Here is a 71,864-nt window from a genome sequence, read left to right on the forward strand (position 1 = left end):
ATTAAAAACTTTTACAAGCTTTTTTTTAATAGATACTCCTTGCAATTTCTCCTCCAATGCCTATGCTTGCTGTAGTGATGGCAAATCTTTCGTCCTTTTTGACACCTTTTTTAGGCTTAATTGCCTTTTAAGCTTGGGACTCTATCTTTTTTCCCTATTAGGCTTTCTTATTCTTAAGCTTCTTTGGGGCCTTTGAAGAGGAAACTAGAAGTAAAGCTCCCTCATCCTTCTTGGTGAACCTCTCTGCCGTGACCACTATATTTAGAAGTTCAGGAAAAATGGCTTCCAATTGATTCATATGGAAGTTCAACACGAACTGATTGAAATTGTCAAGAAGAGACTGTAGAGCTAAGTTTATACTTAGCTCATGATCCATCGCTAGTCATAATTGTCCAAGCCTCTCAATGAGTCTAATTATCTTCAGCACATGGGATCTGACAGAACTACTTTCTACCATCTTACGTCGAAACAATTCCTTAGAGATCTCATATCTCTTAGTGCATCCCTTTTTATCAAACAATTATTTAAGGTGAAGAATCTTGGATTGAACATGCATGTGCTCATGCTACTTTTGGAGCTCAGATATCATATTGGCTAGCATCATGCATGTTACCTGCTCATCGTTTTCCTTGTGACACTAATATGCTTCCCACTTCTCAGCACTATCATCATCAACAGGGATTGGTGGAATAAGAGTGTCAAAGACATATGATTTATTTTCTTATTTCAAGACAATCTTGAGGTTCTGAAACCAATCCAGAAAGTTTGGGCCAGTGAGTTTGTTTGCATCCAAGATGCTCCGAAGTGACAAGTTATTAGACATTTGCAATGTATATAAAATATGCCTAAATAAAATAAAAAAAAAAGCAATAGGTAAATAACATGCATAAACTATTTAAAATAAGATTTTAGAATTTTAAATAGTACTTTCACTATTTTTATGCAAAATGACAACCCTCAAAGTCATTTCAGAAAGTCTCTTCTAGGATCTTTTTAGTGGGCTAGGACCCCATTCAACATATCATAACCTTGAGTGTGCTCAACAAGCCAAGATATGTCTAATTGGGTAGATAACTTAATTTGACTATCACATCTCTTATGTGACTCCTAGATTTAATTAAGTGACAGCTCATTGTCTAAGTATATCATATATACTTTGTTTAACTATTGGTTCTAGTTTCATAATAATCAAGTTTCTAAGCATCCAAATTTTATTAAACTAGTTGAATAAGACCCACAAATAGCTCAAACATATTTGCGTAAAAGTGTGGCCTTGAGTATGCTCAATAAGCTTTCGATTAAAAGAGCAGCCAAGTTATCTTGCTATGTGGTGGAAGGTAACTTAATCATGCGTAACATGTGACTCAATATTTTATGAAGGATTTATCATTTTCGTTTTACTAAGGTCTCATTTGATTAGCGTGCATAGCATTTACTATATTGCATAAAATTAAATCTATCACATGTTGTTCTACTAGGATGGTTATGACCTTTTCTGCTCTATTTTCCTTGAGCCATCAAAGAAAACTAGTTGGTCAAATCCTAAGGGATAGCATATGTTAAGCACTTCATGCCTTAGCTTGCATCCACCTTTAGCTCTTCATAGCACCTTGGATCTCCATCTTCAGATTTACAAAATTTCTTTCCTAATCTAATCTTATTTTTAGTTATAATTGAATGTAAAAATCTCGAGTTACATTCGAGGGAAGTTAGATAAGAAGAGAATTTTATAAACCCAAAATGTAAGAGATAAAGTAGGGTTCGCAGACCCTATTCAAAAAATTACCATAAAAAGCCATTTAATCATTTGTCCACAATCCTATTAAATCTATAGTTCATAACCATCCTCATACATCCACAATATAATTACGCACATATAAGTAAATACAAACATGTTTCACATGATGCTGATCTTGCATTTCTTTTGAAAAATGTCATCCATCATTTGAAGACCATAATCCCAATAATTCGATACATTCTTGTGGAAACATAATTTGCAAAACACCTTAATCAAATCATTTACTAAGTGATTAATCCTATTAATAAGTTTAGTCAATTCAAATCCGATTTGAAAATCTATCTAGATTAGTAGTTCATTTTAATTATAATGTTAAACCATTTAGGAAACTTTGCAAATTTAGATATCCATCTTAAATGTTATAAGAAAGTTCCATAACTATTTAAGACATTCCAACATATTTGGAAACATGTCAACTATGTCTTAACACATTAGGAGACTTGCATATATGGTCTCAATCAAATTTGAAGTGTTGTCTTAAATATATTATGTGTCTTAAACACTTTAGGATTTATCCTTATCTATTTAATTATCTTGTAATAATTATCTTACCATTTAAGACTTCTAATCCATGTTATAATCTTTAAATAATTTGGTAAAATAATTCTTTTTTAATTAAATTTGTGTAATTGGATTACATGAATATCTTCTAAAGAATATCCATAAAATTTACCTAAAATAATCTAATCATTATTTAATTTTAATTGGTCAATCAATCCTATTGATTTCGAAGTTATCTAATCTTATTGAATAAGATTTTAATTAAGAGATTTGATATTAAATGATTACATCTTACATCCAAACTCTTTGTTTTTAAGCATATATTCTTAACATTTAAGAGTCAATGATCAACTAAGAAAAGAATCCTCCACGATCATTGAGTGCCAAATTTGTTTAGTAAACAGCTTCTTTCCATAAAACGGTTGCATTCATGGCAATAGGAGGTGTGGCGGCACCATGCACAACTTTTGTCATAAGTGTCATTTCACATATAAAGAACATTCTTTTAATTTAGTTAAGTGTCCAACCACTTAAAAATTAATACAAATTAAAAACTTTATCCTTTAATTGAACCTTTCAAATGAGGATAACATTATGAGACTTTCAGAATTAATTTTGGAAGATTATCTTGCCATTCAAAATCGATTTCCAACCTATAATTGTTCACTAAACTGTTTTCAAACTTGCAACAATTAATAGCTTAAATCAGCTTGTTTGGTCATGAAAATTTTTATAAATAATTCTCATTGAACATTTTAATAAAGATAATTTTTCTAGATTTTTTTCAGAATTAATCTTCAAAAGTTTCTTATCAATTAAAACCTAAATTCATGCCAAAATAGTGAGTTGGACAGATTTATATTTGCACTGATTTTCTTGCTTAAAATAAGCATATTTGACCATGATATTTTTCAGAAATAATTCTTAAATAAACATTTCAAATAAGAATTTTATTTTGGAATTTTTCAGAATTAATTTCCAAGACTTCCTTGTCAATTAAAATTGAAAATCATGTTAAAAACTATGTGTGAGATAGATTTTAATTTGTTCTAGTTTTCTTGCTCAAAATGAGCCAATTTGATCATGAACATTTCATGACCTTGCTATCCGCTTATCCAGCAACTAATATGGAACAATTCCACAAAATTTAGTTGCTAGAAATTTACAAAAAAATAAAATTGAGTAAGAAGTCCAGCACCAACACTCCACCTAAACATCCATCACCATGCATCTTTTTTGAATGTGATTGAAATTTCATCTTATGCAATTTACATTTACATTCAGGGATGCTAGCAGAACCTCTTGATTGACCAATTCAGGATAAGGAACTTCTAGAATGTGTTGATTAGTTTTCGAAACCAAAGTAAAAGGATCAAATCGAAACACGTATGCTGTCATTAGACAACATAAAAACCGATTAATATTTGCTTCATTAAAAAGATTTATCTCAAATAGTAATTAATCCTAACATTTTAGGATCTTAAACATCATTTAAAATAATCTAAACATGATCTAAATTATGGAAAAAAAAACGTCTTTGAATTTTAATAAAATTAAGATAATTTAAAAAATTTTTAAAATCAATTTTTCAAAAAGCGATGCTCAATCAAAAAGAAAAATTTTCATAAATTAATCATCAATATATAAACATTTTAAGATAATTAAAAGCCTTGAAGGTTGCTCTGATACCACTGTTGGGATAGGGTCGGCCATGCTTCCCAATGCAATTAAGAATAAAATTACGTAATTGAAACAAATAAAACATACAATACTGGCCTTACCTACCTAAGGTCATCTTTAAAGGTCTCTTGATTATCATTAAGCATTCACACAGTAAATATATGATCATAGATACCTTTATTGATAAAGAAAGTTAGATTCTTTATCTAAAGTCTTGAACAACCATTTTCATTGATCTCACACCTAGCTTTGTTTATAGCAAACCAAAGCTATCTAAGAGGCTCTTGTGTAGCCTTTGACAAAAGTCTACACGAGGATTATTGTCACGATCCAGTACTCTCCTCGAGCCCGTGACAACCGTCGTAGTACCCCAATAGACACTCATTTTTTGAAATACTAATCGGGACCTCGCAAGGCTTAATATCAGTATTTTATTTCCTCCGTGGGTAACCGTTGTCGAAAATCATGTTCTAGAAGATTTTAAGCTGTTTCCAACTCAAAACAAATAAAATAATAATTTTCGTCTCACATGGGTATTTTAGTCATTTTTTTCCAAAAATTTTGAAACTAGTTAAAATGTAATATACGAGTACAAAACATATAATTCATAATCAAAAGTGAGTTTTAAAGTCTAAAATCTTCATTTAAAATGAAATTTCGATTATTTGGATATAATAAGAAAATAAAAGAAATGTTAAGTAAAATATTCTATTTTCTTATCAAACAATATTTTTAGAGCTGTACGTAAATAATTTTTGTAGCGTAAAAGTTAAACAAATTCATACATACTATAATACAGTAAGCCAAAGTATATAATTTAATTTACAATAATAAGTGGGCTCCTTAATAAACAAAAATAAAGAGGACTATAAACTTACAGTTTGAAGAATGCAAATCCAACGGTAGTCCTCGATGAGATCAGCTATCTACAGTCTAATCTGAGCCTGAAATGGAGGGAAATGAGGGTGGTGAGATTATAAAATCTTAGTGAGTAAACAAACATCATTCAAAAGATCTAAAGTCCGAGTAAAAGGAGATTATTAAAACATTTCATCCAAATAAGTTTTTCATAACATAAGTATTCATTTCATTTAAATAGTCAACATGGCTTATGAGTATTTAAAAAAAAACTTGGCTCCTGCCAAAATCATTCTAGGGAATACCTTAGCCGAGGCATCTTACCGAGTCCGTTAAGGCTGTAAAAATTTCGTATACACGAAAACATATTTTTAGTTTGAAAAACACAGTCATTCCTTGGCGTTAGCAGAGTTCATCGTCACGAGGTGATTCGGCGTGACGTGGACTCTAATCATACCTTAGGAGATATCCTACGCGCCTCTCCGACCGAGGTACATATTTATATCCGGATTTTGTGCCCTTCTAATAGGCTGGTCCATAGAATCCACCTACTGCAGCAAGCTAAACCCACCATACAATAAAATTTTAACAGCATGACAGGGCTAATATAATACTACCCAGCCTACAAGGGTAAAATGAAACAATTCATATAATTCATAAAACGTAGCCTAGCTAGTCATGCCAACACAATAACAATATAACATAAGCCATCAATTTCCAATAATAAATTACAACATACCGGTGGTCTCCAATTATTCTATTTTCAAAATCGTATTTCGTTTCAAGACAATTTATAAAATCTTTTCATTTAAACACATTTTTGTTTATAAAACCTAAAATTTGCCATTTAACTCATTTTCATAAAATTTCATCAAAACCGAGTTAAAACATACTTTAAATAATTAAAATGATGATAAGGTTACTCACAATGTCTAGAGTGGGAATTTTTGAAATACTCAGACTACTGGTCCTTAGGTACAATTCTCTTACCTTTATCAGAAGACTCACCACCTTGACACAGTACAAAATCGAAAAATTCACCACATTGGTACTAAATTGAAATTAAACTAATTTAGACTATTAATGCATGATATGGAATGCAAAATGTCCGATTAATCACTTAAATGTAATATTCGACCTAAGTCACACTATACTCGGTCTAATCGGTTAAAATCTTCAATTTAACTCCAAATAAATTCTTTTCACTTTTTACACTCCAATTATACCTAAATTACCTCAGTGACTATGAATGAGATTCAATTTATCAGTCCCGGATCAATAATCATACATGTCTATACATTGAGCAAAAATTCAGATTTTCACACCAAAATTTTTCATTTAATTTCTAACCTCACCAAACATCAAATATCATCAAAATATCATGAAATATCATCAATTTCAACCTCAATATTCTTCCTAGAAAATTCGGCCTCTTATGGATAATGGGAGAAAATGAATTTTTTTCTTATTGTTTTGTTTCTAAATATGTTAAATTAACTAAAAACACTAACATAACTTAGAATCAAATCAATCCAATTTCATTCTCTATCCATACCCATTTGGACAGCCATGAATTCACTATGAAAACATGAAATTTAATCATGAAAAATAAATAGAAATGCATGGGAAAGGTAGATCACAAGTCAAAATCAAGAAATTTTAACTTTGATTGCTTGATTCCTTGAAATCCCACACTTTTTCTTCAATTTTCCCACCTAGGTTTTGTGTTTTTCCTTTCCTCTCTTTGTTCTTACTATGGCCGGCCACATGAAGAGAAAATGGGATAAATATGGGCTGATTTTTATGGAAAATAATAAAATATCCTTACTTGACACATGTCACATGCTTATTAGTCCATTTTTCTTTTTTTTTATACTTTAATAATTATGCTTCCATTCTCCACCACATGATTAGTCAAAGGTCAAAATGAGGATAAGGGAAGACCATGTGCTGAACAAGTGTCCTAGTGGTGAAAAATTACGATTTTGCCCCTAGATTGGCAAAATTATCATTTTACCCTTATGCTCCTAAAAGTACCGAGATTATAATTTTTCACTTCTCAACCTCAAATTATACTCCAATAAGTCAAATATGATCAAAATGTTTCAAAAAATTCCCATTTTGTCCTCGAGTGGCAAAATTATCATTTTGCCCTTAGATAGTGAAATTTACAATTTGACTCTAATTTGATCATCGAACTCCGAATCACCATTTTAAGTCATTATGAGACTTTAAAATTCTCAATTTCACCTTAAATTCTCTATTTGATCTAGTTCGAAGCTTAGTTCAACTTAGTTATACTATTAAGTACACTACCGACTTTTAACGATTTTCGGAGCTTTCCTAGCATGCAAACATGCTATCCATCACATGCATGTCATGATAAGTATTTTATAAGGTGAAGCTTTACAATTATGGGAAACCCTACGTTAAGGTGAGATTTCTAAGCCTTACAATGTGCTAGCAAAGTAATGTTCATAACACTTATCTCTAAAGGAAAAAGAAAGAAAAAACTTTTGGCCAAATAGTTAAGAAGAAAACTAATTTCTCTTTTATACTCTTCAAAGGTAGCACACATTAGTTGGCTGGTTTTTTTTTTCTTCTTATTTGAAATTAAGCTTATAGTAAGTTTTATATACTTGGATTAATTTTAGCCCTAATTAGGTTAATTACATAACTTTTAAGTAATTATAAATTAATCCAATAACTTAATTAAACAATTTTAATTAAGTCCTTAAAAACTTATAAGTCATTAATCAAATAATGAATACATTAATCAATAACACTAAACGCATATATGGTCTTAATCAATTAAGTCCATGATTAATCAATTAAGTCTAAAAGCTTATAAGTCTTTAATTGATTAAGTCCAACCTAATCATCTTTCCCAATTTAATTTCAATAATCACCTTTTATGTGTGACCCATTAGGCTTCTAACATGTTGGCAGTGGAATTAAATTGTAATCTTAATTAATTTAATTTCATAGACCAAAATTGACATTTAGCAATGCATTATGGCTACCCAAATATTAGAAAAGTCAGGATGGTTTGACTCAGCTTTTTAGTGATCAGTCTTTCAGTGTAATTCATTCCCTTATCTTATATTCTAGAGATAATAAGAGCATGGTGCAATGCCTACTTTCATCGTATATTGTTCCCGATGTTAGATCATTAACTCAATAGAGACTTATGAAACTCTTTTCCATAATTTTCAAGTCGTCTTGGCTAAGGACTTCAATAAGCTAATATTAACTAAGAACTGTTATAATATATCCCCTTATTCACTTGGGGTGATGATTCCTATCTTAATCATTTATTTATCTTCACATGCTTCATGCTATACTTACAAGCATCATAATTTGGCATCCTTGATTAGGCACCCGTAAAAATGAAATCAAAGCATAACATCCTATACAAGACAACTTGGTGTCTCAAGTATAAAGAGTATTTATGCGACTGTCACATAAGAAGGATTGCATAAACATTAGAGTGAGATACCATATGCACTTCTTATGTCGGTCATGTTCAGTGAACTTGCTTTCTTAAATAAATATCTATATTATAGTTTCAAGTATCTCCATACTTTAATCTATAAGACCAGTTGCTTACTTCACAAGTAAAAAACATAGCATGTGCTGATTTTGAGCATTATTGATGCCCTGTCTCAATAATATAATGATTAAGAACTATTTAGAGATTATGCTCTAATGTATAAAGATCTCATAATTGTAAACCATTACAATTCTCATGCAAGATATATTAATCTTATAGATTTCATCCAATTAGACTTATAACCCATTATAATTGATGTCTTATTGATGTACAAAAACCTTTAATCATTCAATATGAATGATATCGTTGCATGATTGAAACAAAGTCTTAACCAATCTTAATTGGCTGCAAAGTTCATTCCAACATAATGTCTGTGTTAAGATTCGACAAATTTATTTTATGTACATAGAGTTAATTAATAAGAATGATTTCTTTCTCCCTTTTTCTCGCTCCTCTTTCTTTCTTGCATTCTCCTTAGTGGGTTTGTTTATTTATTTATTTGTTTTTTATTTTTTATTTCAAAATAGTTTTATTTAGAAAGAAAATTGGCATGACCTTTTTAAATAATTTATTGGCTATACTTGTCCACGTCATATATTAGACTAACAAAATTAGACAAATGTGCAAATTGATGGATAAAAGTATAGTTGGAATATTTAATTGCAAAATTTTTTCTTCAGATACCAAAATTACTGTTTTACTATAATGGGATATCAAATATCTGTAATTAAAACTGAATCTTTTACATTGGTGATTGGTGATTGGTGGTTGGATCGACAATTAAGGAACATGTAGGCTTGGTTTAGATAGTGTGAACTTACGATGGTTACGTAGGTGGGATCCGAAGTCGGTCCACAAGAAATGGGCCCCAAGGATACAGTGAGCTGGGTTCTATGAAAACGGCCGAAGGGGAGGAGGAGAAAACATGGAGGTCATTTTGAGGGAAAGGGAAGGGCAATCCAGACCAGACACAACCCACAAGTCAGGACAGTCCAGTAACTTCACAGCCCAGTAGTAGCAGCTAGGCCTAGGCTGCTCTTTTTTTTAAGCCGAAAGCCCACTAGGTTTTCAAAAAACGCCCTCTTCGTGGTTCTCTCTTAATCGTCACTCGCTCACATTTTTCTGTGGCTCTGCGTTTATCAGGTGACCTTTCTAGGGTTTCTACTTTTCTTAGTTTCTCTTTCACTATTTCCTCCTGATTTTTAAAGAACTCATTTTAATTGCTCGTTTTAAGCTCAATATTAGTGCGTGTATCTGATCCAAAAGCTACATGGTTGTTTTTCCTTAAATGTCTCTGTAATTTACATCTATTTAGTTTTCTTCACTTTAATCTGTTTATTCATATTTAGTTTTTGTGTGATTTCCCAGTTTTTGAGTTCAAGTTTAAGATTGTATTTAATATATAAGCTTGTTTGTAAGGTTTTTTTTTTTTTGCTATTTCAGCTAGGCTTTTAGGTTTTCAGCTTGATTTTGATATGATATTATTTTGACCAACTGTTTTCGGCTTGCGTGTGCTTTTGTACTTTTGCTCGAAAGTGTGTTGTAATGGCCGTTGCTTTTCTTTTGATGATCTGGGATTCTGATCGAGTGCAATCATTCACTAGATGCTTAGGTTGAAGTTCTGTTTTGTAGATCTGTAAAGTTGATTTTTTCTGTCTTTTCGTGCTCTGTGCAATCAGTATGTTTTGAAATGCTAGGATGCATTGCACAACCTTGACTTATGACGAAAGGGGATACTTGCCAAGCATGCTTGGTGCCTGCAATGCTCTGCATTTGCTTTTTGCCCAATGTTAACAGATACTATTTATTGTGAAAATCACTTTTGTTACATTGATACCATGTGGAGGTGCTTTACGAAATATTGATTTCTCGACTAATGTTTTAAAAACATTGGATTGAAATGAGAAATGTTTTATGTAGGAACAAAAACTCCCTTCTGCTTTGCTTTTTGCTGTAATGAAGACTAGTAAATTTTGTGAGTTCTTGCTGATGGAATAGGTGGTTTTGTTATTGACATGTGAATTTAATGTAATTTGAGCTAAAATCCATTTTACCCTGCTGATTGCTCTTGCTGGTTGTTTGATCAGATTATTGGTTATGCTGGCTTGAGTTCTGATTCTGGTGAAAATATGGCAAAGAAGAAGAATCCTTTAGTTTTTATGGATGTGTCAGTAGATGGTGATCCTGTTGAAAGGATGATTTTTGAGGTATTTTACTGAATGATAAAAGCAATCCAACAAGATTTTACATTTTTTGCCTTGTCGTCACCTCTGTATTTTTGTTTTAAATTACTACATGTTGGCCTTTTTCTTAAGATCATCTTTTTGTTTGTATTTGTTGGTTTTCTTTGGTTCTTCAGCTCTTTCCTGATATTGCTCCGAAAACTGCAGAAAATTTCCGTGCCCTTTGTACAGGTGATTAAATAAAATCTTCTCCAATATTTTCACTTTCTATTGTTTCTGATGTTTTCTTTTACAACACGTTGGTGTATAGGTTTTTGCTCTGGCAATTTTATTGTATTAAGAATAATTATTATTGTAAGTTTGTTGTTTATGATCTATCTTATTTTCTTTTGAAGAAGCATTTGGTGGTTAGGGGCGGGAGAGTTTTTGGGGTTGTAATTTATCACTATCGTACATTCATACATAGACACACACAAACATTTATGCATATATTTATATGTTAGCCTCTCGCTGATCTCCTATGTCTGTCTTGATCTACAGGAGAAAAGGGCATTGGTCCTAAAACTGGAAAACCATTGCACTACAAGGGTTCCTTTTTCCATCGTGTTATTAAAGGTTCCATGGCCCAGGTTTGTTGGTTTATCTTACTTTAAATTGGCATTTTTTCTGTAGCTGTTTTCTTGTTGAATGTGGCTTAGAAGTGGTATGTCTTTTGGTCAGTTACTATTGTTTATGCTGTAGGAAACAGGGCTGATGGTCACGACTGCTTTTCTTGTGATGTAGTTTTAAGGTTGTACTTACCAAGTTGTCAATCCTCAAAATTTTACTAAACTTCGCCGTGTCCAACCCAGTTTTTTGCACATAAATGTCTTTTTTCTTACTTGTGGACTAACATCTTGTGTGTGTTGTGCAGGGTGGTGATTTTGTGAGAAGAGATGGTATGTTTTCCTTGCAGAGCCATTTTTATTTTATTTATTTTTGCAGCTGTTAATTTACTTTACTATAGATAAGATCACTTTGAGGGTTGCGCTCAATGTGACTACTTGTTGAATCTGTTCTTGAACTGCACATCTGAGTTTTTAAATGTATTTCTTTCCTTCTTCAGGAACTAGTGGGGAAAGCATATATGATGGGAAGTTTCCAGGTGAGTGGTCTCTTCTCAGTCTTTTTTAAGGTTACAATCATAATTTAGGTTGTCTTATAAGGAGGAAGAAATGATGCAAGGTTTTCCGTTCGTTTAATATTTTAAACTTCAATAATTTCCTGGGAATGATTTGAACCTTGCATTATTCATGGTATGCACATGCTTTTGCTTTTGTAATTGCTGCGTTCTTGTGAATTTAACTATATTCTAAGTAGATTATAATAATATATGTTCTGAAGTGCATGTCGGTTTGTACTCTACAGAAGTAGTCAAAATCTCCAAATTTTCAATTTGTAATTATAATTGTGTTGCTAATTCATCTGTGGTCATTGTATGTAGTTCTGTACTCTTCCAAAGTGGTCAATAGCTCAAAGCTTTATTCAATTTATAAGTGTGTTGCTAAAACCTGTGTGCCCAATGTAATATAAAATTTGACAATTTGGTGTGGAGTTAATTAAAGTATGGTTTGAGGTTCTTTGTACTAGGGTGAAGATTGTACTGAGTATGTGCTTTCCATGGGTCTAGATTTTTGTGGAGTTATTTATGGTGTTATGGTTCTTTGTATTAGGAAGAAGATTGTATCAAGTATGTACTTTCTTTGGCTCTTGATTTACCAAAATTTCTGTGCCCTAAGTAATATGGAATTTGTTTTGGAGTTAATTAAAGTATGGTGTTAAGGTTCTTTGTACTAGGGAGAAGATTGTGTCCAGAAGGTACTTACCATGGCCCTTGATTTGGGCCATTTGAGAGAGCAATATGCATTCTCCTAATCTCTGCCCAAGCTTTGTTTTGCACTAAAATTGTATTGAGTAAGTATTTTTCATGGCTCTTGATTTGGGCTAAGTATTTTTCATGGCTCTTGATTAGGGCCTCTCTGCTTATGAAAGGTTCTTTGAGACAGCCATATGCATTCTTCTAATCATCTGGAGTTGCCCCAAGAGAATCGATAGGTGCCAGTGTAATGACATCATGACTAAAAATCATTTAAAGACTGCATCAAATCCTAAATATTTATATGCAAACTATTCATCTAGAAAATAAGTTGGCTGAAGTTGTACTATTTTTGCACAAATAATTGATTAGTAACAAGGGGGTATTTGAAGTTTACAGATGAATCACCCAGGCTAAAGCATGATGGACCTGGTCTTTTATCTATGGCAATTGCTGATCGTGACACTGTAGGTTCACAATTCATTATCACCTTCAAGGCTAATCATAATCTTGACAGGTAGTTTCCTATCTTCTTTGTATAATTGTAATTTTATTTGGTGTCCCCTCCTTTCTATATGCTGGTCCTAAGTTTGTGTACTTTTGGCATGTGACAGAAAGTATGTAGTTTTTGGGAAGCTTGTGCAAGGACATGAAGTGCTGAAGAAAATTGAAAATGTGGGTGATGAGGAAGGAATACTAACTGTAACAGTGAAAATAATTAATTGTGGTGAAGTTGGTGAAGGTAAAGGTCTTGGTGCCCCTATTGGAGGGTTGTATTTCTTAAGATGGAATAACTTGATTTCATTTATTTTGCACCTGGCAATTTTTCTCCTTATTGGTGCTCTGTTAGGCGTTTCCCTTGTCTCTTTCTAATTTTACCTTCCAATTTATCATCTTATCTGCAGAGAAAAAGAAAAGTAAGTTGAAAACAGGAAAAGATGCTTCCTCTGATGCTAACAGTCATGAAGTGCGAAGGAAGGGAAAGCATAAGAAATCTTCAAGAGACAAAAGGAAGAAGAGAAGAAGATACTATTCATCTGATTCAGAGAGTTCCTCAGATTCTGAGACAGAATCATCTGAATCTGAAAGTGATTCTGACTCATATCTGTCATCATCCACTGACATTAGTTCTTCAAGTGATGACAGGCATAAGAAGAGGAAGAGATCTTCAAAACGAGAAAAATATAGGCGTGGAAAAAGAAGAGATAAACGGCGTGACAAAAAGAGAAAAAGGCGTGATAAGAGATCAAAGCGTAGATCAAGAAGGTTTTATGCTTACTATTCATTTATCCTTCGTACCAGTCTAGTTAATAAACTTGCCGAGTATTCTACTTGTTCGGCTACGTGTATGAGGGAACTCAAACCTTTTGGAAATGTAGTTGAAACTTGTTTGCTCCTGATACTGTTTTCTTTGCCTCCCATGCAATACATAAGATTTCTTCTTATTTCTGTCCTTATTCTGTGCAGCTGATTTTTCCTTTTTAATTGTTTTTGTTATTTGAGTGCATACGGTTGGTCGTTGAGAAAAAAGGACCTGCACCTTGGTGAAGCAAGATTCACGATATGAATTGTCTAAAATTGTCTGGTATTTGATTTTCTTTAGTCATCATATGAGTTGCATATGTAAATCAATTATATAAAAAAATGCAGATCAATGATTAATATAATGAACAAGTTATACCACACAATAATATATTTTCCTATTCCTTCTTTGAAATTCTGTTGGTAACATGTGCCCTTGTTGAGCTAGCTCCACTATGTATCTCTCTCGTACTTGGTGAAAATTTATTGAGAAAGAATCGTGGTTTGTGTCCACTTGTAAGAGTCAACACCTTAATCCATCTTGCATGGTTTTATCTGTTCAGTCTATGGTAAGGCAAAATTGGAATACAATGCCTCAAAAGTCATGGATGGGCTGATTAGCTTTGTTAAACTTCTTGTAGACTATACTTAAACTATTCTATCCTCTCTGTTTTCAGGGCTTCGGATAGTCTTACAGATGATGACAGTGACAGTAAAGGTGAAAGCAGCACTGATAATGATGTTGATGTGCAAGGAAAAGCGCAGAAGCACAAAGAGCTTTCTCAGAAAAGTGGTAAGGGTTGGAGTTATTTCATCTGTCTCCTGGCATTATGTTTTACTGCTTATCCTCTGTATTAATTTTCGCTTCCATCTTATCTGATTGCACCAGTTAGATATAGTTGCTTATATAGATGGTTTTTTTAACTGTGCAGTTATTGAGGTTGATATTTTTGGTTGTAGCTGAATTTGAAATAGGCATCTGTTATTTCTTTTCCCCTATGCTAGTTTACTGTTTTCTTTGTTCTTGTGGTGCTTTCCCTATATTTTGACTGGATAAGCTTTCTAGGAATATTTGATATGGCTGTGAATAACCTTTATTCCTCGGTATTCTTTTTCTTTTTGCCTCCATAATGCTATTGTTTCATAAGCACCGGTCAAACATGATAACAGCTTTCTTATGGATATTCGACATGGCCAGCGACGTACCCTTCATTCTACATTATTCTCTCTCCCCCTTCCCCTCTTCTCCCCTACTCTGCATAATGCTATTATCACATTACACCTGTCATTAAAGATGTTGTGGAACTTGGAAATTCTTGTTATCTACTCGCCAATAATCTGGCTTTGTGTGCTAAGGCCTTCTTATTCTGATAATTGGTTTGTGTTATTTAAAGATTTTTGATTTGTTACCACACTGTATTCATGAGTTGTTTACAATCTGCAGTTGGGAGTCAATCCCCTTCACCTGTTGAGAAAGAAATTCGTCTAAGAAAAAGGGAAGACGCTAATTTGCTTTTAAAGGAGCATGAAGCTCCCAAGGAAAATGGAGGCCGACGGAGCAATGGCATTGAAGAAGATGCTCAATCTGACAGAAGTGCAGATAGACAACCTGATGTGGTAGATGATCGCCCAAGCAAATCTAGGTCTACTTTCCATTCTTCTCACTCCTCAGTTATTCTTTATACTTACCATCTCTTCCCAATCCGGTATTTTATTAAAAGTTGATGAGCAGGAGTCGAAGCATGAGTCCTAAAAGGGCCATGAGTAAGAGTATGAGTATTAGTCCCAGAAGGAGTCCAAGCCGGAGCCCGAGTCTTAGCCCAAGGCGAAGTCTGAGCAGGGGTCAAGGTGTGAGTAGGAGTCCCCCACGTTGTCCAGAAAGAAGTGTAAGCAGGAGTCGGAGTCCTGTTAGAAGTAGGAGCAGGAGCCCTGCTAGAAGTGTCAGCAGAAGCCCTTTGAGGGGTAGAAAGAGTACAAGCTTCAGCAGGAGCCCTGTTAGAGCACATTCTCGAAAAAGCATTAGCAGGAGCCCTGTAAGGTCCCGGTCTCGAAGAAGTCTGAGTAGGAGCCCTCCCAGATCAACAAGAAAATCAATTAGTAGAAGCCCTGTTAGACTTTCAAAAAGAAGCATAAGTAGAAGTCCAGCGAGATCTTCTCGGAGAAGCATTAGCAGAAGTCCTGTAAGGTCTCCTCGGAGAAGCGTAAGCAGAAGCCCTGTGAGATCTTCTCGGAGAAGTATAAGTAGGAGTTCTGGCAGGGCTCCTCCAAGGAGAAGCATCAGCAGAAGTCCATTAAGGGAACCAAGTAAGAATTATCGTCGGAGTTATTCAAGGAGCCCTGCCAGGGCTCCTCCAAAGAGAAGCATCAGCAGAAGTCCATTAAGAGAACCGAGTAGAAATTATCGTCGTAGTTATTCCAGGAGCCCCAACCCTGCACGGAGGGTGAGGTCACCCCCTTCCAATCGAGGTAGAAGTTTATCAAGAAGCATTTCCCCTGATGCATCACCTAAGCGCATCAGAAGGGGTCGGGGTTTTAGTGAGCGCTACTCCTATGCACGAAGATACAGAACCCCCTCTCCAGATCGTTCTTCTGTGAGGTCCTATCGTTACGGTGGCAGAATTGATCGTGAGAGGTAGAAATTCCACCAGGTTCTTTTAAGTTGTTTTACCTTAAAGTTTTTTTTTTTCCTAAAACTGTATTATATTTTGACCATGGGTGGTTTGGCTGTTAATTGCCTACTAGGTATTCAAGTTACAGGAGGTATTCACCTAGGCGTTATCGAAGCCCACCAAGAGGAAGAACTCCACCTAGGTCTGATATGCCCTATGCCTATTATTTATGGTTTCTTGAATGATTCACTTATTGCTGCTTCTTTTTCCCTATGTGTGTTTTTCATAATTAGAAAAAAAAAAACCTTTTTTTTTAATAACTTTGTTCATTTGGGTGGTTTGAATCTTGTTGCTCGATTCCTGGTTAAAATCTGCTTTGCAGGTATAGAGGCAGAAGAAGCAGGACACGAAGTCCATCCATATCACGTAGCCCTCGGTACCGTAATCGTCATTATAGTCGTAGCCACAGCCATAGCCCTAGTCGCAGTCGGACCCCTATTCGCAGCCGTTCTCCAGTTGATGTGTCTAGATCTCACTCGTCTCCGAAGGCTGGGAGGCGAAGGTCCCCTTCTCAGAGTAGGAGCCAATCAGAATCGAGGTCCTCGTTGGACTCTCAGTCTCCAAAGCAGGCAAGCAAAGCAGGGTCAAGGTCAAGGTCAAGGTCATCTTCTGGAAGTCCAGATGGTAAAAAGGGCCTGGTCTCTTATGATGATGGTTCACCAGACTCGGGAAGGTGAATTAGGTAAAAGGTTTGGGGAGATTTGGATATTTAGTCTTTGATGAGTCCGTGTTCTCTTGATGAACTGGATTCTGCAGTTTTTACCATGTTGTTTCTAGTTTGTTGTTGCCAGACGTTGTGGTTAATTAAATATCTGATTTTAGAATTTTTCATTCGGGTTCTTCTTGGCCTGTTTTTAGGATACTTTATAAATAATGGAGAGTATGTGGATCATATTAGGGGTAGGAATCTTGTTACGTTGTTAGTGCAGTATCCCTAAGAATCTTCTGTAGTACAATGAGTCAGGCAATATGATATAGATGCATCTAATGTGTCAGAAAATTTTCCTACGAAACTGAGAAATGAACTCTGGTGATGATCGGGAATTAGTGCTTTGTTGAAATGCTGAGTACCTTGTTTTTATCTCTTGTTCATTTAGAGGAAATCCAATCAGAATTTACCGAAGGGGAAGGGAATGCCAGTGATGTAAAGAGATCACAGATGCTGCAAATTCTAGTTTGCCAGTGAGGCAGTGACTTGTGCTGGTAGTGATTGGGTTTTTGGGTGTTTGGTTATCTAATATGTCGTCTTATTTTAATGATATAATTGGTTTTTAATATTAATTAATAATAGTAAATAGTAATAATAACAGCAACAATAGTGGTACTAGCATGATGGTGGGTTTCTTTGGACACAAGATTTTGGAATTTGGTTCAAGGCTTAAATGTGAATTCTAACAAATTCAAAATCATTTTTCCCTCTTTGATATATGATAAACTTCAAACTCAATCAGAATACTGTATAAAACATTTAATCGTTACCAAAAAAAAAAAAAATCAGAATACTGTATAAACTTGATTATTTACAACCTTCTAACTTTACATTTATGGGGCATTCGAGTCGTTTCCACTGTGGTCCTTTCATTTATTGTGGCTTTACACAAACTAGAGTAACGGTGATTGGTATCGAGGGTTTTGCTATTTTGTAGCTACATAAAATCTTTCGTCCTTTAAAAAATCCTTAAATATAATCAAAGGTAAGAATATAAACATATAGAGGAAACCAAAAACCATATCTCAACTATGAAACCATCGAAACAATGTTGCAAAAATTTTTGGACCAACAATCCAACAAGTGAAGGTTTTTCCAATGTCGTTGAGCATTGGATCTATCTACATCTTGTCCTGTCTTCTGCAACATCTTCACTTTCAACATATAGATAGCCTCTTGAAGCATGTTAGTTTTACTTGATTGGTCTTATGAAAACATTGTTAGCTTAACTTAGCACTTAATTTGAACCATGTCAACAGTTCGGGTTCGTGAAACCCTTCTTGAATATCTCTTTGAAGCGCAATCGGATTCTCATGAGGTTCAGCAGAAATCCCTACAAACTCTGGCGTCCATTACCAAAGTCAGTCCACAGAATAGGACTTTGCTGGCACAAACAAATGGAGCCATATCTGCCCTTCTTACCCTTTCCAAGTCTTCCTCTCCCATTATCCAAACTCTCTCTCTGTCTATACTCTTTAACCTCTCTTTGAACCCTGATCTAAAGCAGTCTCTTGCAGATATGGAAACCATCAATCACCTCAACTCTATAATTCTCTCCCCAAGCTCCCCTGAGTCCAGCAAGTTGGCTTCTTCCCTGGTTTGTAGCTTGGCTATGCTAGACAAGAACAAGGCCAAGTTTGGGGTGGCTGGTACCGTCCGTTTGTTGGTCAATACAGTTTCAGGACCGCGTAGTCCTGCCGCTCATCACCTCCTTAGTTCTTTAGCAGAGCTCGTGCAGTTCCATGGGAACTGTACCCTAGCTGTTCGGGCTGGAGCTGTCCCAGTGTTGATCCAACTGGTAACAAGCACTGATGGTGAAGACCTTGCCGGAACCTCACTAGCCATTCTGGGCCTTCTTGCTAGGTTTGATGAGGGATTAAATGCTTTGAAAAAGACTAATCAGGTTGTTAGTTCAATGGTAGATGTATTAAAAGGGAGGTGCATGTTGAGTAAGGAAGGTGCAGCCGAAATTCTTCTTCTTCTGCTTGATGAAAGCGAGGACTGCCTAAGAGATGCTTTGAGGCTTCCAGAATTCTTTACTGTGCTAGCTGATATTTCAGTTAGAGGATCCGCAAGAGCTCGAGAGAAGGCTGGTCAGTTGCTGAAGAAAATGATGGAGGCTAATTTGGATTCCTACAGTGACGGCCACTCCTCCATTTTCGAATGGTAATAGCATTTATTGATTAAGATTTGCGTGATCTTGCTCAAGCTTTTGTTGGATTCTTTACTAGTGTAGCAAATCAGAGATAAGGTTTCTTGCTTTATCCAAAGATGTTTGCCTAAATAAAAACTTGTATCTAGTAAACCTTGATGAAGTTTTGGATGTTAAGGATTCATTAATCTACTGTGCAAACCACAAGCACAAGTACAACACGATATGTTTTATTAATTAGTCACACGACAAGTTGGTTGCCATGTAAGATGAATTTGGCTATGCCTTTTGCAGAATGGAATATTCTGAAAATCAATTATATTGAGGCTATTGAAAGTTGAAAAATCTAGGGGATGTTGCATCCAGAAAAGAGAAGCTAGTGGAAGTGGATTTTTTGGGTCTGCTCACAAATACATTAATCGTTAGAACTGCGGGGTTTCAGCTGACATTGCTCGTCAACCAAGGTAATATATAGAGGAGTTTTTTATGCTCAAAGGACAATCAGAGGGTGCCGGAGCTGGGGCTCCGAGCTCTGGGGTTCTTGCCCATGTAATCTAAAAATATTTCACAACATGAGTGAATATATATACATATAAGTTTTTATACATGGAAAGTTAAAATATTATTCATATTAATTTGTAAAATATTATCTATTTTAATTTATTGAATTTTATAATTTTATTTTAATAAAAATATCTTACAAATTAAAGATAGTGCGGACATTTAAATATCTAATTTAACTCTAATATATAATTGATGAGAGATTCATGATTCTCTTTGAAATCGTGACAGTAAACATAAACTTGAAATGAAGAAATCCATTTGTCACAGTCTTTCCAATCTACTTTTCTCTTGTTGTTGCATTAATTCCAATTTTTTTTAACAGATTACTCCTATTAATTTATATACTAACATTGGTGACACCCACGTCATGCAATTCCTTTCCGAATTGGGCACTAATTACGAATGGGAAAGTAGGTAGCGACTTATTGAACTCTTTTATTATTCACAAATCAAGGAATCAAAATTAGGTGAAGATGAGACAAAACTTTTGGGAATCAAAAGTATTCCAGGAACGATATTTTACCATTAAGAATATAAGAAGAAAGAAGAATAATACTCCATATATATATGTATATGTATATATATATATATTAGGTTTCTGTTCCATCAACATGAAAGGGAGACGATCAACAAATGTCAAATATGGATGGAGAAAAGATGGTTTATACAGCTATGTTGATTCCTCCTTCACCAAAAGAAGGAAAAGACCATTTTGATTCTTCCATATTAACGGTTAAAAACTCCACACAACCCAAATAAATAAAGTATTATATATATATATAAAACTAAAAAAAGGTTAAAAGATCAATGGGTACATTCTGCATCAATTGATTTGATTATTACCTTTCCATGATTATTTAGTCTATTTTTCTTCTTTTATACAAGAACTTTCCCTTCTTAAATATTGTGACTTACAAGCAACTCTTCCCCTTTAATCCAAAGCATTAAGATTTTGACGAACTCCTTAATCACTTGGCGACCCTACTAACAAGTTAGTGCATCTCATGAACCTAAATTCAAAAGGGATATGACCTTGCTGTCATTCTTATTTTTTTTTCTTTATTCATTCTTGGAGAGCATAATAAAACCATTAACCTTTTAAGGGGTGAAAATCTTGGAGAGAAAACTGTGTTTTTCTCTTGTGATTTGTTGGAGAACAGAATTAGGAAACAATGAAATGACTTCGATACATATATAAATGTCATTATTTTTAAGATTTTATTTGTCTTCTTTGATAATATGCAAAAGATCACAAGCGATAAATTTCAATCACATAATAAAATTCAATGATTGATTACGTTTTGCACTGATAAAATCAATCACTAAGAATTTTTTTTACAAATAATTTAGAAGACCAGTATATAACAAGATTGTCCAACTTTCATAGAATTTTTCCACTTGTTTTTGTGTTTTTTTAGAATCAAAGGAGAGTGACAGACACAATTATTTGTTTCACATACCAAATGCCTTTAAAATGAATTAATTATATATTATTAATTTAATTAATTTTCAAGATTAATCAAGTTTGAAAAGTCAGTCTAATTTACACTTTAACCCACTTAATCCTATTATTATGAACTTATTTTTTTCTTTATTTAAAAAATATATATTTTTATTTTTAATGCAAAATTATGTCTAATACTTGTTATTGTTGAAAATGTGAAACTCAAACATGATTTGCAACTAAACTTTCACACTTCCCTTAGAAATTCAAATGAAAAACAAAATCTTCTTATAAAACAACACTTCCAATTTAAAACAAACATGTTGTAAATCGAAAATATGTATGCCTGAATTGGTAGGGAAACTTCTCAGAGGCTGTGTCACATGAAACTTGAGTTACAAGCAAATCCCAAAATTCCCCTCTGATTTCTATAATGTTTGGCATAATATGGCACATCAATATATTAATTTAGGCAATCCATCTTGGAGAACACACGACATTGGGGTGAATTTATTTGAAAATCCTGACAAAATGCCCGACACTCTGCATTAACAAATTTCAACTTTTAGTCTTTTCTCCATTTTTGAACCCATTCTTGGGCAGTAATTAATTAAAATTATGATGCTGGAAAAGCTTCGTGCTAAAGTTGTAGCATTAGCATATGTTGCTTACTCTAACCAAATTTAAAACAGTAAAGCAAAGGAAAAATATTGATTTCCATATTATTCCAAAGGCTTTGCTGCTAATCACTTTTTACGTACAAGAGGAACTTTTCGAGTGTACAAACTCCGCAGATTCTCTCGTTATGGATGGTGGGGGTAAGCCAAGAGTTGACAGCTTATGCTTAAAGTAATGCCTATGACATTAGGGTTTAGTTCGACTAGTTAGGGTGAGGTAAAATTTGGGTAAACATCTTAGAGTTTATCCGTGATTTCTATAATTAAGAATAGGATTTCATGTAAAAATAATTTAATGTAAATTGCATACCGAATTTTCTTAATTCCCACCACAATATTCCCTTCGTGTTGTGCGCCTATATGTTATTTTATCATGACAGAAACCAAGTTGAAATTTGCTTCTTTTAGGGACCATGGCATGAACTGAGAAGGTGGTTTGCTCTGTCATGAGCATAGAAAAATCCAAAGAACATCAAGGCAGCGAATCCTATTAAAAAGAGATGAACATTCCCCCCCCCCCCCCCCCCCCCCCCCCCAACAGCATTTTTATAATGAAAAACTTAATTGAATGCTGCAGTCATTGTACCCGAGCACTCCCAACATTTGATCCACAGCTGGAGATATCAAGGGTGCCATGCATTGGAAATTATTGATGGTACAACTACAATTCAAATAGGTTTATATATTTTGGGTGCGTGATCATGATCGAGTCATGAGCTCCCTCGGAAAGCAATTTTCTATGGAATTTGGGTTCTAAGCAACATGAATCATGCATGTATTCAATCCCTTTCAGGTTTAAGACAGACAACTCTATGCATGTAAAATGCCTGACACAAATTAATAGTATAATAAAGTGTATAGTATAGCAAATATCAAAACATATGATAAGAATTAAAAACTGTTGTCCCACGGAAGGCATTTATCCTCCAATTCCACTCCATGTTAGAGAGAGGGAGAGGCCCAGCTTGCTTCATGCACTTTCCTAAAGGCAGAAGCAGACGCCAATTTGGAAAAGCTTCCTTTTTTTTTTTTTTTATCCCTTTCAGACAAATCCCTCTTTTCCTCCTCCATGTATAAAGTTATTTAAATTTCAAACCAACAGGATTGCAGATGTCACTTGCAAAATGCCAAGCTATCCACTGAATATTACTTCCAAATTAGGATGGCCGCGGCAGCGCGTTTGGGTAGGGCCGCCTGCTTACTAGTAGAAGAGAAAGATGATATATATCTAAAAAGTTTATGAATTAATTAATAAATTTTTATTTTTTATTATGTTTGATTAATTTTTTATATTTTATTTAAAATCAAATAAACTAATAATCGATTAATTGTTATTATTCAAAATATCAGTTTTTATTCTACGTAATATGACGGTGATGTTATATATTGTTATGTTATAATAAATAATGATATGATAAGTATATTTTTCACTAAGGACAAAAGGTTATATACTTTTGGGGAGAAAATTTTTATTTATTACATATTTTTTTAATGGTCTCGGAGAGTAGTATATTTATGAGGTTGTAACTCTCAATATTTTTAAAATTTTTTATTTATTATATTTTTTTAATGACCTCGAATAGTGGTATATTTATGTGGCTTTGACTCCAAAAATTTTGCAAATTTTTATTTGTTATCTATTTTTTATAAATGATCTTTTCAAAATAATTTTTTATTTAATAATGAATACAAATAAAAATAATAAAATATTAATTTTTCCACACTTCTTTCTCCTTCTTTCTTTTTCTCTCTCTTCTCTTTTATCATTTTGTACTTTTTTTTTCTTTTAACTTATCATTGAAACACTTATTACTTTACTCTTTCTCTATAGCTAACTAATAAAACACACTTCATTATTCAAAAGAGATATATGAGCTTGTAAATTTAGACAAAGAAAGACAAAAATCACTTACCACTATTGTGTGAAATTAAGATGAGATAAAGTTTTCTTTTATCTTTTTTTTTTTTTATGCTGGAAATTCTCGCAAGGTTCAACTATCTTGTTAAATTTTATTAATTAATAAAATAAATTACATAAGGAGGGGTATGTAATACCTTACCTCCATATTTGCAAGAAATATCGAGAATATATCCTACCCAAGGTATTACTTGCCATGCATTTTCATACATGCAAAGGATGAGAAATAGCAATAGTTTACATAAATCTACAAAAAAATAATAATAAATTAAGTATACTACTCCCTTACATTCATTTGAACCTAATACATGGTAAATTAAGCTTATTTAATTGTAACATACCTTGTAATTCGCCTTGTGCTTGAATGAAAACTTGCGAATTTGCATGTAAGTAGCCACGATTAGATAAATAATCTGCAACTTGATTACCTTTACGATAAATATGTGTAATTCTGTAAGATAACTGCTTCAACCATGGTTGAATAGACGCTAATAAGTAACGTATGTCATAAGACCCCATACTTTCCTCCTGAATCATTTGTATCACAACCAATGCATCCATCTCAATCCAAACTTTAGTAATATTAAATTGTTAACATAAGATTAGGCTTCTATGTAAGGCCAATAATTCTGCTTTTAGAGAATTACTAGCTCTAATGTTTTTAGAAAAACAAAAATAAGCGTACCTGTATTATTTCTTAATAAACTTCCTCTAGCTGCATTATGAGAGTTATTCTTTGAACTATCGTTAACATTTAATTTAAACTCACCTGTCAATGATTTATGTTAATAAATTATTTTTGGAACCACAAAATGCTCATTTTGGAACTTTAATCCCAACATATTAGTTATTTGAATATCACCATTCTACTGCCATTTCTCCCCAAGCTTACCTTGAAATAAGTGGAATAAAAGTTTCATGATCTTCGAGATTATTTTATTGGGATACATACCAAGGCTTCTGTGTTTTGCAACATTGTGTTCCACCCACAAAAACTAACAGAAAAATAATGGTAGTGAAACCCCGAATGTGGCCTTGTTTAACATAATCTCCTAAATAGACCCATGCCCAAATAATCTGAATAGTATTTTGAAGATGAATAATATAGATTTGAAAAAATTTTGCAAAATAATTCCAAATATGGCTAGCCACTAGATTATCACAAAGCACATGTATGAGAGATTTTTCTGAATTATAGCAAATGCATTTAGAAGCTAATTAAATACCTTTATTTTTCATCCGTAGCTCCACCGGTATCCAATTTCAGTACTTCTTCTTACTATTCATATTATTTAAGTATTTATATATTTAATCATGGTGTGAATTCTATATATCTTATTTAACTATTTATATTTTATAAAATATAGTTTTATATTTAGTATTTTAAATTTAAATAGAAATAAATAAAAATATTGAACGTTGACTGTATTAATTTTGTTTTTAAAATTTGATTAAAGTATGAGTAAATTAAAAACAATTGATAAATTTTTTAGAAGAAAAGATGCAATCGTCTAATTGATTCTCTTAGACTTAAGTCCTAAGCTTCAATGTTTTCAACTCATAAATAAGAGCAATGTAAATCAAAACGTCCATAGCTCAATGTTAAAGAAATTGATTATTTTCATGCAGAACCTAATCATGCATTAGGAGCAATGATATATTAATTTCTTATCAATCAAAGAGATGAAATTCACCATGCTTATCTCAAACGTGAATCTTGTCAACCCATTCTTAAGAAGAATCTTTTATCAAATGATGATCATCATTCTCATTTTCAAGGTTTCTTTTTTTTTTTTTTATTTACATGTTACATAAAATTATTATTTGTTATGAATCATTTGATTGTTAGTTAAGTTTAATGTATTAGTTTTAAAAATTTTTTAACTCTTGTTCTTTTTTTTTTTATCTCCAATTAAAGTTGATTAACTCCGCCTCTGTTTTTCACCTTTTACATCATTATCAATGAATATTAAATAATAAATTATATTTTAATCAATAATAATTAATTAATTATTAATAAAAGAATTTCATTGGGCTCAAAATAAAAGTAAATGAATTTAATTGAATGTAATAAAAAAAATAAAAATTTATTTAATATTTTTTAAATATTTAAAAAAAAAATTCAAATATCATGTTAAAGAAGATTTAAAGATTTATAGTCATTAGCAAACGTATATATATATATATTTAAAAAAATCATGCCAAGTTGCAAACGTAGATGCCGGACATCTGACATCTGTCACAGTGATAGCAACTTTCATATGGAAACAAATTACTTTTGAAGAATTTGCATCAGATGGTGTATGAAGATATGAGATCTCAGATGGGTGGCACCACCTCTGATGTAATGACAATGGCATCGCAAATTCTTACTCATCTGCGTCTGCATTGCACTGCACCCTAATTCTACCTTCAGAATCGGAATATAAAAAATAAAAAAAAAATCCTCCAGGGTGATATGGCACGTGTTTGAAAATCATACCCAAATCACTTTGATCATTGACATTCGATCACAGACCATATTGCCCATTGCCCATTGCGCATCTCTTCTTACTTCTTGTGTTGTGATCAACATACATAACTTTTACACCATATCAAATATACCTAAATCACAGTTTGGAGATGAAGAGTGTTAAACCAACATCATATTGGTCCAAACTTATGCAATATTCTTCCTTAAACTTCAATAATAAACACTACCCAAAGTCATTTTTGAACAATTCCACATGATGTTACTATGCTATGGTAGTATTTTATTAGCTCATTTGTCTTCTGTTATTTTATGTTTACTGAATCCCTTCTGTCTTCTTCCTTGTTTTTTTCTTTTGTAGAACATGTGAAAGCCGGTTCCCTAGTTTTTTCACTACAGTTTCTAGCGCTTGTTAATTTCCAACTTTTGGTTTGCGAAAGGAAAACACAACACCGATTTTGCCATTTTCATATTACATAACATTGGAGAAGAAAGTGCAAACATCTGGAGGGCATTTCAGTCTTTGCCTAATGAGGAAATGACCAGGTTTTTGGAACTCCCCACCATTTCAGCTTCCCTATATGTGCCTGTGGACTGTAATGTGAACAAACAAAAACAAAAGGAAAGTTCAAAAGTTGAAAGTTGAACGAAGCAAAGAAAGAAAGCAAAGAGAAAAGGGGAAACAAATAAAGAGAAAAGGAAAGATTTTATGCTTTTGGGGTTTGTTTGTTGCACACCAGGTTTGGTTCCATATAAAGCTTAAAAGCTTAAACCCCACTTTTCTTCTTATTCAATCTTATTATTTCCATCAGATCTTTTCACTGCATTCAGCAAGTTAACATCTTTATGGGTATCTATGGAGGTTAAAAATATATATGTAAAAGAGAAGATCATTTATTTCTTGATTTTCTTTTTCTTTTTAGATAAATCAGTCATCTTTTTGACTTTGTCTATTTTATTTGTGTGGTCATATATTCTGTAGTTGTATATTTTTAAGTGCTTTACTGGGAATGCCCACTGTCCGCAAGTATTGATTCTCTTTTCTGTCTTTGCATTGCAAATTTGTAATCTGAAAGACTTTCTTTTAATGCATTTTCTTTCGTCTGTTTGTGGATTCTTTTGTTCATGAAGAGCTGAGGCTTTTATTTGTCCCTTTCATTATCTCTCTCTCTCTCAACCGTTCTTGGGTGCCTTTCACTTTCTGATATAGTTTTTTACAAAGGCTTTCAGACAGTGTGTAACCGGTGTAAGCAAGAGTCGTAGCTGATTTAGTTTGATGGGTTGTTTTCCATTTCCACCCTTTCCTATGCTTATAAATATAGATGGTCACTTCTAGTTCATTTTCATTGCAGGAACTTAGTCGACACCATTGCTACAAGCATTCTGCATAGTGTAGTTCTGCTGCTGGAAAAATAAGAAAAAAATAGCTACAATTAGTAACTCTACTATGAGCTCTGGTCAGTCTTTATTATTATTTTTCTTATGAAGTAATTATTGATATTTCTTTTAGCATTCTGAGTATTTTAGTTCTTACCTTTTTAGTTGCAATTTTTTCAGGTAGTGGAACTACTAGAACTTTTGAGTTTGGGAGGACCCATGTGGTCAGGCCTAAAGGGAACCACCAGGCTACAATAATTTGGCTGCATGGTCTTGGTGACAAGGGCTCAAGGTATAAATGCTAGACTTTACTGATGTTTGTCCTTGCTAGCATTAGCATTTCTTTGATCATGGTTTTAAGATCAAACTATTAGCTGATGGTTTTGTATCAAGTGGGAAACAACCTAGTTGATTATGGGAATCAGCAGTTTTAATGGATACATGCTATAATTTTCTTGCTTATTCTAATCCCTTTTTTTCCATTCTACGACAAGTGTGGATTGACAATTTGCACCATTAAGAGTTTGAGCCATCAATTATCAACTAGGTTGTGGTGTTTAGTCCATCTTTATACCTGTTTCATCTGTGCCACATGGTGAAATTTAAGTCCTTCTTTTGATCTTAGGCATTTGCCTCGTGCAAGAATAATGAACTTGTTTTCTTCCTGGAAAGCAAAAGAAAAGGAGACACAAAATGTCAACATTTTGTCCTGTTCCAGAGGAGAAGTATTTTGTTTAATAACTTGAGCTCTATGCCCCTCTCCAGAAGATTCCCATAATGATTGATTTGATGGAAGAGATCATATAGCTCTAAACTTTAATAAAACAGGGTTAGTTGTTTATATGCATTTCCTCTAAGGATTCTAAGCTACATGGGACAGCCTCAAATCTGAAAACTGTATATGCCAGGACTAAGAATAGGGGACCACTTCTGGACTACCTTGATTGTCCTTCCAATTTTGCAGACCAAGTTCTATTATTATTTAAAGATATACTAACATTGATGATTAAGTAATCAGCTTTTGTTTTCCTAAAATTAGTAAGAGGAAATTATATTAAGATGTTTCTATTGTTATCTAGTATAAATTGCACCATTATTTCCAAATGTTAATGGGAGATTCTTAAAATATATCAGAATGCTGGCAACTTCTCTGAACTTGGGTTCTGGTCTGTTATTTCAGAATGTTAAAGAGTTTCAAAAGTTTTTTAGGGTATCTAATGGTGACTAAGATGGATATCTCCCTTTTTTGTTTTTGTTCTGCAGCTGGTCTCAGCTCTTGGAAACCCTACCCCTTCCAAATGTAAGGAAATAATTTTTTCAAATTACTCAGTGTCTTGTATATATGCAAATGCAACATGCTTAGTGATTCCCCTAATTTCTGATTGAGTAGAAAGTTTCATTTACAGACAACTGATCATATGTTTCTGTTGAAATTTAATGTTGCAGATTAAGTGGATTTGTCCAACTGCTCCTACCAGGCCAGTGGCAATATTTGGTGGACATCCTTGTACTGCATGTAAGATTTTATTCCTCGGAACAGCTATTTTCTTTAGTTCTTGTTCTAAAATCAAGCTGACAGGTGCATCCTCAAGGTTATATTTGACAATTTGCTGTGCCCTCTGTCCAAATGAATTTCAAGTATTTTCTAAAATTACCGCAATGCTGAAAAAGATAAACTAAGCTTCTGTAATGTGTTTCAGGGTTTGATGTGGGAGATCTTTCAGGAGATGGTCCTGATGATTTGGAGGGTTTAGATGCTTCAGCAGCACATGTCGCCAATCTGTTGTCAACAGAGCCTGCTAATAGTATGTTTTTTATTCTTAGCGACCTTCTGAAATCTTAAACCTTTAGTCATAAATTTAACTGCTCTATGGACATGCAAACAATTCAAATGTCAGGAGGTTTAATATTCTTGAGCAATTATATCATCAGAACAGATAGTTCTGATGGTTTATGTAATTTTCTTGACTATATTCTTTTAAAAAAAAACCCAGTTTACTTACTTCTGTGGTTGCTATGATGCATCCACCTCAAAGTTGAACAATTTTCAAGAAGTGTTTGAATCCATTTATATGACCTCTTATCTACACTTTGTTTCTTTTTTTTTTTTTGGGGGGGGGGGGTGGGGGGAGAGGGTGGGTGTGGGGTGCGCTTTGTGTTGGTGGTTGTGCTCTCTCTTACAATAGATATGGAGACTCAAAAAAGAATTTTATGATTATTGTGCAGTTAAACTTGGAATTGGTGGCTTTAGTATGGGTGCTGCAACTGCTCTCTACTCTGCAACCTGCCACATATTAGGGAAATATGGAAATGGAAACCTGTATCCGGTTAACTTAAGTGCAGTTGTTGGTCTAAGTGGTTGGCTTCCCTGTTCAAGGTTTGAACTGTACAGATACAGCACATAGAAACTCATGTACCCTTATTTATGTAAACACTACTACTTTCGTACTTTGTTTATATGCAATTCATTCAGCTCTATAGCTATTATTTTTAGGACCTTGAGGAACCAGATGGAAGGATCAATCCAGGCAGTGAGGCGTGCTGCATCCTTGCCCATTCTGCTGTGTCACGGCTTAGGTACTTTTACTCTTTTGGACAATTTTGACAGAAATCTTCAGTATAAGAAATGACGTATCTTACACTATTCAAGTCATGTAGAGGGGTCTTAGGCAAGATGCCAGGTCCAAATAATGTCATCACTTGGTAATTTCAAAGTAAACCATTTATAGGTATCAAGAGATCAAAAGAGATCTTGAGTTTTTGATAGAATGCTTCAGTCTTCTCTTATAATGTGGTCACACACTTGCATATCTTGTACTATTTAAGTCATGTAGAGAAGTCTAGGAAATAAGTATATGTGCAAGTGCATACGTATACACATGCACATACAAACAAAGAGGGAGCCATAACTATCCAATAGCTTGCCAATTCTGAGAAGCATAGAAAACTTATCATTAAATTGGGATGTTGAACCACAGTACTGTACAAGCATATAATTTCATGTGCACTGTAACATAGCCTTTGTTGGAATCTCATATATGGTAATAGTAATTATCTTATTAATTGTTTTACTGCTCTTACTGTTCAATGTTCTTACTTAGCTTAAACTACAGAAATTTCTAAATTTGGCTCTGTGCATACTTTACACTCAATTATGTAGTTCATTTTTCATGTCTCACCACTTCAGCTAATAGAAATGCATGTTTCACTTATAAGTCTATTTCTTCATCAATGATATAGAAGTTTACTTTAGCATTAAAATCTTGATATGATGCTGGTTGCTTTATCAGACTGCATCATCTGGTAAAATAGTGGTTTACTGCTTATCTTTTATGTTCATTGTGACTTAATAAGCAATAAACTAGTTGAATAAAATATATTGATGCTAGTGGTTGTGAAATCATTTTGCTTTCAAATTAATGTACTCAAAATTGTATATTAGCACACTTTGCAAAAGAAAGACTGCTGTTAGGTTTAATCTCATTATTCTCATCTTTCCTTCTCTTGTTCTCTGATAAATTTATTTAAATTAAAAATCCTAAAGTTTTAAGATATGCAGGTACGTCAAATAAGATTCTAAGTCAATATTGGCAAGAGGTTAACTTGCACCTACTATGCCCTAGACTTTTAACTGCCTTGGTGTCTACCCTTGTCATGGTGCCATAAAAGAATTTGCTTCTTCCGGATATAGTTGACTCTTTTTTTTTTTTTTTTTTTTGTTTTGCTGCAGGTGATGATGTGGTTGCATACAAACATGGAGAGAAATCAGCACAGGCCTTAAATTCAGTTGGTTTCCGGAATCTCATGTTTAGAACCTATAATGGGTATTTAATTGGCCCCACTTCATCAAGAACCACACAGACACGCATACACACACAACACACTCAGAAACAACTCATGTATTCTAGAGTTCAATTAAAAATGCTTAATATGTTGCGCAGGCTCGGTCACTATACAATCCCAGAAGAAACTGATGAAGTCTGCAATTGGCTAACTGCAAGGTTGGGTCTTCAGGGGTCACGATCGTGACATCAAATAAGTTGGTCTGGCAATGTGGAGATAGAGAAGAAGGAATTTAATCAGACTTATGTGTAAGGATTAGAAAGAGGTACTCTTGATAGATGCTTGGTGTGGGGTATATGGTATAGCTGCATTTTTCTACTAAACATTCCCTATCTATCGTGCTTTCCTAAATAAACTTTCTCGCCATGAGTTATATTTTGGTTGACTGGCTGCTAGGAGTTGGCGGTGGTAAATTTTGTTCATTCGGTTGGAGTGGATGGGAGTTGTACTGCCATTCTCTCAATCTAGGAAATTTTGGTTTGGTTGAATTATGTACCCCAATTATAAGGCTGTCCTGCGTTTTATGTATTTTAAGTACATAATAAAAGCTGGAATTGGATGGATTCATTTCTTTCCTACTTGAATACCGTTGTGTGGTCATATATGCCACATGTCATGTAGACTCATTTATTATCAAAGCCAAACTTGGCTCAAGTAATGGATCTAACTAACAATGCTTAATCTTTGGCTTTATGTTGTTTGGGGAAGTATAGGAATTTGAGGTTGTCTCTACCTCTAGCTTCCATTGACCTATATACAATTCATGTACCTACTTTGTAAAGCGCTTAGGCTACATTGTATTTACACTTGCAGAATACCCATGTACAAGAAATAGCCGACACAATCATTAACCCAAGTCAACCAGGTAAAGGTCTTCCCCAGCCGGTGGAGCTTAAATCACGGTTGCAGTCCTCCGTTCTTCGGTCTTCGAGTTGGGAGAAAATTGTAGTAATAATTTTGGATCCATTGCTTTCATCATTGCCGCAAAATAACATTAGTACATTCCCCTTCATGGTTTCGGATTCAGAGGCAAATTGTATATGGTTGAATTAATGACCAGTATGTTGCATGTAAGTAATTTACCAGCGGCAAATATAACAATGATGATAGAATGGCGCACTCTTACATAAAGGTTTGACAGAAGGACAACAAAGGCTTACTCAACATTAGCTTCGATAATCTCATTAAAAAAGATGAAAGAAATGCGGACATTAGTGTTGATAAATTTTTTTTTTTTTTTTGCTGGGTTGAACGGCAGCACCTTTGGGCTTTGGCGAGTCCTTCCTCTAATCATGAGGAATGAACCATAAGTGGCTTGCATTAGAAACATCCAAACGAACGAAAAGACTGACAAGTAACGGAGATAAACAGAGAAAGGAGGACTAGGGATCACGAGGCCATCATTCCGGGAATTTATTCGATGCTCTAAAAATGTGGCCGCTCTAGTACCTGTATACCAAAAAGAATTATGATGGCAATAATCATGAATATAAAATGGCAAAACGCTACTTCAAAAGTTCCAAAGACAATATGCCAAACCTTAAAAAGTTATGAAACTTTAAAAGCAAGGTGCTCAATGCTCTCTAAAGCTCAAGTACAACAATCCAACATGAAAGTACCCTAATGCAGTATGCTGCACAATGTAGCAAAACCTAGCATAAGTCAGTGATTTGGCTAAAAAATGCACATAATAAGGGGTCAGTAAAACGCAACAACTTACTCCAAAATGCAGGTTTGAAAATTAATCATTGCTACTATTTTCTTGGCAACTGCTTCTATTCTGATTACTGCTGCCTTTTAAATCAATGCAGGGAGTGAGAGGTGGGAAAGAAGGCACAGCTTTTAATATGAACTTACGGCCACTTCTTAATGGCCCTGAAGAGCTTGACCCAAGCTGTAGCAAATTGTGAGGAGGTGAAACTCGCTTGCCATTTGGAGAACTTGTTTTCACAGACTTATTGGGTGTAGATGTGTCTTTCAATATCTCAGGTGTATCATCCTCCAAAATGTCAGAAAGTCCATCAGAGTCAAGCCCCTGAAGATTCTTAGTCCCATCTAAAGAAGACATGGGCGTAATAGGCGAACTACGCCAACGAAGGGAACCCCCTGAAGAGAGACAACCACTTCTAGGGCCCAATGGGAATCGTGAAAGACTTGTCAATTCCCGTGCTTTGGATGATGTGGAACCTAAAATAATTGAGGGATGATTTGGAAGTGGAGTGTGATGGCATCCATCGCCAAGCACATCTGCGTTGTTGTAATTGATTCCCTCACAGTAAGAACCAACATCCAAATTTTCTTTACTTGTTTCCAGAAGCATGTCATTGCTATCAGAAGTTCTTGGAGATCTTGGAGATTTTGCTAAGACGGTAAGATCAGACTCAGGTGATGGAAGGCATCTCCTGGAAAGAAGTCTGGATTTGGGTGCATTCTTTCCATGGCTGAAGAGAAAAGCAAGTAATCAGCAAATAAAGTAGTTGTATTGGTATATATAGTTTTCCTTGAATGATACTAGGACATCACAATCATAAATCTTACTCTGAGCATTGGAATGAAGGTGTCAGAGGTGTAAGATAATGTGGATCACACAAGTCAGAATTCAAGAAATCTTTCTTAGCTGCCACTGTGCTTTCTGATATCTCCCCACCACCTCTGTTCACTATCTCTTCAGTCACACAATAGTCTGTAAACACAGCAATAAAAATAACATTGATACTTAATTCTTACCCACCAAAAGATACTAATTTTCAGCCCAAAATTAGACCCTTAAAAGATGTTGGAAGGAGAGAGCATATTTCTCAACTTTCTAGTTTTGGAGATGAAGACTAGAATGCATCAAGAGACAACATTCTTAATGATATTTCTTGCAAAACTCACCTTCTTTCTTGCCAAAGACATTTTTACACCCCTCACATCGACATCCAATGGAGCAACCAACATTAGCCTTTTCAATATAAAGAAGATTCATAAGACCAGCAACAATATACTAAAAGAGATGACATGGTAAGTGTGACAGATGATTCAGGCAGCAATAAATACCAGACCTGATAGCATTCACAATATTTTTTCAGACACATTGACCTTTTGCAATTGCACCCTCTTTTGTGTCTTGCTGAGGATGGTGTCTTCCAGTTTCCATCTTCCTATGGAGGAAAAATATGATTATAAAATTACTAAATTAAAACAAAAACCAAGGCAAAAGGTGTGTTTCTGTTTTTAAGCTGGGGAGCTGTTTTATACCCTGCTAGTTACTGGAAACTCGGTGACTGGCTGTACAATCTTGGGGGCAAATGCTAGTGGATTACGCGATTCAATTTGTTGACGTGTCTCAAGAACTGTATCTTCATATTCAGGTCGGTTGAAGCAACCTTGGCAGGAACAAGGATCAGCACAATAGATTCCGGCAGCAAAACAATCACAATAGCTGCAAAGGAACAAAGAAGGAAAAAATAAGCACATATTGCACTAAGACAGATATATATATGGACTTCAACCATGAAAAAACAGAAGTCACTTACAGTTTCAAGCATTTGGTCTTCTTGCAATTGCAACGCTTGCAACCCTCACCATCAGTGCTGTTTGATGATTTCTTCCTAAAGAAACATAAACTATTAATGGTCCTGATCATAGAGAGAAACTTAGAACTACCAAATCTGCAAGAAGAATCACAAAACTTGCCTTTTCTTTTTGGGGCTTTGTTGGTTAAACATCTCATTACTATCTCCATGCTCCGAGCTAAGCTCCCTCTTTCTGTGTAGAGTCGTCTGACAATCAATCGATTCCATGGTGCAGAGTGATTCAGAAGCAGCAGAACCTGGAATCACACAAGCCTTTGCTTCAAGTGTTCCATCCTGAGGAGCAGCCAATACTTTCTCAAATGCATCTGAGCAACTCTGCATGTTTTCCATTGACTGACAGCTCATAACAGATGCTGATTTTATCCCCTGTATACCCATAGAATCCACTGCCAATTTCATGCTTGCAGTTCCACCTCGACCCATTGGTATAGCATTAACAATGCTGTTTAGGTGTAAGCCAATACCTGATGGCTTGGAAACAGTTAAGGAAGACTTTTCACCATAGTGCTGGGGAATCATGTTTATCGCTAATTGGGACAAGTTAACTAGTTGCCTCTTTCTTGATATAACACTTAAATCCACATGAGACAAACCCAAACCCTCTGTTTCTGATGTTGTAGCAACTGATCTTGAAGTGATCATATCATTTGCTAGACTTGAACTGCTGCAATTTGCTGTAGCTTCTGGCTGAGCATCTCCAAATTGAAGGCAACGCCTACTCATGCCACGTTGGTGTTCGCTAGCCTACATTGACTGTGTAATTATTCTATTGCAAAAGGAAAATCCTAGCAGCATTTAATAACCAAAAAAAAAAAAAAAAAATTAAAGAGCACCATACAATCCACTAGTCTAATTTTGATTTCCCTACATCACAGCTACTTCAAATCCTTTTATACCTCAAGATCATTTGTCATGCTATCAACTGTAACCTCTGCAACTCCTTCAAAATTTTCAGCAAAATCTTCATATTCCTGAACCCTTTGCAAAGATCCAGGCAGCAGTTGAAGGAAACCATCACATCTATCCTCATGGTCCTCTACTACTTTCTGCCATAAAAAAAAAAAAAGACTGAAACATGCATACCTTATCTCCTAATATACATGGTGCTATTCCAAACTTGTTGCAGGAAGACAGAAATCAAACATTACCTGAGCATCCAAGTTTTTGCATTCTTTTCCCTGAGAAGAAAGATCAAACATGTCAGACCCAAATTCGGGGCATTCATCAGATTTCACTTGACCAGCATGTTGCTCATCTTCAATCTTCACTGGCTTGACATGAGAGGTTAACTTTCTTTCAAGGCCTTCTTCACTCTGCCCTGACAACAATTGGGCTGCATCAATTTCCCTCCCCACATCATTTTTTCCAGCAAATTTTAAATTCTTTGTTTCTAGTAAACCATTTACTGATGATTGAAACGCATTTTTTGATTCTTTGCAATTTAAGTTTATGAAATATTCAGAGTTTGCACAGTCTGCTTCCACAGGATCAGCCAAGTATTCATCAACACAGCCAGAGGAACTACTCGGTTGGACCGACACAGAGTCCTTGGTATCATCCTCCTTCTTAATATCAGTGATCAAGCCCTGCTGCAATTCAGAAACAGATCTTTCCAAACTACCAGGACCATCTATATTTTTCTTATCTCCTTCACCATTTTGAGATACTTCCACACTGGATGACTGCGGCCTGTGCAAAAGGTTTCATGCAATCAGAGTTAATGAAAGAAGCCATTCAAGCAGAAAACAATAAAGCCAAAATCCAAGGGATGACAAACCTTCTAAGTGTATTTATATGTGGGGATGTAAATACAAGAGGGGGAGAATTAAGTCCCAGGAACCCTTGAGCTACATGTGGCACCTTGTCATGCTTTATAGGAGATAGACTGCTAATGTAATTGGAAAAAGGGGATTCCTGAAATCAAAGTGAACAATGATATATAAGAATTCTAGAAATCATGATAATGGAAATGACATCCAATTGTAAAGGCTATACAGTTAGCTAGGTAAGAAATGGGAGGAAGAAGGAACATAAGGTGACAGCTGCAAAGTAATGGACTTAACCAATATCAAGTGTAACATTATTATTCATGTCATACCATAAAGCGCATAATAATTGCCTTCAAACCATTCTCCTCTCTCGGTAACCAAGGTCAGCATACAATTAAACAATTAATGGAGCAAACTAAATGAAACACAATTATCATCACATTGTGCAAAACACAATTATCATCACAATGTGCAAAATCTAGAACTGCAATAAGTTAAAGAACCAAGCAGCATTTACTCATCAAAGAAACTTTTGTTTTCCAAGACACCTCCAATGACAAAATAGCTTCAATAAAAGATAAATTCAAATCTACTTCAAATCCAAGCCATCATCCATTAAAGAACAGTCACATCTTTATACAAAGTTTAGTGTTTTACCACTCCATTGAAATGAACCTCCCAATCCCTCACAAAAAAAAAAAAAAGACCAATACCCAGATAATTAAACCCATCCAATTAGTGGAATTCTAGTCAAACACACTTCAAATTACAACTCTCCCAATATAATTAAAATGTCACTTAATCAAACATTTTATGTTCACTAACACCTACAAACCTTAACCACATTTACAAACAAAACCTCCCAAAACACAAATCTAAAACTGAAACTGAAAAAATATCACCAGCAGCAAATTTACAAAAATACCATCTAAAATCCAAACAAAAAAAGTTTTTTCTTTAAAAAAAAAAAAACTTAGAAAGAGATCTGAAAATACAAGAAATGGTAAGAACACTATAAAGTAACAGCACAAGTTATATCAATTAAGGGAATAAAAACTATACAAGAGTAAAAAGGAAAAAAAAATTACTTGAACTGGGGAAGAAGCAGAAATAGAGGCTGCAGCAGAAGAAGAGGAAATTGGGGCTTTAGAAGGTTCAGGAGAATCCATGCTTTGAAACCCTAACCCTAATCAGTCTCTGCATTTCTCTGTGTTTTTTTTTCCTTTTTTTTTTTTTAACCTCTTGAATTTTGATGTTGAAATTTTGTCAACATTTTTTTCGTTTTTAGTTTCCTTTTTATTTTAATTTCTTTTAGAGGAAAGAGTAAATAGAGACGTAGGCTAAGAGGACAAGGGCGGGCATTCAAAATCCGAGCGGGAACATCCTCTGGCCTTTCTATTGGATAATTTTCTGGGCCCTCATTTATTTGCTGTACTGGGTCGGGCCAACAATCAATTCTTCAGCTTCTTGCTTTTATCATTATTTTTTATTTTGCTTTTCTTACGATAATTTTAATGTTAACCTTTGTTCGTTTTGCAATTTACTTTAGGTACTTTACTTTTTTAAAAACAAATGTAAAATTATAGTAATTGATTAAAATTGAATAAATAACTTAAATACAACAATGCTATGTCAAATTTTATATTGAAGTAAAATCATATATTTTGTTCATATTAAAACTATAATTTTTAATTATTTAAAAATATTATTAGCTCTAACACTAGTACCTTTTGCTTTGTCTTCAAAAATAAAAACCAATAATCAGTGTTTTTTAGACATTGCTCAAAGAATTCTATAAAGACAATTTTATACACAACTAGTGTGTTACTCGCTATGCATTCAGGTTATTATTTTGTATTTGTGTAATTATCAAAAGTTAATGGGAAAATTTTGTCTTAAATTATTTAAATTTGAAAAGTACAAAACTGCAATGTTGATCTAATATATATTTATGTATCTTAATATAAAGCATAAACATAAATTTGGACATGTATATATATTATTGAAAAAATATAAATATAAATTTTACTTTTTAAGTAGAAAAATCATACACCCACCACTAAGCTAATGCTTGATTGAAACATGAATTTAGATTATAGTTCTATGAGAGTTTTTAAAAATAAAAAAGTCATGATTATGATGGAATGTCAACTAATTTTCTAAGAAGAACATATTTAACCTAATATTTAACAAAGTTCTTAAATTATTTAAAAATTTTAAATAAGTTTTTATTCTTTTATTACGTTTAATAAAATTTTTCTATTTTTATTTTGAATTAAATAAACCTTTATGATTAATGATTAATTAGTCAAAATACTTCTTGTCATTCTAAACCACGTGGTGTGATGTGGCATATTAATATTTCATATTGGATGATGATGTGGCATGATGATATAATCATATAATATTTTTTATTATCCACATTAGAGTCATTTAATGCCATGTGAGTATAAAATGACAAGTAGCATTTTGATTAATATCAATTAGTCAACTATTAGTTATACAAGCTAATTTGACCTAAAATAAAAATTAAAAAATTTAATTAGATGCAACAGAAGAATAAAGACACATTTAAATTTACTTAAATAATTTAAAAAATTTTAAATATTATGCCAATATATTTGATATTCTTCAAAATGAAACTATCAAACTCTATTCTATAAAATAATTACGACGTTATTTACATGCTCAATCAAGTGTTTGCATATTTAGGAATTTCGAGAAATCGTTAAAAGACGATATTGCCCATAATGGTACCATTGAGTCGATTAAGCCTCGAACTAGTTCAAATAGGAATTTTAAGGTAAAATTAAGAGTTTCACAGTTCAGGAATGACTCAAAATGGTACTTCGGAGTTTGAGGATCAATTCAGAGTCAAACCGAAAATTTTTAGGGGTAAAATGGTCATTTGCCACTTGGGGATAAAATGAAAATTTTTAAAAAAGATTTTTTTTTGGCCCCATTTAACTTATTGGAGTATGATTTGAGTATTGGAGTATAATTTGAGGGTTTGGCAGTGAAAAAGTTTAATTTCGGTGATTTTTGGAGTGTAGGGGCAAAATCGTAATTTTTCCACATGCGGACAAAATTTGAGATTTTGAGAGAATTTACATCACATTTGACAAATTGGAGAATGGTATGAGTATAAGGGATGAAAAATATGTCTATGGGCAATTTTTCAGTTTTTGGGGCAAAGATGTAATTTTTGACTTTTACGGGGATAAAAGTGTAAATTTCAAAAATTACTCCACCAAGACTTTGGATAAGTCTGAGAATTTTATCTAAGCTATGGATATGTGGAACAAGTGTATGGTGAAAATTTGGAAACAAATGGATGGCTAGAATTTAAGGAATTAATAAAACAAAAAAAATAAGTAAAATAATATTATATTATTTTAGCCTTTAAAAAGGCCAAAATTTCCAGAATTCTCATCTTCTTCAAGCTGTCCAAACCAGGAGAAAAAAAGGGGGAAAAGAAATAAGAACCTTAGCTGAAAAATTTGGGGAAAATCAACAGAAATCAAGAAATCAAGCATTAAAAAGGTAAATTTCATTGATTTTTCTTGTGATTTTCACTACCCATGCATTTTTTTCTCATTTCCATGCAAAATTAGAAAGTGGGTATGGACACCCATGCTGGCCAAACCTCCATGGATGAGTTTTGAGCTTGAGTTTTGGATGATTTTAATTGAATTAAGTGATTTTAGTTAGGTTATATTGAAATATAGTAAAAATAAGCTAGAGAAATAACTTTCTCCCATTGAAACCCATTATGCCAAATTTTCTAGGAGAATATTGGCTACTGATCTTGATGTTTATTTGAGGAATTATGATGAATAATGATGAATTATGAGCCTAGAAAAATAATGGAAATTTTTGGAGCAAAAATACGAATTTTTACCCACTACGGGTATTTTCGTAATTTACTGTCGGGACTGATAAATTGCACCACACTGAGGGACATTAAGTCAATTTGGGTGCAATTGAGGTATAAAAACTGAAAAAAAAATTAATTTGGAGTTTAAACGGACGCGTATATCGATTTAATCAGGTAATAGGCCGAATTAAGTCAGCATCGCATTTAAGCAGTAGTCAGATAAATTGCATATCATATCATGCATATACATTGAGCCTAAAATAGCTTATGACTGTTAGACACAATTTAATTGGAATATGTGTCATGGATTATGGCTAGGTGGTGAGCCATTGGATACGGGTAAAGGACTGTACCCGCAAACTGAAAATGAGAGTATTTCTACTCCTAATACTGTGAGTGGACAATTTATCATCTTAAATATCTAGAGTAATTATACTTGTTTGATGCTTTTATTGAATGGTGAGTTTAAATAATAAAATATTATGTTTTTCAATTAAAATGTTTTTTAATAAAAATGAGATTTATACTGATTTTGAAATCAAATATTATTTTGGGAAAATTGAGTATATGGAGACTGTGTTGAAATTTATGATTTTATATGTTATTGAAATTGTGGTTTATGACACTATGGTAGCATGATGGCTAAATTTTTTGGGTTGGCATGAAATATATGAACAGTTTTGGATTGGTCTCAATAGACTGGATTACATTTTATTCGCCATATTATGCTACTAAAATTTTTATGGGTTTGGTGGTATATTAAACGGTCACTACAGTGGTGGGGGTTTTCGTGGACTGCCTATGAGAGGGGTACGGTAACCCAATTATATAATTACCTCTAGTGAGAGATGTTGGATGAAGTATCTCCTGAGGTAAGATTTGAGTGCACCTCACGTTCGGGCCACCACGTGAGAGTGAGACTCAGCCAACGTCAAGGAACGGCTGTGTGTCAGATGTGAAAACATGTTTATGGGTATGGGTCATTGAACAGCCTTGGCGGTCTCAGTAGGATACCTTGACGAAGGTACCCATGAGAATGATTCTGGCAGGGGCCAAGTTTAAGAAACTCATAAGCCAGGAAAATTTTGATGAAAAGAAATTGTTTGGTATAGATCGAAACGAATTTTGCGTTATGAACATTATTAAAATATAATGTTTTTTTTATATTGTCTCCATCTACTCAGCTTTAGATGCTTTTGATGGTAATTGTTTACTCACTGAGATTTTATAATCTCACCACCCTCAATTCCCCACATTTCAGGCTCAGGATAGTTGGTAGATAGCTGATTACATCAAGGACTTCAGTTAGCCTTACATCGACAAAATTGTAAGTTCACAGACTCGCATCTTATTGGTTAGTTGGAGGCTCACATGTAATTGTAAAAGTAATTTTATAATTTAGTTATTTGATTTAAAGTATGTATGAACATATTTAGCTTTTACACTATGTTTTTGGCGAGTTTTGGTGTTTTTGAAGAAAAATGACGAAAATACCCCTGTGAGCCAAAAAATAATATTTTATTGTTTTGATTTGGAAAAGACTTATGATTTCTTGAAATGCGAGATTTAATAACTGTCGCTTATCGGAGAGATACGGAAGCTGATGCTAAGCCTTGTGAGATTTCGATCGGCATTCGGGGTAATGAGTACCTATCGGGACGTTACGGCAATTGTCACGGGCCCGATGGGGAGTTCCGGGTCGTGACAGAAACTATCAAAATAACAAGTATTTTCACAGAGATATTGGACGCTTAATTAGATCGACAAAAGTGTAAAATTAAAGTATTTGATATCAAACAACCTTCGTATATTTATTTATATCATAGTTAATCAATTAATTTCAAGTTCAATTTTGAGCAGAAGAGGAGACTAATAAATAAGATAAGGACATTAAATACATTTGAATCAAAAACTACAAATAACCAAATGAAGAGAGCAAGAAACACACTTGATTTGTAACAGTTAAAAAGAAAAAACTATATAAAAAAAATTGAATAAAACAATACATTCATAGTCACAATAATAATTACTTGTAGGCTATAGTTTCCTATATTATAAAGCTCTAAAAGTAAATAAATAAAGGTTTTTTAGTTTTTACAACTAATGCACTCATAATGTTAAGAATTAAAAAGAAATAAAATCAAATTCTTGTTTCTTACATATAAGAGGTGTTGTAGATTTTTTACATTGTAATCAGATATAATCACTTTACATTGTTTAGTTTGCTTAAAATATATTGTAAAGTCATTTTATTACAATGTGATTACAATAGGTCAAAACAATGTCATTCCCTTTGTAAAGGGAAAGTCAAATTTTTTTTCCCAAATCATTATACCCATAGCCAACCCTCTTTTTTTTTTTCTTTTTCTTTTTGCCACAGTAAGAACCCTAGCCGCTCACTCTAACTTATTTGGTTTCATTTTAATATGAGTTCTCAATGATATTTAATGGGAATCCTTGATCCTTCATTGCAAATAATTTCCTCTATTTCCTTTTATTTTTCAACTCCCAATTTTCTAGTGTAAATCCTTCATTACAGATTATTTTCCCTATTTCCTTCTATTTTTCAACCCCCAATTTTTCAACTATAAATCCTTCATCATTGAGCTTGTTAAGTCATTTTTTTGTGTGTTTCTAGTTTTTTTTTTTTTGGTTAATGAGTAAGTTTAAGATATCTAATGTAGTAAGAAAATTTTGATTCTTGTGTGTAGATTGGTTGGTTACCTTTTGAGTAAAGACTTTTTAATGTTATACAAAATTAAGGTGTAACAAAACAAACTTTCCATGTAATGAACCAAGAGTGAATGATTGTTTTCTCTTTTTCTTTAATTTAAAGCTTAATTTTTTGTGTTGTTTTTCTTTTTTGCCTTATTTTTGTTGTCTCCGGGTTGTGCTCTGTTTTCTTCTTTTTTAAGGTGTTATCTTGTTTTTGGGTTCTCTTTCCTTTATTATGACTGTGTTTTGTTTCTCTTTATATGTGGCTTGAGGTTCATCAGACTTCAGTAACAAAATGTTGCTATTCAAAAAAAAAATTCAAAACTTAATTTTTTTAAAAAAAGGGCCACTTCGAGAGAGCATAATTGACAAAATGGAGAATCCATTTTAACAATGCAAACCATTCGGTTTTTAGTAACTTCATCCGTACATGATAGATTCCAAACAAATTCTTGCCCTCTAAATTATTTTTTTTTTGAAAGAATGATTTCAATCAATCAAAATCCATAATGTTTTTTTTAAATATTAATTGTCAATTTTTATTTATATAAGGGTAATTTTATAAATTTATACTATATTCCCAATAAAGTACTTTCAAACTAAATACTACAATGTAATTTTTTTAGTAATCACATTTCTTTAAATCATTACTTTCCCATGTTATAACAAACGTTGTAAAGTTATATTCCCAGCAATCACATATAGATCAATTACATTCCTATTAATCATTTTCTATAAAATACCATACAAATTTAGATTAATTTTAAAAACTATTATTTTTCTTAAAAGCTTCATAATAGCTTTTAAGCTAAAAAAAGTTAGGCCAAACAAACTCTTATTAGTCTTAGTCACTATAATAGACAAGATTTTTCAAGTCTTTTATGCGTATGTTGGAATTTGATATAGTGCTTTGATTAGAAAAATAAATGATTTGCATCATTGTTATAATGCTTAAACAAATACTTTCTACTTTTACTAACCACGAGTCAAAAATTCTATATGGAAGTCATAAAGAAAGTGACCAACAAACTTGCTAAGAACTAGCTGATTTTAGAATCTTTATAACTTTAATTATCTTGTCCTAATTCTATTGAATTTTTACGTTTCATATCTTTGTAATTGATTGCCAAAATAAAAACCATTAGAAAAGTTTCTCATACTTCATTTCTTTTGCTTAAATTTTCAGCTTTATGTGTCTTTATCTCATTCCATCAGTACCATTAGAGCAAGTCACATGTTAGCAGACAACAAAACTCTAAACTCTAGTAACAGGATCTCCGAGCTAGTTTCTTCAACAACGATTCTTTTGATAACCACGACTTGGGAATTTGGCTCAAAAATGATGGAACTAAGAAGCCAATCTGGGTTGCCAACAACAAAAACTCCATTTTGGATTGAGTTTTCAAAATAAGGTTTGATGATGAGAATTTGATCCTCATAGACAGACGACAAACATCGATAATAGTCAATTTAGGCTCACTTGTTACAAGCAAAAACACTGGAACAACCCTGTTGGATTCAAGAAACTTAGCTTTTAAATAAGGATATGCAATAATGTGGCAGAGTTTTGATTTTTTGATTGATACTTTCTTTTTTAGAATAAAACTTGATGGTTAGGTTTGAATAAGCCTCAGTCAAAGATTCAAGTTCTTGTCTCGTGGGTGAGTCCAAAAGCCCGACACGGGACGCGTTTACACTATTAAGTTGGAAATAAGCTATTGGTTGTAGATGGAAAGCTTGATTAAAGATCAATAAAAGTCAAATTGAAAGAGAAGCACATGCAGAATACATGAATTCTTAAATGCACATGATTTGCACGTGTTTTATATTTAATTTGTTATTTACGTTTCACTATTTTTTTACTGTAATAATTAGTTAGTTGGCAAACTGATTAATCAACTTTACTATTTTGTTGACTTTTTTTTCCCTTTTTTCTTAACAGACGTTTCTTTTCTTTTTGTAAGCTGCGTATATAAATCCATTTTAGCTTTGTAAATCTTAGATTTTTTTCATTCAATGAAATAGAAAGATTCTTTCCATAATTTTTTTTCTCTTAGCTTCTGCAGTTTTTTTTTACATGATATCAGAGCAAACTTCGAGATTGAGAGTCATGGTTGTAAATTCATCTAAGGTTTTATTGTTCCTCGTTCTTCTTTAATTTGTTGCCTGATTTCTAATTTTCTTGCTTTATCAAGAAATCTTGCTTTTGACTCTATCGATCTGAAAATTTGCAAGAACTGGTTCTTTGAATTTCTTTAATCATTTCTAAAATCATAATTTGTGAATACTAAGTTGTTTTTAGCTTTGATTTGTTCATATTTTGAGAATGGCAAAAGAATCACATATAGTGACAAATATTTCAACAAATCCTATAAATACAAATTCACATTTAAAGGATCTTTAGTCTTTTTTTTATATACACCATACTGATAATCATGGATCTGTGATCATAAATCCCAAGTTTACCTGCAGTAACTATACTGCCTAAAGTAGATCATTTATGTTGGCACTCTCAATTAGGAATAAGGTAGGCTTCTTAGATGAAACAATCACTAAACCAGATGTTACATGTCCTCTCTATGGTTCACGGATCAAATATAATAATTTAACAGTGGCCTATCTTTTGGATTTCATATCATCTCTATAGCATCCAATGTATTTTACATGGATAATGCCTTTGACATTTATAACACTCTTAAGCTGAATTTTGCACAGTCAAATGACACTTGTGTTTGCAATCTACAATACACATTAGGTAATGTGAATTAGGGAATTAGATCAGTTGACCCATACTTTATTGAATTGAAGGGGATTTGAGAATAGCTGAGAAAATTTAAACCACTAACACATAATAAATGTGGTAAGTGCAACCCAGCTTGCTTAAACAAATACTCGAATCAATACCAAAAAGATATGGTATTCAAGTTCCTTGATGGACTCAATGAGACTTCTTCTACAATAATGTCACAGACTATATCAATGGAGCTTATTCCAAAGTTAGATAGAGCCTATAACATGGTTTTAAGAGAAGAATCAAAAGAAAATTTACTGATTCAGTCAAATCCAACAATAAAGTCCTATACTATATTGGCTATTGTTGATAATAAAAAAAAAACAAGGCAGGTTTGGTATGTAATCGTTGTGGAAAGAAGGGCCACGAAAAGGTGAACTGTTATAAAATAATTAGATTTCTAGAAAACTTTAAATTTACGTAAGGTCTAAGGGAATTTCAAGAAAACAAAATCAACTACTAACATTATCTATATAGGAAATTCTTTACAGTTAAACAAGATGAAAAGCTCATTCGCATAAACTCTATGTCCCAGATATCTTACATCAAGTAACAAATTCAGAAATTGATGTTTCTTCTTAGTGAAAGTGGTTTAAACAGTGAGGACTTTCATGGTAGTTCATCAAATACTCAGTAGGGCAAACCTTTTATAGTTAACTCAACCTTTACAAGTATTGTTTTTAACCACTATTGCTTTAATACTTTGAATAACCTTCCACCCAAATATAAGAATATAAAAAATGTATGGTAAAGCATAATTCCTGAGTAATAGATATTGGAGCTAGTGAACACTTATCATGCTCTTTGGATAATTTTAGCTTTGTTAGATCAGTGAAAAACCGCTTTGTGCATCTACCTAATAATGCTAGGGTCATTATAACTCATATATGAACAATGAAGCTAACATTTTTGTTAGCATTAGAAAATGTAATGTGTGTCCCTTCATTCAAGTTCAATTTAGTTTCAGTCACCAAACTTACCTCTTGCAAGAAAAATTATGATCTTTCACTGATAAAATATGTATTATTTAGGATCTTCTTTCATGGAAGGTGACTGGGGTTGCTAAAGTTTCCTTAGGATTATACTTCCTACAAGATTACCAAGATGAACAAGTTCTTTCCAAGCTTAGTTTTGATAATCTTGTACAATTTCCTCTTAAAACTTCTTTCAATACTTGTAAAGCTTTGTACCAACAATTTGGCTTGTGGCATTATAGGCTAGGTCATACACATTCAAGTAGAATAAGTGTCATCAATAAACAATGTCCTGAGATTCAGTGTTCAAAAGATTGGATATGTGATGTTTGTCCTGTTTCCAAAATAAAAAAGTTGTCGTTTCCCCTTCACATTAAAAATACAAGTTTTGCTTTTGAAATTGTGCATGCTGATGTATGGAGACCTTATGCAGTTCTTATTGTATGGGGACAACATTATTTCTTTACTTTAGTTGATGATTTCACATGCTTCACATGGATTTTTCTCCTAAGAAATAATTCAAATGTATCAAATATATTACCTTCATTTTGTAAGTTTGCTAAAAAGTTTTTTAGGATAGATCATGGTGGAGAATTTAATCTCACTGATTTTTATGCAAAGCATGGTATTATACATCAACTTTTTTGTGTGGAGGCATCTCAACAAAACGGGGTTGTTAAGAGAAAACATCAGCATGTCCTGGTTGTAGCTAGAGCTTTAATACATCAATCTTCCATGCTTATATCTTTTTAGGGAAAAACAGTGCTTATTGCAACTCATATTGTAAATAGGATACCTATTAAGATATTGCAAGATAAGTCACCCTATGAAATGTTATATCTTAAGTCTCTTTGAAGTTTGAAGGAGTCAATTTTCACTCAAAATTCAAGCAAGAAATCAGATAAAAATCTACTTGAAATCTGGCAAATTGAACAAGTGAACTAAAATCTTCAATTCTGAATTTTAAAGGTGGAAGACTTAAACTAAAACTCTCATTGCTTTTAGCTATAAATACCCAACCAGTCTAGCTCTTCAAGCAAGCATTCTTTTATTTGTGTTATGCAGTTTTTAGGATATTAGTTTAAGTTTCTTTATATTTTTCTAGCAAGCTTTCTTTTAGTTTTCTTGTGTAGCAGAAATTGACTTTGAATTTCCAACTGGTGTAGTTTTAAGTTCAATAAAAATTCTATATTTTTTTTTACATTTTCTACAATTATTTTTTTAGTTCATTCTCTGTTTCTATCTTGTCCTTTGATAACCTTCCATTTAAATTTAAGTTCTTTCAAAAAGGAGTTAGTTTGGAGAAAGCTTTTTATCTCAACCTCCTTGCTTATTCTTCTTAGCACTCTTTGGGTTTTCAATTAATAAAATTCTATTTATTTTCTAATCTTTTTATGCAATTTCGACCCATCATTGGAGCTTCATTAAAGTTTAACGAAGTTGGTAAAGTGATAAGATTTTTAGTTGATTTTTAATCCTAGAAATCTTGTTATTTTGTTGACCAAGCCTAACTTAATTATAAGGTGATTTTGATGTTAAGGTTAAAAGTACTATTTCTTTCTTTTTAAATTTTAGCATGTTCTTTATTTTGTTTCACTCTTTAAATTCTATTCATAATAAAAATATGAGTAGCTAAATAATTTTAGCTAGGGTTTTGAATGGAATATGGTCAAGTAGCTTAGGTGAAATAAATTCTCTTTGGTAAAAAAAAAATGTAAACTTAAATAACTTAGTTCATTTTCTTTGTGTTTAATGCTCTTTTTTAATTAACTTTATAAATGTGATACATGGTAACTCTAAGAAACCTTATGGGGGGGATTAGGGGGATTCTTAATGAACTAGACATAGAAATTTCAGAATCCAGACCAAGGGAATTAATTAGGAGACTAATAACTTTAATGAACCTTACGGGGGAATTTAAAGGGAGTCGTAATGAACTAGACATAGGAATTTAGGAATCCAAACTAAAAAAGAAATGACATATGAATTAGTAGATAGATGACTTTTGGGTGTGAGCAAGCATACTAACTACTATATCTACTAGTCATGTGTAATAGCTTAAAGGAACTTAATCTTAAGGTGTTATTATTAATTATCTTATTTATTGTGGTAAACCATTAGTAATAATAGGTTTACATGACTTAGACATAAGAATGTAGATAATTAAGTGTCCTCAATTAACAAGTTGTTTAAGATAAGTTAAACCAAAGAGAAGGCATTAACCTAAGTGAAAATGATCAAAGGAAGTTAAAAACCCTAGGCTTTTGTTATTGATTCTCTCTATAAAATTCTCTAATCTTTTTGTGACATGGGCTTTAGGCAAAGGAAATGAGACGCAGTAATCAGTGCAAGCCCACACAAGATAATCCTCATAGAAATTCAACACTCTACTTACACTTGTCTACTTAAAACGACCCATGCATTTACGAAATTATGCTGTCAATTTGCAGATACAATTCAATGTAAATTGAAGGCTTTAAAAGATAATGGTACATGGACTGTTATACCTTTACCCTCTGACTCATATGCCGTATGCTGTAAGTGGGTGTTTAAAGTCAAAATGAATGTAAATGGGTTTGTGGAAAGGTACAAAACAAGGCTAGTAACTAAGGGTTATAATCAAAGAGAAGGGTTTGACTATCAAGAAACTTTTAGCCTTATTGCAAAACAAATGTTGTTGATTTCTCACGCAAATGCACGTAGTGTTAAGAAGTAATATAATAGTAAATAGAATTCGTTCTCACGGAGAATTGAATTAATTTCTAAATGCTAATTACTAAAATTGTAACACCTTAAACTTATCCAAACAATTAAAAGTATAATTAAAACTAATAAACTAATAAACCAAAAATAAAACTAATCTAAAATCTATTAGCAAATTTGTTTCATTAAATTCGAGTGATTACTAGACCTAAGATTATGATATCCGTCAATACTTTATCTGATTATTGTCTCTCTCTCTTAACTTACTTTAATGGATTAAGTTGTTAACCTAGAGTTCTAAATTATTTACAAGTCTCTATCGAGTTTCTCATAAAAATACCTCTCCCAATTAATTTACTATATGTCTATGCAAATTAAATTAAAAAAAGATTTATTAAGTTTGTACTCTAATCCTAGCTATGTATGGCTTATAAGTGTATGTTTATCCTATATGCAAATCAAACCACCTAATCAACTAAGTGTATTCGATCATATGCTATTCTATCCAAGGTCTACCTAAATCTTCTTCGCAAAGATTTAACCTAGGTTTCCAATTCAATCTAATTAGTGATCAGGCAATTAGAAGCATTAAGAACAGAATAAAATAAACGACTTAAATCTATCAAACATAAGTAAAAGAGAGATAAATAATTCAGACTACATATTGAGTTCAATCAAAATCTTAGATAAACAATTTAGTTCCCTATCAAGTCACACATCATTATTGAATAAAGTTTTAACATTAAAATCAAACTAAGAAAAATAAGAAAATAACAAAAAGATAGAAAAACTCAAGAATTGTATTCTTGAATCCTTCAAATTCTTCTTAACTTTAATAACTTTGTGGCTTGACTCTCAACTATCAATCTAGTGTTTCGTTCTTTTTTTTCTTCCTCTAAAAATATTTCGAAAGGTTGTCTTTATAAGGCTTTGAAGTTAGGCCAAGTTGGGTGAAGAAAGAAGCCAATTCCATTCAGGATTTCTTCATCAGACTATGTGAGCCGCAACTTTGCCCAATTAATTAACAGAAATCATAATTGCTATAGGACTACTGCAATGTGTCAATTTCAACAAGAGTTTTGACCACCTTCTAAGTCAAACTGGGTAAAGTAGTAGCATGAAAGTTGTACCTTTTTCTCTTATCTTTCCAATGGTGCAAGACTTGCTTTATTTGGAGCTCTGTAGAGAGAGTTATGATCAAAATATCAAAATATATGCAATGAAAGTCTACACCTTGAAATTGCTCTCCTTCTTTCACTAAATTTCTTCACTAAATTTCTTCTTTCATCAAACACCTACAAAAACACAAATAAATCAATAACAACCTATCTTAACCACATTAACATCAAATTAAGTATAAAATTAACTAAGATTAAATTGACTCATATAAATTAACTAATTTAAAATAATTAAATAAAATCTACTAATTTCTATGTATTGCTACAAGAACTAGGCTAAATTACTATCAAAATTAAGCCCAAATAACTTTATATCATAGACTTATCAGCAAACCACTATCAAAATCTTCTTACCATTGGTAGTTGCTAAGGGTTGGTGTTTATCACAGCTGAACATCAACAATGCTTTCTTAAATGGAGATTTGGAGGAGACAGTGCATATGGAGCTTCCTCAAGGTTATTTATTAAGGGAGACTATCAAACTGGTCCTAAAATGGTATGTAAATTACACAAATCCCTTTATGGTTTAAAATAGGCCTTAAGGTAGTGGAATACTAAATTTACTACCTTTTGGTGAAGTATGGCTTTAAATAATCATTCTCATATTACTCTCTGTTTATTATGATAGCATTTGATGGAGATTTTGTTGCATTGTTAGTACACGTTGATGACATAATCATTGCAAGTACTTTTACTCAAGCTACAGTTCGTGTTAAAGAATACTTAAGTTCTCAGTTTAAACTGAAAGACTTAGGAGTAGTGAATTATTTTCTTGGACTGGAAATTGCAAGGAATTCAGAAGACATTTTAATTTATCAGAAGAAGTATACATTGGACCTTTTGGAACAATATGGCATGCTCGATTCAAAACCAGTCACAACTCCGATTGATTATAGTCACAAGTTGAGTAAAAACACAGATGATGAAGAGATCACTAATTTAACAAGGTACAAGCAGTTGATAGCTGAGCTTTTATACTTGATCTTCACAAGACCTAACATTTCTTATATGGTTCAAGTACTGTCTCAGTTCATGGACAGGCCAAAACAAATACATTTATCAACAACATATCGTGTTTTGAAGTACCTTAAATCAACTCCAAGTCAAAAAAATCTTATGAGAGCAGAATCAGATTTGGTAATCTTAGCATATTCAAATAATTATTGGGTAAGCTGCCCAAATACTTGTAAGTTTGTTATTGATTATTGTGTGTTCCTAGGAAGTTCATTGGTGAGCTAGAAATCTAAAAAGCAATCGATAGTGGCTCGAAGTTCAATAATGGCACAATATAAAGCTATGGCTTTTGCCTATTGTGAAGCGATATGGATAAAGTACTTGTTTTCTGATTTTGGCATTAAACATTAAGCAACAGTCAAGTTATATTGTGATAATCAGTCAAGTTATATTCCATGAACACACAAAACATATAGAGATGGATTGCCACTTTATCAAAGAAAAGGTTTTTACAGGTATAATCAGTCCTATATATGTTCCTATAAAGTGGGAAATTGTAAATATATTAACTAAAGGATTACAGCCGAAGTAATATCGTAAGTTGCTAAGCAAGATGAATGTTCATGACATTCATGCTTTGCCATGAATATTCATCTTGAGGGGGAGTATCAAGTTAGAAATAAGCTCTTAATTGCAAATGAAAAGCTTGATTAAAGATAAATAAAAGTCAGATTAAAAGAAAAGTGCATGCAGATTACAGGAATTCTTAAAACAAGGCTAGGAATTGAACACATGTTTTATATTTAATTTGTTATTTACCTTTTACTATTCCTTTACTGTAGTAATTAGTTAGTTGGTAGAGTAGTTAATCAACTTTACTATTCTGTTGACTTCTTTTTCCCTTTTTTCTTAACAAACTTTTCTTTGCTTCTTGTAAGTCGTGTACATAAACCCATTTTAGCTTTGTAAATCGTAGATTTTTTTCATTCAATGAAACATAAAGATTCTTTCCACAAATTTTTTGTTTTAGCTTCTGCAGTTTTTTTTACATACTTTAGGGGTTGAGAACAATAGCTCAACAACTCTAAGCGTTTGGCAAAAAGATATTGCTCACATGGATAATAGATTTAGCCATATAGGATGGAAGAAATTTTCAGTTTACATTTGATGACACATCAGGGAATTACAATTTTAGCTATGTGTCAAATGAAAATGAAACATACTTTAGTTTCGGTAATAAGGAAAATGATTTGTTTAAATGGTTTGTGATGGCTTCTATCGGGCAATATGATGAGTATACTTTGTCAAAAAGGAGGATTTCATCAATGAGTCATACAATTTGTGAAGAATCATTAGTTGGGGGTAATGGTAAAAGGTGCACAACATCAACACCATTGATGTGCAAAAATGGGGATGATTTCACAAAGATGAATGGCACCATGCTAACTTCCATGTTTGTCAATGGTTCAATTAACATGGGATTTAGTGATTGTGAGATTTTGTGGCATAGTAATTGTTCTTATATTGCGTTTGCTTCTCTGCAAATGATCAAATAAGGTGTCAACTGTACTTTAGGAATAAAAATCATCTCTTGGATGTCATAGAGAAAGGAGTGGAGATTGCTTATGTACACGGAAAGGTTTCTAAAGAAGCCGGTAAGTATCGTTAATACAAAAAAATTACTAATATGATGATTAATCAAGTTAAGATAAAGCTTAATCTTGTGGATCAATGTGGCATTAATAAATTATACTAGTAGCCACTACTAGTCCACATAATATTGATTTTAAATCATTTTTCTTATTCAATTGACAAAAAATTTCAACTCTACTTTGTTTATTTCTGAGTGCGACCAGTTGAAATGCTGAATGTTTTGATAAATTTTGCTTTCTGATAAATTTGTCATGTTAAAAATAAACCAAAAATTTTTGATAAAAAGAAAGGATCTGAGAAAGAAAAGTAAAGATAAAGAACAGCACATTGATTTATTTTCATCAGAAGTCTGCCTTTTTAAAGGCAATAATTGGTTATCATACGATCACAAAAAGAAAACAGTTGGATAACAACTAATCATCTAAAGAAATAGGAAAATGAAATGTGGGCCTATAATTGCCACTATGGTAGATACAAAGTAGTGCTTTTTGACCCAAACACAAACAATGAACATGGTTTTTTAAAAAGCCACATTTTCTAATAACACTAAAAATGATACTACATGGTTTAATGAATCACGTGGCCCACTTACGTGTGATTGTCTTCCTTCTTGCAACAATGGATCACCAATGTGAACAACAATGAAAAACATCTCCATGCACAACCAAAACTCATTTTCTAACAAACCTCCTTGAGTTAGGTCTTGCACAAACCCAGCTTTGATTTGAAAGTAAAAAATTTATCTTTGCCTAATCCTTAGTGAAGATATATGCAACATGTTCATCTGTGTTGCAATATTTCACACTAATTTCTTCATTCTTTATATCATCTCTTATTGCATGATATTTGACTTTGATATGATTAGTACGACCATGTTGTACTGAATCTTGGTAATGGCTATTACGGATTGATGATCAAGCCAAATTGTTGCTTCACTATCTTGTTTAAAACTCAAGTCATTGAGAATTTTTTTTAGCCAAAATGCATGGTTGGCAACCAAGGCAGCAACCACATATTCGGGTTCAACAAAGGATTGATCCACTATTTCCTATTTCTTTGAATTCCATGTAAATATGACATTTCCAAGTGAAAAACAAAAACCTAAAGTGCTTTTGGCATTATTTGGACAAAAGACCTAGTCATTATCACAAAATCCCATAAGTTCTCTACTTTCATGATGGATGTACTTGAGTCCATATTTTATAGTTCTTTTAATGTATCGTAGGACTCATTTTGCTGCTACCATATAAGTTTCAGAAGGCTTTTTACATGTTATCTTGACAAAACACTTGTTGCTTGCGTTATGTCAAATCTAGATGTTGTTAAATACAATAGATAGCCCACCAAAATTCTATATTAAGACCAGTTTGCAAATAGAGCATCATCTTCTCTATATAGTTTATTTCTAGAAGCCATAAGAGTGTTAACCGATTTGCAAGACTCCATATGAAACCTTTTGAGAAGTTCTTGAGCATATTTGCTTTCGTGAAGACAAAATATTTAGGTTCTTGTATGATTTCAAGACCCAAGAAGTAATGCATTTTTCTTAAATTAGCTATTATCAAATTCTTATTTCATTTGGGTCTTGAATTTTTTCAACTACAAAATATTAGGTCCTGTCACAAAAATATCATCAACATAAAGGGAAAGTATCAAGCTTACTTGGTCATGTGAGCTCTTGACATACAGAGTTGGATCATTAAAGTTGTGTCTGAATCCTTTCTTAAGCAAGTAGTCATCAATTCTTTTCATACCAGGCTCTTGGAGCCCGTTTTAAGCCATACAAGGCTTTAATGAGTTTACAAACTATCTTCATTTCCTTGCTCCCCAAACCCCTTGGTTGCTCAATATAAACTTCTTCCTTAATCAATCCGTTAAGAAACGCAAAGTTTACATCTAGGTGCCATATAAACCATTTTTCTCTTACAGCCAAAGCACGTAATATTGAATCGTATCTTGGCAAGGTACTAATGCAAAAGTCTCAGTAAAATCTATCCCATACACTTATAAATAGTCTTTGGTTACAAGTTTAGTCTTAAGCTTATTCATTGAATTATTTACATTAAACTTGTTCAATATACCTAATTAACACCTATGGTTCTCTTATTTTTTAATCTGTCAACTAATACCTATGTGCCATTTTTCTTGATTGCATTCATTTTAGCTAGCATTGCTTCTTGCCAAGCTTTATTTTTCGCTAAATCAAGGTAGGTAGTGGATTCAACAATGGACACATTGCACTTTTTATAAATTTCTTGCCAGCTTCTTGTCCCTTTTACAATCATCATCATCTTTTTCATTAACCTTTTGGGCTATTTCAGCTTCATCATTGCTTGTACCTTGAAGACCTTCAACGTGGTTAGTCTTCCAATTCCATCTCATGTCTTTTTCAATCCTTACATCTCTTGACAAAAATACCTTAAGTGTGTAAATTATAAAGTCGATAAACTTTAAAAGCCCCACTACCAAGTGAATAGCAACCTTAAATTTTGCATCAAGCTTTGTGCGGTTTTCATCAAGAATTTTTGCCTAGCAGGGACATCCAAATACACACAGATGAGAGACTGAAGGTTTGGTTCTATGTCATGCTTCAAATGTGCTCTTCATGTTTAATGTTCTTGTTGACAGAATATTGCGTAATTGAGCCGTAACATTTATGGTTTCTGCCTAAAAGGTTTTAGGCATTTCTTTCTCTTGAAGAAGACATTTAGCCATCTCTATCAAGGTTTTGTTTCTCCTCTCACATTTCCCATTCTGTCAAGGGTTGTATGGTATAGTGGTGAAGTGTTTGATGTCATTTGTACTTACATAATTTTTAAATTCATTTGAGTTAAACTCACCCCCCTTATCTAATTTGATGGGTTTTATTTTGCAGTTTGCTTCATTCTCTATAGGAGTTAAAACCTCTTGAACTTATCAAACACATAGGCTTTTCTTTATAAAAAATAAACCTAATTGTATCTTGTAAAGTCCTCAATAATCAGCAAGTGATAGAGATTTTCATTGAGATATTTGACTGTCATGGGACCTCCCACATCTACATGAAGGAGTTTCAACTTGTCATGGGCACGTAAATCACTCCTTTTGGGAATGATGTCCTTGTTTGTTTGCTAAGTTGGCATGTCTTGCAAACTTTTCCTAATTTTATGAATTTTGGCAACCCATCAATCACATTTAAAGTGGCTATGTGACTTATTGAGTCATGGTTCACATGGCCTAATCTTTTATTCCACAGTTTAGTGTTAGATAAAAGGCATTTATATGATTGTTGTCTTATTTTCACCCAATTCACAAGAAAACATTTATCTTGCATTCTTACCATGAACAATTCATTTCCATTTACATCAAATATCTTGCAATATCTATTTTAAACATTAAAATATAATTACTTTCCACCAATTGGCCCACTCTAAAAAGTTTTGGCTTACATCTAGTGCATACATAACCTATATATTAACTTACTACTAGTCACGATTTGCACTTTCATTGTTTCAATAACTTCAATTTTTAAGCAGTCACCATTTCCTATCTCAACTTGTGACTTATAGTTTTTATCAAGATTGATAAAATTCTCTTCTCTCCCTGTTATATGATTAGTGCAGGCACTATCAATGAGCTAGGTATTTACTCTATTTAATTTATTAAGTTTCCTCACCATGAACAAAGGTCCATTTTCTTTTTCGTGTTGTTCCACCACCATTACTTTTTTGTCATTATGCGTGTCTTTTTCCTTGCAAAATTTTTCCATGTGACCCATTTGGTTGCATGATTGCACCTAACATTGGGTTTAAACTAATAGAATTTTTCTAAATGATTTTTCTTTTTGCAGTAAGAATAGGGAGGAAACTTTGCTTTGCCTTTTCCTTATCTTCTATTAGTGCCTTTCTTTTTTTTTTAATTGTTTTTCATAATCTTTTTTCTTGAAATAACTACTACTATTGCCTTTCTCTTTTGCTCAGCAACCAGTGCTCCTTCAATGGAATCTTCTTATCTTAAAGCTTTTTATTGCAAACCAAGGAGTTTTGGGGGGCTTGGTATCATAAGTCTCTACCAAAGAAACACAACTCTACTATGCAAATGGTGGTGGCAATATGATGTGGAAGAAAATGCCCTATGGAAACATCTTATTCTTGAAAAGTATGGTGCAGGGTAAATAGCTTGGCTTCCAATGACATGCAACCAAGGGTGTATGCGACCATAAATATTGTCAACCTCTTTTCCATCGAGGGTGTACAAGAGGTAATTGGCTTCAACCCTGTTAAATAGATTGTTTGAAACAATTCTTGTGTTTTCTTTTGACAGAATAATTGGTTACACATGTAGCCTCCAGTAAAGAATAGATATCCTTGTCTTTTTTCACTTGCCACGAATAAATATGCCAAATTAACAGAGCTATGGAATGGTGTTGAACGGGTTATTTCTTTCCTACAATCATTGTATGCATGGGAGTTCATATCTTATAATAAGCTTCTCAACATTTTATCAACTATTGTTTTAATTCCAAGAATAAAGAATAGTTTAATCCAGAAGCATAACCTAAGGAGAAAATTCTTGGTACGATCTCTCACAACTTTGCTTGGGGGAAATCATGATACACAACCAATTTGCTTTTCATTCATATGGAAATTAGCCATTCTTTCTAAGGTTCAAGGTTTTGTGTGGTTGGCTATTCTTAACTCTATCCTGACAAAACCATTTCTAAATTGACGAAGGGTCTATTTCAATGATGACCAATTGCTGTGTGCTTGGTGTGGACTTGAGCTAGAGACTTGCTCACACATTTTGCTAACTTGTCACTTAAGTTGGCTGGTATGGTCTATGGTGCTCAAATAATAGGATATGACATGGGTGGCAAGCAACCCTATTGCATCACATATCCAAACATGGGCTGACAATCCATTTTTGGGTCTGTTGAAAAGATGTTGGATGATAGTGTGGGGTAAGCCATTTAGCCATTATGGTTGGCAAGGAATGAATTGGTTTTTAATGGAGAATTTTGGGATTGCATGTGGATATTTTTTCTCATTAAAATGTGCTTTTTTTCTTTGGATACATGTTTATGATGGTATAGATTCTTGATGAGCTTTGTTGGTGGCAAGAACCTAGGAATGTCAATTTAAAACATACTCTGCTCCACAAAAGACTCAAAGTTTCTTGACAACCCCCAAATGCAGGAGAACTAAAATTCAATGTTGATTGTTCTACAAGGGCCAAATCGAGCTTAACTGGTTGTGAGGGAGTTCTTACAGACGCTGAAGGATATGTTGTCAGAATCTTATTTGACCCCCTCAGTATTTAAGATTCCAATTATTTGGAGATCATGGCGATAAATTATGCTCTTTAGCTATTTTCTTCATCTACTCTTGCCAGCACCAAAAAACTAAGCATAAAGTTTGATTCCATAATGGCAATTTCATGGGTGCAAAATGTGGACCAAAGGCCTTGGGACAAATGGGCAACCTTCAACGAAATGGACGCATTAATTCAAAATATTGGTGAAGTTGACATCGTGCACACACCAAGGGAGGGAAACTTTTTTGCCAACTTCCTTGCTAAATTCGGTGTGGATAAGCAAAGTTGATTTTCAACCTAGTGGTAATTTTGCTATGCTATCCTTGGATATTTGATGTTACTGTTTATTGCTATGTTTTTCATATTTTTGTTCTGTAATGGGTATTAATAGCTTTATTGTTGCTATGCCATGTGTGGATAGTTGCTGGCTGCACTTATTTTATGTGTTTAATTCTATACCAAAGTGATTCTAAGTGTTGTAATTGAAACTTCAAGTCACATCCCACACTATTTTACCAGTGATATATAAAATTCACATATTTGACTCAGCAAAAAAAAAAAAAAACTCAGTTACTGAAATTGTGAGATATCTTTGGAGTGCTCTAGAAAAGAAATTTTGGCTTCAAATTTCTCTAGTAGGCTCACAAGAATTTTATGAACTATACTTTTTTCAATCAAGTTTTCTCCCAACAATCTTAGTTGGTTCACAAGTTTCATAATTTTATTTGTATAAATATTGACACTTTCATCCTCTTTCATTCTTAATACGTCAAATGCTCTAAGTAGATTAAAAATTTGAATTTGTCTAGTCTTATCCTTCCATGAAATTCCTCCTTCAATTTGTCCCAAGCCTTTTTGATTATATCACGATTCATGATCCTAGTGAAAATTATGTCGAACATAGCAAAGTGAATACATGGTAATGCTTCAAATCTTTTAAAAACTTCTTCACTATGTTGTTTTAATTGAACTATGGTTGGGTTTAGTTGTTTAAATTTTGAGAGTTCACCTCCTATTTCCGTAGTATCTCAAAGATTGAAACCCTTAAGATAGGCTTTCATTTTGACAGCCCAAATTAAATAATTTTCAGTTGAGAATTTTGGAGGTGTAGCAGCTTTAAAATTTAAGGATGCTATGATGAGTTTTTGGTTGGTAATACTATTTGGAAGGCTAGATATTTATTTGATATTTTTTTGTTTTAAGATACCATCACTAAAGGGGCTCTAATATCATTATAAATTTTGCTTTCTGATAAATTTATCATGTTAAAAATAAACAAAAAATTTTGATAGAGAGAGAGAGAGAATTTGAGAAAGAAAAATGAAGATAAAGAACAACACAGATTTATTTTCATCAGAAGTCTGCCTTTTTAAAGACAACAATTAGTTACCATACGGTTACAAAGAGAAAACTAATGGATAGAAACTAACAATCTAAACTAATAAGAAAATGAAACGTGGACTCCATGACTACTACTATGGCAGAGACAAGTATCTTTTTGATCCAAACAAAAACAATGAATGTCAAACCCTGTTCTATAAAATAATTACGACGTCATTTACATGTTCAATAGAATGTTTACAGATTTAGAAAGTTCGAGGAATCGTTAAAAGACGATATTGCCCCTAATGGTACCATTGAGTCGATTAAGCCTCGAACTAGTTCAAATAGGAATTTTAAGGTGAAATTAAGAGTTTCACAGTTCATGGATGACTCAAAATGGTAATTCAGAGTTCGATGATCAATTTGGAGTCAAACCGAAATTTTCACTATCTAGGAGTAAAATGGTTATTTGCCACTTGGGACAAAATAGAAATTTTTAGAAAAGATTTTTTTTGGTCCATTTGACTTATTGGAGTATGATTTAAGTATTGGAGTATGATTTGAAGTTTAGAAGTGAAAAATTTTAATTCCGGTATAATTTGGAGTATAAGGGTGAAATGATAATTTTGCCACCCCGAGGGCAAATCGGTAAATTTTCACCCCCGACACTTGTCAAGACCAAGGGATTTTATTCATCATGGAAATGGATAAACATGAGAAATGTGTGGTGAAAAATTAAAGAATTAAAAGTCAAATATTTAAAATTTGAGCCAATAAAAAAATGCCATGTGTCATGTTTTTATTATTTTATTATTTCTTTATAAAAAGGCAAAAAATCAGCTCATTTCTCCCATAGTGATCAGCCAAACCAGAAGAGAAGAGAAACCAAGGAAGAACAAACCCTAGGTGGGAAAAATCAAAGAGAAAGTGTTGGAATTCAAGGATTTGATCAAGCAAAGGTAAAATTTCTTTGATTTTGCTAGTGATTTACCTTACCCATGCATTTTTCCTTAATTTCCATGATTAAATTACATGTTTTCATGATGAAATTATGGCTGATCAAAATGGGTATGGAGAGAGAAAGATGTTAGAATTGTTTGATTTTGAGTTATGTTGGTGTTTAGAGTTAGTTAAACATGTTTAGAACCAAAACAACAAGAAAAGAATCCATTTTCCCCATGAACCTTCAATGGCCGAAAGTTCCAAGAAGAAAAGTGAAGATAAATTTGCCTAATTGTGTGTTAATTAGTTGTGCTTAGTGAATTGAGGGATTGGAAAAGAAATGGAGAAAGTTGGAGTGAAATTGGACGCGTTGGCCAATTTATTGGATGAAAAATCGACTTAGGTCAATACCGGGTCTAGATGGCTACCTGTGCATTTTTCATTTCATATCATGCATATATATCGAGCCTGAAATAGTTTATGACTGTTAGACACAATTTAATTGAAATATGTGTCATGGATTATGGCTAGATGGTGAGCCATTAGATACGGGTAAAGGACTGTACCCGCGGATTGAAAATAGGAGTATATCGACTCCTAGAACAGTGAGTAAACTTACTATCGTCTCAATTATCTAGAGTAGATTTATTTAATTGTGTGATTTTATGAAAAAATGGTTTAATTGGAAAATTATTGTGTTTTATGGGAAAATGAGATTTTATAAAATAATTTTATAAAATTTTTACAAATTTAATAATGATTTCAAAAATAGAGTAATTGGAGACCTATACTATGATTGTGTTGTTTATCTATAATTTTACATTAAATGGCTTATGATAAATGTGGGTATGATTGGTTATTTTTATGATTTCAAGAATATATGAACTGCTTTGATTTGCCTTGAATGTGTTAAGTGAGTCATGTCATACTATTGTGATTTTATTGATTGGTGGATTATAAATTGGGCACTGCAGTGACGAGGGTTCCGTGGGCCAACCTAATTAGAGGGGCACGGTTCCCAATTATTGAGCTTACCTCGATTGGAGAGGCGCGTAGGATAACTCCTGAGGTAGGATTTGAGTACACTTCACGCTGGCCACCACGTGAAACTGGGACTCAGCCAACGCCGAGAAACGGCTTTGTTGTCAGAGGTGAAATGTGTTTGTGTGTGTGACAATAAACAGCCTTGGCGGTCTCGGTAAGATGCCTTCACGGGGTATCCTCGAGAATGGATTTTTGGCAAGGGCCAAGTTTTTGAAAAGTGCATAAGCCATGTTGACTAATTGGATGAAATTCAATTATTTATATGGGTTGGGATAAATTATTTTAATTGTCTCCTATTACTCGGCTTTAGATTATTTTGATGATGTCTGTCTACTCATTGGGATTTTATAATCTCACCCCTTCTTCCTATCCATTTTTCAGGCTCAGGACAATTTGTTGATAGTTGATTAAGACGAGAATTAATCTCGGAGTTGCATTTTAGAAAGTAAGGGTTCGTAACCCTACATTTTCTTAGTCAGTTGGGGGCCCATGTGTCACTGTAAAAGAAATTTTATTTTTCAGTTATTTAATTTAAAATATGTATGAATATATTTAGCTTTTACACCATGTTTTTGACGAGTTTCAATATTTTCAAAGAAAAATGACGAAAATGCCCCTGTGAGCCAAAAAGTAATATTTTATTGTTTTGATTTGGAAATGACTTATGATTTTTTTTGAAATGTGAGATTTAATAACTGTCGCTCATTGGGGAGATGCAGAAGCTGATACTAAGTCTTGCGGGGTTTCGATCGGCATTCGAGGTAATGAGTGCCTATCGGGACGTCGCGACGGTTGTCACGGACTCGATGGGAGTTCCAGGTCGTGACAATGAATGAGGATTTTTAAAGAGTCATATTTTCTTATAACACTAAAACAACATTGGATAGTTTAATGAATAGCGTGACCCATTTACACGTGATTGTCTTCCTCCTTGTAATCATGGGCGAACCCATGTTGGAGACACCACTCCCTTTCTAAAATGTTTTAATTTTTATTTAATTTATCTAGGATGTAAGGTAGTTAATACATTAATGAACCCATTATTTTTTTTGTAATTTTATAGGAAGTGGGGTCAAAGACTCCAAAATAATTTATTAAAAAGTAATTTATGTATTAATATTTAAATACCATAAGGAAAGACAAAAAAAAATTTCTTCAATAATTTAATATTTTATTAAAAAAGTTAAAACTTAAACTACTCTCTTTATCTAAAAATTCAAGTCATTTCCCTTCTCAGTCCTTTTGTTTTCACTCTCAAAATAACTCATGTAAACTTCAATTGTAAGTAATTTTTAACCCAAATTAAGTTTTTAAATACTTTATGTCTAAATATTGTTTTGATTAGTTTGATAATTGGGTTCCTAATTATAATCTAGTTAATAGAAAATAATACTACATGTCAAATAATATCTTGAAATTATGAGTTTTTCTTTTTTTATTTATTTTGTAGATATACTATTTGATTATTTGATTTTTGTATTTAATTTTATGTAGTTTATGGATGCTTATATTTAGTTTTGATCAATAAATAGAAAATTGTTATATTGTTAGTCACTGAACTTGATAATTTGCTATGTAAGATTATATTTTTATTTAATTTTAATGAACAGTAATCTTTAACAAGTTTTATAATTTTAGATAAATAAAACATGAGAAGATATTTTAAAAGAAAAGAAATTATCTTACAAGACTTAAATTTCGCGCAATAATAACAAAATTCTACTGATGATGGTACTCAACAATATTCTTCTAAATAAAATCATGTTAAATTTAATTTAAATACTCTCATAACAACGAAAAAATAAAATTGCTGAGCATCATCTTATTAACACCCCGAGATCAACTGGTATGAACAACAACAAAAAAACATCTACATGCAAAGATAGAACGCACATTTTAACATGTTTCACAAGAATGCCTTCAGGCTTCATACGTGCGTTTAGAAAAGCATTTTATAATTTCAACTAGTGATGACTTGTTGGAAACGTTATTTATGTGATAAGTGCTAACGTCCGTTCATGTACACTACTGCTTTCGCATCTGCCTTAACCTAGAGTGCTTTCTGTAAAATGATTCAGTCTCCAAGGAGACATCTCAACTATTAGAATTCGAAACTTCATCTTGAAGGTCTTGGATTTTGAATTTTGGGATCAGCAAGATGAATCTATGAGATAGTACTTAGAGGCTACCTCTTATTTGACATGGTTTAGTGAGTTTATTGTGATAAAGACTAACTTAATTTTCATTCAGTTCGAAAAGTCCTTCCAAAAACTGCTTAGTTAATGGCTTTTGTTGGTTGTTAGATGATGAGAGAAAGAGAAGGCTGGTGTTGATTATCTTCTGTTCTCTTGCTTCGCTATTGGTTCCGGTGCTAGTCTCCTCGTATTATTTCAGAAAGAGAAAGCATCATTCTAGAGGCTAGTTCTCTCTCTCACTCCCCAACTCATATACAGTTGATTGTCAACACCATTCTAGAGGCTAGTTCTCTCTCTCTCTCTCTCCCCTACTCATATACAGTTGATTGTCGAGCTTAGTAAATTTTTGTGTATGCTTGCAATGTATAAGTGACAACTTATTGCTTTTGATCAGAAAATCAAGGTGTAACCAGAGAAGACATGTCTGGAAACACACCCGTTGGGTTATCTCAGACAAGGACGAACATGGCTTACTTTCTTAAATTGCACAGAGAAAATGAACAAGAAGTGCCTTTGTTCAGCTTTGCTAGCATAGAAACTGCAACAAATTACTTCGGCTGCAAACAAGCTTGGTGAGGGTGGATTCGGGCCTGTATATAAGACAGTCTGTTGGTGATTCTTTGTTAATATTATACCATACGCATTTTACGACAATATATAATAGAACTTTGTATTTGGGATAAAGTATTCCAGGGTAAATTGGCAACAAGGACAAGAAATTGCTGTCAAAAGACTTTCCAAGATTTCAAGGCGGGGAATCACGGAGTTTAAAAATGAAATCACACTAAAATGTAAGCTCCAACGCAGGAATCTGGCTAGGCTTTTGGGATCTTGCATTGGAGCAGAAGAAGGTCTACTGGTTTACGAATATATGCCCAACAATAGCTTGGATTCCTTCATTTTTGGTGCGTCAATAATTATATTTAATTACTCAAAATGTCCATTGTACTTCCCTTTCATCCACATTGATGGAGTTGAAATTTAACATTTGACAGATTCGACTAAAGGAGCACTCTTGGATTGGAGAAAATGTGTCAATATTATCCAAGGGATTGCACAAGGGCTCTTATATCTTCACAGGTTCTCAAGATTAAGAATTATTCATCGCGATTTAAAGACCAGCAACATCTCATTGGACAGTGACATGAACCCAAAAATATCTATTTTGGTATGGCAAAAATTTTTGAAGAAAAAGAGACATGGATGAGAACAAATAGAATTGTTGGGACAAAGTAAGTTAACTAAATATAAAGCATAATTCATAGTCCTTTCCATTTATTAAGTATCTAATAAGTTTTTGTTAAATGATAAGTGGTTATATGTCTTCTGAGTATGCAATGGATGACCTCTTCTTAAAAAAATTAGACGTTTTTAGTTTCGAAATCATTATATTGGAGATTGTAAGTGCCAAGGAGAACATTGCCTTTTTCGAAACTGATCACTCCCTAAACTTGCTAGGCAGGGTAAGCAACCAGAATATAGTACTATAAAGTCTTCAATCTGAGGCATTGCACCATTAAATCTGAAGTGCTTTGCCTCATACTTTCCCATGTTCTTTGCTTACCTATTGAAACTGGGTACGTATCAGGCTTGGGATTTGTGCAAGCAAGACAGATGCATGGACTTGATTAGATTCAACGTTGCGCGATTCTTGGTCCGCAAGCCAAGGTCTTCATATTGTTCAGCTAGGGCTCTTACGTAAGCAAGAAGGAGTTAAAGATCAGCCAACCATAGCAGCGCTGTCCATGCTTAGCATGGAAACAGTGCCTCTTCCTCACCCAAAGCAGCCTGCCTTCTCAAGTCAGTTTATTTCTATTGCTACTGAATCATCTCCAGCAGGACAAGACATTTTTCTAGAAATGATTTAACAATTTCAGAGATACATGCTTGATTGGTGAGCCAAATAATTTTGGTATTTGTGATCCAAATCTCGGGTAGTAACGAATTGAACTGCCCAAGCTCTTGAAAGGCCCTAAAAGGCCATTGGGCTCTATGCAATGGGCTAAAAGAAGTTATCAGTATCAAAGCTACGTTGTTGATGCTTGACAGGGTATTCTCAATTGGCAGATGAAATGCTTTAAGGGAAAAAATTTACTTTCTTTGAATAATTTGGATACTCTTTTAGGAGATTTTATTAGCTAATTAAGGAGCTCTTTAGGGTCTTTTGTGGGTTCTACAAGTATTTTTCATTTCTTTATCTCCAATTTATGACTAAATTATGATTCATAAAATTATTAGTTTACTAAAAAGACTTGAGCTCGCTCGATCCTATATTTGTTGAAGTAATTGAATATATGTAAATTATACATATCAATAATTTATTTATTTGCTAAGAAAATAGAAGTGTTCCTCTTTGGTTCGAGAAGATGAGGAATGAAGTTGAAGCATTATAATAAAAAGGAATAATTCCACATAGGCCCCTTATGGTATATCATTTTCTTATATAGCACCATGAGGTTATTTTTTTCTTACATAAAACTTATGTTTTACTTCTATTTTTAAAGGATAATGATGTTAAATTTTCAGTTAATTTTTTTATAAAAAGACAATAAAAACTTTTTTTATAACTCTTTTGCTTTTGGTATTTTCAATTAATTTTTTATAAAAAGATAATAAAAACTTTTTTTGATAATTATTTTGTTTCTTTAATTAAAAAAACATTTGTGTTGTAAAAGAAATAATAGAAACAATTAGAAAAGAGAGATATTGAGAGAATGCTCTTTATAGTTGAAGCCTCTTATAGATGAATGACTATTACAATCTTCTACTAAGATATATCTCTAAATTATATTATCTTCTTCATAAATCCCACATTATCAGCTAGATCATATCCACATTTAGATGAATCTTGATATATGTAGAGTGTGGATAATATATACATTTATAATTTATCAAATTTACTTTAATTTTGAATTGATCTAATGTAGTTGTGATATGTCCATATTCTACAACAATTTGAACTTTTTTTGAATTTTTTTTATGACTTTTCTTCTCTCTTCATTAAAAAAAAAAGTAATTGAAAGATTTTTTGACATGTGTTTATAATAGTACAATAATTTGACAGGATTGGGACGGTGTAGTGAGATTGAAGTATAGTGGTGTAATTAATATTGATTGATGGGTTTTGTGGGCAATCCAAATGGCAACCAAGTCTGGTGCATCTCTTGTTCATACCTGGAACAAGTCACCCTGCTGATTTTGTTCTGCTATAATATGATTGGATGGCTTTTTATAAATCTTTCACCAAAAATGAATCCACTACAAAGTTTTTTTTTTTTTAAAGATAATTGTTCCATTTACAGTTTTAGGAGGCTCAAGAAAGAGAACTTCGAATCTAACTATATTTTCTTGTTGTATAAAATACTTGCTTCATTTGGTAGACAAGAGTGGGAAAGTGAAGAGAAAAAGGGAGAGAAAAATAAAAAAATAAAAAATATCCAAATCTTTTTTTTAATTAAACAAAAAATAAAAGAATTATAAAAAAAAGTTCTACAATAAACTAATTGAAAATTTTATACCATTATATTTTTTTTGGAAAAGAAGTAAAATATAAAATTTTATATGAAAAAAAATAACCACTATGTGAAAAAAATGCTATAGCATATGTTGAAGGACTGAAAAGTAAAAAAAAAAAAAAAAAGGAACCAACTTTTATCATTATTATCATCTGAAATCATATCCCTCTAACACCTCACGTGCATGCAACCCATATTTCCACAATCTTAATTCCTAAATCATGTCCAATTTCACACTAGTACTACTTTCTTTCTCTTTTCCATTGTCATATAACTTGGTTCAATAATAATAATTATAATAATATATACTTATTAAATAAGTTAAGTATGCACACTTCTTATGGTAAACTCTCCTTTGTCTTTCTATTGATGAAAAAAATTGGAAGCATTATTTATAAAACTCTCTATCCTTTTATATATTTAAATTTACATACCTAAATTATATTAATCGAATATACATTATTTTATTTCGAATATAATTTCAAAAAGAACCCCTTTCTAAAATTTAAAATGAAACATTTAAATATACTACATATATTATGCATGGGTAGGCTTTTTGTAGTGTATATATAGAACAAAAAGGACGTAGTCATGTTGTTCAATATAAAGATATAATAGGGAAGTATAGAATGGAATTGTGCAGTGTAGGTGGAAAAATGTGTCTGTAATTAAAAAGTGAAAGTATAGGATTAGGTTATTAGGTGTATGGGCTTGGGTCATTGGTCATGCATGGAAGCATTTCCCAAAGAGAATCGAATCAGTCCCCTTTCTTTTTGCTTTTTCACAGTTTGCTACAGCCTTCTTTACCATTCCCCAAGAAAATGGTGGGTGGTCTCTCTCTCCCTACGGTTTTTTACATGACATTTTTCTTTTCTTTTTCCTTCACACTTGTCTCTTGGAAGAAAGAGTGAAAAATAAAAATAATAACAAAATAAGTATGATAGGATGAGAAGGGGGAAAAGAAAATGACAGTGAAAAAGCCAATGCAGTGAAGAGAAAAAGAAAAAGAAAAGATGGTCAAAATTTGAACCTCGAAGACTTCTCTTCCATCATCAGCTTCGACTATCTTTATCGAAACTCTACCATTTCCCTTTCTTTAATTTTGAACCTATTCTCCTTAATCATCTTTTCCTCCCCCATCAACATATTAAGCTATACTCATCAAAGGGAAAACTTCTCCCTTCATCTTTCAATAGATTCAACCAAAGGTGTGATAAAATAATATGGAAAATTAGCTTTTAACGTTCCTTGAAATTATAGCCATGCAACTTTAGCTTTAACCTCGGCTACGTCTTAGGCTATGATCTCCATGGAAATGACCAAAACCTGACATGCACGAGTGACATGAATATGTTATACATAAATCTCTGTGTGCTTCTTAATTCTAGTTAACTTCTTCAATTTTTAGGAAGATGGCGTTAGTATATATGTATAGATTTCTTTCTTTTGGATTTATGGCCAAATCGAGGTTTGATGCCTAGAAATGCTGGCCCAAGTACTCTGATATAAATAGATGTAAGTTTATTAAAGCCAATACCTAAGAAAAAAAATATTGACTTGACGAGTCAGGATATAAATAGATGTATAATTGAATGCAATTCCCTTATACGTTCAAACGAATAAATTTAAGTGATTCTTATATATCTTAAAGCAATATGTGCACAATACATATAGATTGCAATGATGAATGAGAGTTCTCGTTTTTGAACTTTTCACATGGAGCAAGATTTGCTTAAAGATCTTGAAGTTGATATAAGGTAACAAGAATAAGAATGGATTCAAACACTCAGGACTGCAACAGCTGCTCAAAGATGGGGGAAGATATTCCTCTCAAAAAGAAAGAAAGGCATGATGTTAATAGCTAGGCACTTCGGAATAACCACAAGTTGCAGGAAAGCTACGGTGGTTTATGTCCAGAAATGACAGCTTAATGCTTTATATACATATATATATATATATATATAACAATTTCCATCTTTATAAAATTATAGGCTATTCTCAAAACCCTTTTGACTTAGCTGAAAAAAATACGAAGTTCCAAGTACAAAACAATGGAATATTCAAAAATTGAAAAGCAACCCCAATTTTTCCTACACAGTGACCGTTAGGGATGGGTGCTTCAAAGTATATTATTGAAAGGAGACACGACCACTCCTTCGTTCATTCTAAGATAAGAATAAGCCGGCGTGGGGTCCTTTTCCTCTTAAGGTTTTTTAGAGATTTGCGGAATATTCATCTTGTCTGGTGAGAAATAGTGAGTTTTGTTCCTCCTTATCCAATCCTGACTCAACAGGGAGAAAACACTTAGGCCTCATCTCCCTGCCTGAATAGACCTTAATTCTGTTAGCTAACACAGCAAATAAGGGCCCTCGTGCCACAGTCAAAAAGTTCTCTTTGGTTCATCAAGCGCAAGATTAAAAAGATTGAATGTGCTTGCTGTGCTTGGAGGTTACAATGCATGCAAAATTTGCTTTATGTAGGGACATTGCCGGGTGGGGTTTTGACTCTGCCTATAAAGTACTCTGTATCAGCTCAAATTCAAGTTTAGAGCTCCAGATTGCTTATAAAATTGATGCTTTGCTGGCAAATTAGTGTATAATATAGACTTGTTGCGTCTCTCTAGACGCTTATAAAACTTGTAAATGATTTACATATAACAATATTAACCCAAAAGTGTCCAATCTGAATGGCTTGTGATGGTGGAATGGAACAAAGGCACGAGGCCAAATTGGCATACAAGAGATACTAGCCAGACTCCAGTGCAAGCTCACACGTTTTGACCATCTCTGGATATAAGCTAGACGGGAACAGCAAGATACAAACAGGGCTGAAATGCAAGCTACATCCACAGAGAGAGAGGTCTACGTAGAGGGTACACCCTTCCTCCTCCGCCTTTCAGGGAAACAACTTAAGTTCACAGAACAAAATTTTGATATGCTTAAGGCTGAATGAATTATATATATGCATTCGATATGTTTTTCTTGTAGATAAACAATTAATAAACACCGATAAACTGGATCCTCATTAGCAAATGAGCTGGGGTTTTTTTCCTCTGCTAGAAGACAATTTCAATTCAATCAAGTTACTTATAAAGTTGAAGCAAATAGAAAAATTAGGATACAATTGTCAAACAAAGTTTTATAATGCTTAGAATCCCTATTGGAAACAATTAGAATTTGAAATTCATTTAACTTTAGTAAAATTTTAGATTCAAACTTAAATTAGAAAAACGAAAAAGAAAGGAGTAACAAGATATAAGATAGAAGGAGTTTTTATAAATAACTTGCAATTCAATGAGCCTTCATATATTTCATAAAGGAAAGATTTACAGGTTGGGAGTATAAAGGAAAAACAAGCACAAAGAAGGGCATATGTGGAAGTTACTAATACGAAATTGTTTGCATGTGCTCATGCAGTTGCCACCTCTACATGCAACCAGAAGCCCAAAAAAGGGGCTGTAGTTGGAGCTTTTTAAATCTTTTTTTCCCCTTTAAAATCAAATTTCAAATATCCTTTATCTCTTTTTCCAATTTTAGTTTCTTGTGATTCCATTGTTCAAGGAGTTAAAGTGAGGAATATGAAAAAGAAAACCTAAGCCCTCCACTGGCTAGCTACTACTTCAATCAGCCCGATTCTCAAGGTCTAGTCAGGTTATATAAATAGCCAAACCCCATACTGAAAAACCACAAGTTCCTTACAGGATCTCTTTGTATCTTCAGTGCAACTGACTCTTCTACCTTCCAATCTGTATAGCTGCTTTCTCAAGGTGAGCTAGACGCTACGGATGTTCAACTCCATTCCCTGGCCT

General features: G+C 33.1%; 5 protein-coding genes across 12 annotated transcripts in view; 4 read left to right on the forward strand and 1 right to left on the reverse strand.

The window, feature by feature from the left end:
• The first annotated feature begins 9,444 nt into the window (after positions 1-9,444).
• LOC18588982 (Cyclophilin-like peptidyl-prolyl cis-trans isomerase family protein) lies at positions 9,445-17,412 on the forward strand. 4 transcript variants are annotated; one of them, XM_007013755.3, is made up of 14 exons: positions 9,445-9,533; positions 10,478-10,597; positions 10,750-10,804; positions 11,114-11,202; positions 11,487-11,511; positions 11,679-11,717; positions 12,828-12,945; positions 13,043-13,170; positions 13,334-13,694; positions 14,408-14,523; positions 15,175-15,373; positions 15,463-16,362; positions 16,473-16,541; positions 16,722-17,412. In XM_007013755.3, the coding sequence occupies exons 2-14, from the start codon at positions 10,520-10,522 to the stop codon at positions 17,074-17,076; spliced, it is 2,532 nt and encodes an 843-aa protein (XP_007013817.3). In that variant the 5' UTR covers positions 9,445-9,533; positions 10,478-10,519; the 3' UTR covers positions 17,077-17,412. The 4 variants fall into 4 exon arrangements, with proteins under 4 accessions (XP_007013817.3, XP_007013820.3, XP_017983287.2 ...); XM_007013758.3 differs by lacking the exon at positions 9,445-9,533 and adding an exon at positions 9,538-9,663; XM_018127798.2 differs by lacking the exon at positions 9,445-9,533 and adding an exon at positions 10,330-10,365.
• Positions 17,413-18,102: 690 nt separating this feature from the next.
• On the forward strand, positions 18,103-19,865 carry LOC18588983 (U-box domain-containing protein 8-like). Its single transcript, XM_007013760.3, has 2 exons — positions 18,103-19,274; positions 19,555-19,865. Coding segments are annotated over exons 1-2 (918 nt in total). The 5' UTR covers positions 18,103-18,357; the 3' UTR covers positions 19,556-19,865.
• Positions 19,866-26,750: 6,885 nt separating this feature from the next.
• Positions 26,751-32,120, forward strand: LOC18588984 (uncharacterized). 3 transcript variants are annotated; one of them, XM_007013761.3, is made up of 10 exons: positions 26,751-27,073; positions 27,686-27,790; positions 27,891-28,002; positions 28,974-29,010; positions 29,157-29,226; positions 29,411-29,515; positions 29,937-30,087; positions 30,205-30,287; positions 31,441-31,534; positions 31,652-32,120. In XM_007013761.3, exons 2-10 carry the CDS (start codon positions 27,781-27,783, stop codon positions 31,737-31,739), a joined length of 750 nt encoding a protein of 249 aa, XP_007013823.1. In that variant the 5' UTR covers positions 26,751-27,073; positions 27,686-27,780; the 3' UTR covers positions 31,740-32,120. The 3 variants fall into 3 exon arrangements, with proteins under 3 accessions (XP_007013823.1, XP_088666071.1, XP_017983331.1); XM_088809945.1 differs by lacking the exon at positions 26,751-27,073 and adding an exon at positions 27,176-27,195; XM_018127842.2 differs by lacking the exon at positions 26,751-27,073 and adding an exon at positions 27,387-27,579.
• A 589-nt stretch (positions 32,121-32,709) lies between these two features.
• Positions 32,710-38,258, reverse strand: LOC18588985 (CRC domain-containing protein TSO1-like). 3 transcript variants are annotated; one of them, XR_001929528.2, is made up of 13 exons: positions 37,989-38,258; positions 36,909-37,045; positions 36,280-36,820; positions 36,028-36,177; positions 35,232-35,875; positions 35,072-35,146; positions 34,794-34,977; positions 34,598-34,696; positions 34,431-34,497; positions 34,092-34,236; positions 33,274-33,994; positions 33,093-33,186; positions 32,710-33,002 (listed from the first exon to the last, which is right to left on the reverse strand). XR_001929528.2 is itself a non-coding variant. In XM_007013764.3 (12 exons), exons 1-11 carry the CDS (start codon positions 38,067-38,069, stop codon positions 33,295-33,297), a joined length of 2,823 nt encoding a protein of 940 aa, XP_007013826.3. In that variant the 5' UTR covers positions 38,070-38,258; the 3' UTR covers positions 32,710-33,002; positions 33,274-33,294. The 3 variants fall into 3 exon arrangements, 2 of the variants coding, with proteins under 2 accessions (XP_007013826.3, XP_017983279.2); XM_007013764.3 differs by lacking the exon at positions 33,093-33,186; XM_018127790.2 differs by lacking the exon at positions 32,710-33,002 and having other exon boundaries at positions 33,090-33,186.
• Positions 38,259-71,663: 33,405 nt separating this feature from the next.
• Positions 71,664-71,864, forward strand: part of LOC18588987 (RNA-binding protein involved in heterochromatin assembly dri1) — a 1,718-nt gene continuing 1,517 nt past the window's right edge. Inside the window, exon 1 of the mRNA XM_007013771.3 lies at positions 71,664-71,822. The gene's annotated coding sequence lies outside the window, so the exon portion shown is untranslated. The remainder of the gene's footprint in view (positions 71,823-71,864) is intronic.

The sequence above is a fragment of the Theobroma cacao genome, chromosome 9 (assembly GCF_053813885.1).
Source record: "Theobroma cacao isolate CCN51 chromosome 9, ASM5381388v1, whole genome shotgun sequence".
Taxonomy (NCBI): Eukaryota; Viridiplantae; Streptophyta; class Magnoliopsida; order Malvales; family Malvaceae; genus Theobroma; species Theobroma cacao.

Bases quoted from the DNA above. Each gene is read 5' to 3' on its own strand.
- LOC18588984 (XM_007013761.3), top strand. The intron at 28,003-28,973 runs GTATAAATGCTA...TTTGTTCTGCAG, and splicing joins CTTGGTGACAAGGGCTCAAG to CTGGTCTCAGCTCTTGGAAA. The intron at 29,011-29,156 runs GTAAGGAAATAA...TTAATGTTGCAG, and splicing joins AAACCCTACCCCTTCCAAAT to ATTAAGTGGATTTGTCCAAC.
- LOC18588985 (XM_007013764.3), bottom strand. From the start codon at position 38,069: ATGGATTCTCCTGAACCTTCTAAAGCCCCAATTTCCTCTTCTTCTGCT. The intron at 36,821-36,908 runs GTTTGTCATCCC...CCTTTTGCACAG, and splicing joins CATATAAATACACTTAGAAG to GCCGCAGTCATCCAGTGTGG. The intron at 34,978-35,071 runs GTAAGTGACTTC...GTTCCTTTGCAG, and splicing joins AAGACCAAATGCTTGAAACT to CTATTGTGATTGTTTTGCTG.
- LOC18588983 (XM_007013760.3), top strand. From the start codon at position 18,358: ATGTCAACAGTTCGGGTTCGTGAAACCCTTCTTGAATATCTCTTTGAA.
- LOC18588982 (XM_007013758.3), top strand. The intron at 10,598-10,749 runs GTATTTTACTGA...TTGGTTCTTCAG, and splicing joins TTGAAAGGATGATTTTTGAG to CTCTTTCCTGATATTGCTCC. The intron at 10,805-11,113 runs GTGATTAAATAA...CTTGATCTACAG, and splicing joins TTTCCGTGCCCTTTGTACAG to GAGAAAAGGGCATTGGTCCT.